At 43.8% G+C, this 72,089-nt stretch overlaps 1 protein-coding gene across 3 annotated transcripts; it reads right to left on the bottom strand.

Annotated features, from left to right (window-relative positions):
* Positions 1–14,673: 14,673 nt before the first annotated feature.
* Positions 14,674–38,525, bottom strand: LOC126580720 (proton-coupled amino acid transporter 1-like). 3 transcript variants are annotated; one of them, XM_050243947.1, is made up of 5 exons: positions 38,424–38,495; positions 22,969–23,215; positions 16,428–16,672; positions 15,209–16,327; positions 14,674–15,131 (listed from the first exon to the last, which is right to left on the bottom strand). In XM_050243947.1, the coding sequence occupies exons 4-5, from the start codon at positions 16,243–16,245 to the stop codon at positions 14,678–14,680; spliced, it is 1,491 nt and encodes a 496-aa protein (XP_050099904.1). In that variant the 5' UTR covers positions 16,246–16,327; positions 16,428–16,672; positions 22,969–23,215; positions 38,424–38,495; the 3' UTR covers positions 14,674–14,677. The 3 variants fall into 3 exon arrangements, with proteins under 3 accessions (XP_050099904.1, XP_050099913.1, XP_050099919.1); XM_050243956.1 differs by lacking the exon at positions 22,969–23,215 and having other exon boundaries at positions 38,424–38,525; XM_050243962.1 differs by lacking the exons at positions 22,969–23,215; positions 38,424–38,495 and adding an exon at positions 17,054–17,099.
* Positions 38,526–72,089: the final 33,564 nt, after the last annotated feature.

The following is a 72,089-nucleotide window of genomic DNA, read 5'->3' as shown; positions in this document are numbered from 1 at the left end:
GACGGCGGCAGTGGCCAACGAGTGAACACACCGCCCGTCCCCTTTCTTCTGAGGGGGATGCTACTTCTTTGCGGGGCGGATTTGGGGGGGGCGAGAAAGATGACGGACGAGACAGCCGGCGTGCCGGGCCGGGCCGGGCCGGGAGCGAGCGGTACGTGCGAACGCTATCGCACACCCCAGAACCACAAATCATCCCTGCCTGCCTGCCTGCCTGCCTGCCTGCCTGCCTGTCTGGCCTCTCCCGGGGGTCTCTCCTCTTCGCGGCCGCTTCCTGCATGCCACGGCCGCAATCGAGCGGTCGAACGGGATTTGCGCTAGCAAGCGTAGCGTAGTAGAAGGGGAGGGGGGGGGGGGAACTCCCTCCCCTCCCCCCTCCCCCCGCTTCTCCTGGTACTCACATCGCGGACCGATGACTCAACGGCAACCACCACGGGAGTGCAGTGGCAGAACGGGAGCTGTCAAAACAATGCTTCAAAGCGTCAGGGCGGCTGGGCGAGGCGATTGTGGTGGACCCGTGACCGTGGGGGGGGGGGGGGTGGGGGGCAGGGTGATTAGTGTAGATCAACGCCATCAGCCATCATCGGCGATGGCATCATTCGTGGGAGGGAGTCGGCCCCGGCCCGGGGCCCAATGCAATGGCGACAAGGGGATGAAGTAGAACGGGGGGGGGGTTGCAGGGTTGGAGCGGGGATTGAAGACACAGCAACGGGGCACGCCGTATTCGAATGTCGCACGGCAAACGGCACAGCAACCGCGGGCAGGTGCGTTACCAGAATGCGTAATGTGGCCCCCCCCCGATCACGCAGCAGCAGCAGCACCAATTGGGGGTTGATGAAGGGGTGCACGGGGGTTGCTGATGAGATCATCAACGCTGGCGCTGCATCATACCAGTTTTGTTTTTTTTTTTTTGCAACCAAGGGCTTCCCGAAGCACTGCACTGCGATTTCCATTTCCTGTTACACAATCACGGACCATCCCCAATCATCCCCCACCCGCCCCCCGCCCCCACGCCCCATGCTGCCACCGTTCATCAGTTCAATCAGCCAATTTTCAATAGAAACTCAACGGGAATCGGGGCCCGGATGTCGGGTTCGAATGACATCGCGAACCATAAACACCCCCACCCTCTCCCCCTTTTCCACCACCGTCGTTCCACTCATCTCAAGTGGCAGCACGCGATCACGCCCTCGCGGGGGCGCCCCCTATCTTCGCCCCCACCCCCCTTGGCTTGGGCCAAATCTTAATAGACTCCGCTTGGCCGGCTGCCCTGCGCGATGCTATCCAAACAAAAGGGGGGGGGGGGGGGGGGGGGGGCGCGCCAGCACCATCGTCGCCGTTGGAAGTCGTGGTCGTGGAAGTAAATAAACAAAACAAACCAAAAAAAAAAAGCCGACCAGAGAACCGGAGATCAAAAACGGTTTACCCAAACACCAAGTAGCGCGCGCGCGCGCGCGCGCATTAACAATCGCTTTCGGCACCACCGCCCATAAAGATCGGTTTTATGAAGTGCTGATGCGGCGCCCCCACTGCACTGCACCACTGCGGGTTGCCAGATCGCCGCCGCGTTTGTTGTTGCGACCAGCAAGAGGTTGGGTTTTGGGGTGGGGTGCTCGAGGCTGGGGTTTGTTGAAAAGTATTTCGCCCACTTTTCTTCCGGTGGCGCCGAATGGTCGGTGGCGTGGCCTGGCGAATTGGTCCAGGCGTTCAGGCGTGTCACGTGGTCACGGCTTTGTGGGCCAATTCGGCGCGCAACTGGAACCGGAAACTCCAGTCCGCAAGCGCAACGATTCTCTATTTTATTTTGCGTGTGTGTGTTTTTTTTGTTCTCTGCGAAGGAGGAGTCATCAGACTTTCCACCCAGACGCGGTCGTCAGAAGTCTATCTTTCATCTCCGGTCAATTGGATCCAATCAGAGAAATACGGAGATACCCATGTTGAACTCACTGCTGCTGCTGCTACTGGTGCTGCGTCATCTCCAACACACGGCCTTATTGATCCGGTCTGCTGGCAACCGGCAGCAGTAGCCAATGTCGCTTTTATGATCGTGGTACCGGTGGGGTATCCTTTCCTACTAAAGCTTGGAACACTTAAAAATTTGGCCGCATAAAATAGGACACATCTCAGGCCAGCACTAAGCTAGACACGCGGAAAAGGTGTCATTTTGTAGGTATTTTATCTAGCTATCCAGTAAAAATAGCGATTAAATTATTGGGTCACGTTGCGTATTAATTTACGCACATTTGGTTTTATGCGACACATCAGTTACTGCACAGTGGTGGAAAAAGTCTCACTCGTGCCATTTTTTCCCACCCAATGGTTACGATTCCACATGTAACATTTATGTGTATATTTTTATCTTGTAAAAGAAAGCCTGTAGTTTATTTTGGCGTATGATTTTATGAATTTGCATTCAGCATAAATCAGTAAATTGAATTTCAAGATAGCATCTCCTGTTTAGGGTATGACACCAAAAAAAAAAAACCACTTCATGGTTTCGATGCATAACTTAAAGAAAAGTTATCGTAATGAGACAGTTGCAAGTTATACGCCCTCCTCTCTCGTTAAATAGTGATTGGAGTGATATTTTGGAATGCTTACTATCATTTTTCTTGGGTAATGTGAACCCAAACTGCACCATACATCATTAAGTGCTTGATAATAAATTATTGTTCGAAGGTTACTCTTCATATGAACAGCTTCACGTCTAAAATAGTCCAGATTCATTGTAGAGTGTGAAATGCAGCTCTGGGCAGGCCATTTCAATACTTTAAATTGATTCAACCGAAGGATAAATGGATTTTTTGCACCACATTATTTGATTCACCTGTTTTTCAGATTCAATTTTAACACTTATTCTTATAAAAGCGATCCGAAAACATCAAAACACTCATCTCTGATCGTAGTTCTTTGAATTTGAGCATATGATTCCTAACCAAACTACGAGAAACTACCGCAAAGTATGACATTTCCTTTCCCGTGAGTCATTGATTTTTGCATTGCTGTGTGTAGTGTAGCCTCATCGCTTTCAAGCACTGCGTTTTGCCATCAGTTTTTGCCCAAGACCTCTAATTTAGATTCATTGAACCAAACAGTACATTTCTGAACTTAAAGCGAATTGAAACATTTTGTTTTCGTGAAGTTTCTCCTGTTTTTCGTTTCTGCTTGCTCGATAAGGTACTTTTTCTTATTGAAATAGCTTTTTAACCCATAGTTAGAAAAGCCGCAAATTTTGTTACGGTTTGAAATCGATACTTATAACATTCCTTGAAGTAAGGAGAAAGAGATTCAAGGGTTTTTTCATTTTTCATTTTTCATGGATAGTTTTATTGTTTATATAACCGCCATTTCCATAATTTAAATGATTTTATACAATTTCCTGTAAGACTTACCGATTAATTCCGTACTTTATAGCTATTCTACGCTCTGCATAATCTGTTGAAAACCCCCGAACGTGAAGTTAGCAAACCAAATCAGCTTGCCAAGTTGGGGCAAAACTTAACTGGACCTTTAGGAGAACTTATAAAAGGTAGAATGATCTTTTCCAAGCATTCTTCATTGTACAAACGGCCGTTCATGGACCCTTCCGTGATGAAAACTTTCGTTTTCAAACCACAACTACAGTTCGATTGCCAAATGAGCAGTTTACGGGCAATTTTATCTGCGTAAATGAACTAAAACCTTCTTATCGTATTCCCTCCATGATTGCTGAAGTCAAATTTGACTTTTGGTTTTTATCAAAATGCAGTTTTACGTGGGTTTTTTCTCCACTCAAATTTAGATTTCATAGTGAGTGTGCAGACGTTTTTCTTCTCACCCTTCGTATTCCATCGGCGATAACTTTTGAAGGTATGGTTTGATTTTTGAAAGGTGCAATTTTTTTATCACTAAAAGAGAAGACTATAACCTTTAAAAAGACACCAACAGAGTAGCAAAGCGACCACTAGGAGCGCTACAATGAGTAAAAGAATGCGGCCAAATATTAACTGTTCCAAGCTTTATCAGGGAGGGCGTACTTGCTGCAGCGCCCCTTGCTAAAGGGTGCGGTTCCTGTGGCATCCACTAGAACAGCGGGAAGAGCGGAGCGTCATCGTTCAAACCTCAATCAAATTCAATAAAGCACGCGGAGCAAACGGCACACTCCGCCGCATTCCAACTCGCATTCTATCGCACGCGTCTGCGTGGTGGTGGTTGTGTGTGCCGGTCACCACTTGAGAAAATATAATTAGCCCTTCCAACCGATTTGCTTGGCATCTCTATTTTGCTTAGCCATGGTGTGGCGTAGCTGTTGTTAGTTGCTGCTACTGTTGCTGTTATTCTTGCTGCTGTTGTTGTTGTTATCCTTCTGACGCATCCGAACGCTTGCTGAAGTGGAACTGTTGTTGTGGGTTTGGAAAGCATAATAAATAATACAAAAGCATTACACATCAGCATCGCATCACATCTTGGTACTTTCCGTGGCGGAGTTGGCGAAGGAAGGAAAGAGGAACGGTGGGGGGGTTGGGACATTTGAAAGCAGAGGGTTTTTTGTTGGCGCGTAATTTAAGAATCTATTCCAGTTCCACTTCAGGCACTGCTTGCTCTCTCTTTCTCTATCTCACACTCTTACTCTTTCTTCTATTGATGATCATATCGAAAGATCGATGAATGATGATGATGATGATGTTTTTTTTCAACATTTCTTTTCCCGATGAGTAGTTTCGGGAAGAAAAAAAAAAACTCAAGCATAACTCCCCCTGCGATTCTCCATTAAATTTAATCGAGACTTGCTCCTACGGGCAGAAAGTGGTACAATGGTCCATGGACGCGGAGTGGCCGTTTTGATTACCCCAATGCAATGGCGATCCTCGGTGACGTGATTGGTTCTACAGTCCGGTTCATAATGATAGCCTCACCCTATTCATTCGGTCCATATTTAAAGCAAAACCATCGTGAAAAAATACTTTTTTTCGCTCGCTCGCTGAAAGCATGCCATCCCGCATTTCCAGGCAATTAAACGTAACGGAGGAGTTACTGATTATGAATAAAATAACATTGATAGCCTAATGAACTGTTTATCATTTGAATTTTATTTTTATGTAAAGTGAGTCTGTCACTATGAACCACCTTATTTTTGGTTTTTGGCTCCCTTTCCCGCAATTTTTAATATACCTTCAATATTCCAACTGCATACGTCTTTGAATGACAAAAGGAAAATTTACAGTAATTTTAATAATTTTTCGGGCGCTTTATTCGAGCGCGAGATCGAAAAACTAGGGTAAGACTATGCATTATGAAACGGGCAGTATGTCTTACCTTTGGACAATAGTTGGCACTGGTGTGCTATCAATCAACAGGTGGCCGCCACCAGGGCCTGTCTCCATTTTTCGTCATCGCCATGAGAGAAGTATAGATGCGATCGAGGACTTTCAGCGGTCGCAGGCATGGAACGGCATGCGTTCATTTGGGAATTATTCATCTGGCAACATATTAGCAACCAGGGGGAAACAAATGTATTTGTTTCATGTTAGTTGGTGTGCATTCAGTGTTTATTTTAATCAGAAATCAAATTCCAACTGCAAATCTCCCTTGGAACATCATGAATTGTCGCTTTTGTTTTTGAATATTTTAGAGATGCTACGAAATGCAGCTAATAGAAACATCTACAAAATTACCCAATTGAGCAACGAAGGCCGCAAAAATCAATTATGTCAATTAAGTATTGTGTATTGTACTCTCTGCTAACGAAATAGCGTCTTTATTCTTCTGAAATCGGAATTGAACTGAACTTGGACTGACATGAACTGAACTCCCTTACACATACTAACGCGCGCGCCCGTCGCGCGTTCACACATACATAACATTCTTCCCCCCTTTCTGAATGCTGGTTACGGGGAGTATCGTAGGGGCGGTCGTCACTGTCTTTCCGGCCGAAGGAGTCTCGGCGTAGCTTGTAGTTCGCTGTTGACATCGCGGGGACTGTACTGGTAGATTGACGACTTCGGTGACTCCTCGGCAGACTCTGGTGTCGAGGGTAGGTGGTCATCGTCGAAATACTGTCGACCGGCTGGTTCGATCGACCCGTAGTCTCTGCGCTTGGATGAAGCACTACGCTGATGTCCGTTGATCTACCGTTGATTGGAATTTGGTTGACCTCGCGATTAGCACGTTTTCATGCGCCGTTGATGTAGTAATGTAGATCCCTTTGTTGGTAGTTAATCAGTACTCTCTCTGATCTGGGTGACCCGAAATGTGGACGAGAAGGCTGCCCGTTGTCTTTCCTGATATTAACGTTGATCTCCTGCGGACGCTCCTGACTAGATGTAATCGGGATTGACACTTGGTGCTGACAGCTTGTGGACTTCATACCGCTGTTTCGTAGGAATGCTTTCCTTCCTCGTCTCTCTCTTTCGATGAATTTGGCATTACTTGTGATTGTTGAATTTCGTGTATTGGAATTTTAGAGGAGTAATCTGCATTTGGATTTTGCTTTGTCGGGGTCGGATGTTCGTCGATGATCATCCTAGGATTTCTCGTTGGTTTGTAGTTGTCGGTGATACGCATTCGATCATTACTTTTCCGGGTACTTCACTGAAGACGTTTTGAACTGTATCTGGTAATCGTGCATTATTTTTCGTTTGAACTTGGCATAAATCACTGTCCTTTACAGCATGCATTGTGTTTGGGCTGCGAACAATTCGTTCCATTTGATTTGCTGATGAAACTTTGTAATCCACTCTCGACCAAATAGTGGTTCTGCTGACCCGGCCACTACGTACAGGTTAAGCCGGTGTGATGTCTCATGCGGGTCTAGGCTGGCGTCTACGGTTAGTCGTCCCAGGCATTGAATGCTGTGACCCGTGTAGCTCGTGAATTTCCTGTCCGGCGGCAGCAGTATGAATTGTCGTTTGAAGTTTCTGAGTTGGTGCTCCCCAATTATGCTGCAGGGGGCTCCGGTGTCCAACTCCATACTTATGGTTTTGCCGTCGATCTGAACGTTGAGTTGTTTAGCGCCGCTTGAGGGAATATTTCGCACGGTATGAATGTAATCGATTTCTTCGCTCGGATTATCTCGTGCTCGAGGTTGAGAATTAACTTTGTCATGTGATCGACAAACTTTGGCGATGTGACCCGTTTTTCCGCATCGGTTGCATGTAGTATTACGAAATCGGCAATCGCTCCTGTAATGTTTTCCACCGCAGCCGTAGCAAGCACTCGGTTCGTTGGTGTAAGTAGATCCTCTTGCATTTGGATTTTCGTTTGCTGTGTCGCGCGTGTGTGTATGTACGCGCTCCGCGAATTTTCGTGTTCTCTTTGTAGTTTGGTTTTCGTAGTTTAGCTTGTTCGTATTCTCGTACTCCTGTGTTGGTGTTGGTGTTTCGCCGCAGACTTCCTTTGTCGTAGTTCGGGTTGCTTCCAACGTATTTGCAATCTCGTATGCCTGTTGAAACGTGTTAGGCTTCTTTTGTATGATCACGTCGCACATATCACGTTTTTCTAGCCCATGCAATAGTTGTTCGATGAGCATGCGGTCTAGGAATTTGCCGTACTCGCAATATGCAGCGCCTCGTTTTAGCCGCAGTGCAAATTGGGCGATGGTTTCCTCTTTCTGTTGTGTAATAGTTCGGAATTTGATGCTTTCTGCGTATTTGTTCGTGGCCCGATCGAAGTGTGCTACGAGACTGTTCTTGATTTCGTAGAACTGTAGCTCTTCCGGATCGCGTGGCGTAATAAGGAATTTTAGAGCGGTGTTGAGCTCGCCTCCCATATACACTCTCGCGTACTGACCATGCTGCTCCTTGGGAATTCGACTTAATTCGAGAGCCCATTCCATCCTTTCGAAATAATCTGCCACGGCCTCTTCTTTCTTGCTGCTGAACTCTGGCATCGAAAATTTCGGTACTGGTGGCTCGCGATTCTCTTGCTCTGTCCGCGCATGTGATGAAGCTGAAGTAATTGCCTTTGCGAGCATCGCTCCGATCGACTCTAGAAGTTCTTTGTTGTTAGCCATCGTTCTGATTCGCTCTGTAGGGTCGCACTCCTGGATCGTACTTTTGTTGAATTGCACTGGATTTCACTGATAGATCGCACTTGTATTGTATCTCGCTGGATCGCACTTCTTTGTTGGATCCCACTGCTGGATCGCACTTCTTTGTTGGATCCCACTTCTGACACCAAATATTGTGTATTGTACTCTCTGCTAACGAAATAGCGTCTTTATTCTTCTGAAATCGGAATTGAACTGAACTTGGACTGACATGAACTGAACTCCCTTACACATACTAACGCGCGCGCCCGTCGCGCGTTCACACATACATAACATTAAGGACAGCCGAAATGTTGTGAAATGTAACGTCACATTCTACTAAATCGCAACTAAAAATCGAATTGATTTCTCTTCTGGGTCTCCCAGTGTGCAAGGACACCAGCGCGATAAATCTCAAATATTTTGTTGGCATCAGAACATTTCTCTCTCCAATCTTTCTTCTGTAAAGTGGTCTTTGTTTAATGAAAAGATGTGTAATCTTGATACTCCTGATGATTTCATAGGCTAACGACGGCCCTGGTTACGTATGGAATTCTTTCGTCACCTGGCGTTGCGCTAGAGGCTGATTCATCTGACGACGATGCTGCTGTTCGTACGAAGATCACCGGATGCGAAACTGCTGCGTAGCGTCTAGACGGTCTTCCTGTGATTATTGCTCGGTGACGATTGTTGGATATGCTGCCGTAACTCTATATGTAAGCAACAAAAATGCTGGTTTATGGTTTATACAAACGGCCCAAACGAGTCTGGGTTTGGCCAACCATGGCCGATGAGTTTGATGCCAAAATAAAAAGAGTAAACATAATAAATTGAAATCGATAATTTATGATCATAAACAGCAGCCACTCCACTGTTAACTCCTAACAAATCCCCCATTTGGGCAATGAGCAGGTAATGAATGTAATCTTCGTTAAAAGCAACTATGAAATGGTCACACTGGATTCAATATCATGTGTTAAATACCGGTGCCAATTAAAATCATGTTGTTATCATGAAAGCTATGCTCTCCATTGCCAAACGTAAGCATTGCCGAGCACATAAATGGTACTTTCTGCTTTCATTTGGCGGAAAAGCCATGCATGGCTTGGCTGGGCGATTCAATGATTTGTGGCTTTGCCATTTACACTCAAATTCGACCAATCCTGCCTGAGAGGAAGAGGCACGCAAATTGTGCAGCATTTTTAACAGCTCTTTCATAAGTTGCGGTCGATTTTTACATCCCAATGGAATCAAACACATGTAATCTTGAATATCTTCTGATTTAGCTACTTTTTTACTTCTCATCGACCATCAGGCTGTAATCAACTGACCCCAGGATTTCTCAAGATTGTTCCTTTTTTATTTAAAATAGTGCAATTAACACAATGAAAGCCATATTTTGTTTGAATGGGCAATTTCTTTCTGTAGTGAACCATTTTGGAAATATCTTAATGTCGCATAGTCCAAGTATCTGGAAGGGCTTTCTTCCATCTCCCCCTACCCTTCTTTCTCTTTTGCTCTTTCTCTCTCTTTCTCATTGTTTTTGGATTGAATTTGGCCTTCATTACTGTTAAAGAATTTAAAACAACGTGGTAAACCAAGTGATTTAATATTACCATCTATCTGCTTTAAATAGAGAGGTAATAAGGGAATGCGGACGGTGAAAGAAAGGAGTAAACTCCGCTTTGATGTTACCAATCAATTTAGAGAAACCGAAAATATTGGAAATGATACCCGTATTGCTCTAGAAAGAATTTATCCTTAGAGAGGGGGTGAATGGAGCCCCCCCCACCCCCCTCCCTCCCTCTTGACCAGCAAGAGCCAAACTTTGTCACATGGCAATCTAAAGCAACCAGCAACAAATGTGAGAGTTTTGGAGAAAATTGCTTGAAAACTTGTAGAGTTATGCATTTTCCTAACACATTGGTATTTGGGTGGGGAGAGAAGGGAGAGGAATCCTGGAAAAAGGATCCCCGATGTGGTCATCTGGGGTGATAAGCTACTTTTGTGCCAAGTTGGGTGAAGATCGGCCCGGTAGATTGTGCGTGTTGCGCGCATCAACAAGCGTACAGAGTTGTTTTTATTTATAAGATTGAAAACAAGGATAAATTTGAACACACTGGTCTTCACCCTAGTCGCCAGTAGAGCTGTGTTGCTTTTTTTTGGCGACCTATTTTATGATGCTCGTCGCAGTTGCCATTGATATTTCATTCACAGTTCATACAGCGCATGCCGAGTTTTTTCAACAGTTGTTAACAGGCCCTACCAGGTGTATAACCATACCAACTGCGGTTTTTTTGTCGATAAAAACCACATTTAAAAAATAGAAATCCGAAAACTAAATTGATCTAAGTATTTTCCCTTGCTAGCTGCTCATTTTTCCCCTTTCTTTCGGGCTATTTGTGTCTACCATGCCAAAAGAGTTGTTAATTTAGCGACACAAACCACCCGTCATGTCATTTTCCGACAACTTCATACAAAAATCGAAGTGCTGCTCGGCCAGCACGTGACCGATCGTCGAAAAGTGGTGATGTTTGGAATGGCCCAGGTCCGTTTTATTAGCAGGGTGAGGTAGAACCGCCCAGTTTATTGAATTCAAATCATTAGGGGCCATTTTTGTCGAGTGCGATTGGGTGTGTTCGCAAAGAGATATCAACTTCGCATGACTTTGATCATCAATCGGCCTGGTTTCATGCAAAGCACGCGTTATATTTTGATTATTTGCTGGACGACACCAATCTGAACCAACCAAACGCACAGAATTGTCATGTGTTTAGAGTAATTTAGTCTTGCGGTAGAAGATGATGGTTGGCTGGGATTTATTGACGATTATATTACCATACGAGCATACTACATTGTCACCAGAGGCTTCTACAAGCATTTTATGTGGTTTGATCGCTGATTTTTCCAAATTAAAGGACAAAAATGGCGCTCCCCGCGAAAGCTCATGATTAAGCAAGAAAACATAAATGTTGTAGTGTAGTATCACTTATGGAGTGCATTGAAAGTTACATATTTCACAGGTGTCAAATAAACACAAAAAAAAAACAGTGTGGCATGTCAATGAAAGTTTCATTTGGTCTGTAAGCCCATTTTTAAGCAAACAGCAGTTTTAAGATTATACACCTGGTATGTTTTCATTAAATCCACCAGATCGCCCTGCGCCAGTTCGTCATGTGGCCCTCAATCACTGGCAAATCCGGATCTAGGGTGAAGTGGATTGTTACAGGCTCCCTTTTCCATCCCTTTTTCGTGTTTGTGTTCTTTCTTCCGTACCCGCTCCTCGTTCGCACGTGCGTCCACATTGAACCTAAATAATTGCCTACGATGACGCCTGACAGCTGACAAGGTCAATAGAGAGGTAAACGCCACAGCTCGCCGCCAGCAGCACGCACTGATGGAAATTGACGTGCGGGAGGCTGTTGGTGGTACCGTCGCTATTTCTTTTTTTACTTTGCTCTCCACCGCCCCACTCCCCTTTCGCCACCCTTTTTCCCGGCACCACCACTCGTGATAGTGTTCAATCACGAATCCCTGTAAACAAGCGGCCACGACCGACCACCCTCGCCCGAGCGGGTACACGCGGCCCGCTAGGTGCGAAGATGATGAATTGGTTTGTAAATATTTGTCGCTCGACATCACGAACAACCACGATCCGTCGAGCCATCCGAGCCCTCTTCTCCTCCGAACCAGGGGGGGGGGGGGGGGGAGGAGGGAGTCGGCAAGAGGACAGGAAATTGGTTTCCCTTTCACTCCACGCCGCCGCCGCCGCCGCCGCCGCCTTATCGGAGCTTCACTTTCGCCTGTAATGAGCTGCGATAAGCACGGATCGATCGAGCGATCGATCGAGCTAGCGATCACTGATAGATAGGTCCAGGGTTCCCCTTTCCTCTACTGGCTACTTATCATCTTCACCGGCGCGGTGTGCCACGCATCCTTCCCCTATTTCTTTCAACCATCCCCTCACCCCATCCCCATCCCTTTTCACTGCTCCTCTCCACTGGGACTGCTGCTGGGAACAAACCGCAACACATTGTTGCATTGTGGCCATTGCCATTGCATAACCAGGTACGGAGGGCTAGGAGGAGAGGAGTAGAGGAAAAAGGGTGGCTAATAATAGCCCACCGTGCTCTTCGGCCTCTCTCACTCACTTCTCATGCGTCACCGTCAGCGCCAGCGGTGGTCGGTTTGTTTCTGTCAATGCGTCGGCGAGCTCTATTGTCAAATGATTCACTCGCCAAGCGCCATGACGCCGCCTGGCGCGCGTGCTGACAATCCGCACGTCCGTCCATCCGAACCAGGGCCGTCTTTAGCCTCTTGGGGGGCTCTGGGCGCACTATGATAACGGGGCCCCCTTTTTTTTTTTAATGCCTCCTAGATTGAAGTTGCTGAATTAAAGGTGTAAGAGTGATCTGTTTACTGCTGAATTTGGGTTTTGTTTTCTAACAAAATTGAAATGAATTCGCGTAGAAAACAAATTACGAACCTAACCAAACATAAGAGAAGAATCAAGCTATCGCATCTGTATTTGTCCAGAATATCCGTGCACAGGACCATCAAACGATTCAATGATAGTACGGTACGGTTGTCCCTGCAACGTAAAACCGAGGGAAACACGGACTGTGAGCACTCCAGCGATAATTAAGGCGGTCAAGGAGCGTCAACGACGAAATCCGGAATATTCGGCAAGAAAAATGGCGCGTGATATGAAAATGAGGCACACCTGCTTGCAAAAATAATTAAACAGGACCTAGGATATAGTCCTGTTGAAGAACCAGAGGGGGCTCACGGGTTGTGTGTCACATAAATGAGGCCGAGAGGGGTTGCCAGATCGCGGATGTTCCTGAAGAGGCACGTTGCTCACAACACATTTTTTTTTTTCAGACGAACAATAGTCTTTTTTGAAGACAAATTTTGAATAAGAAAAATGATCGTGCCCTTATGGCATGAGTATTAGTGGTAAGCCAATAAAAAAAGCGCACACAGCGCAACACCTGTAACGGTCTGGGGAGTGGAGTGGGGGAGCAATATCATCAAAAAGGAAAACTACCCATGTTATTCGTCGATAACGGCGTAAAACTTAACAAAAAAAAAAATATTTGGAAATCGTTTTCAATTTTAATTTGATTCCTTGTGCGAAGAAACTATACGGAGAACAGACAGACACGACGCTATGCGCGAAATTTGCTATGCTTGCTCAAACTTGCGAAGAAGCTCCATACAACCTAAATACTGCCATGATCAAAAATAAACCGGAATTTTGTCATAAAAAGAAAAGTACTTGTTTTTTCTTCAAAATTCAAATTGTCCCCTTCAAAGTAGTCCCCGTCGGATGCAATGACCTTGTGCCAGCGTTTGATCCACTCCTCAAAACTTTTCTGGAGTCGATTTTTAGTATAATCATTAGTGCCACCGGCGATTTTAGCTTTATTGCCTCCACACTCTCAAAACGAGTTCCTCCTAGTGGTTTTTTTTTAATAAATTTAATAGGAAAATGTCACATAATACGAAATCAGATGAATTGACCGGTTGTTGAATGGTATTGGTATTGTTTTTGACGAGAAACTCTCGAAAAATCGACGCATTATGAGATGGCGCATTATCGTCATGGAGAAGCCACGAGTTGTGACCCCACCAAGGCAGGTTTTTTTTTGCGGATTGATTCAAATGATATGTTGGTTGTCCCAGCTATCTCCCTTATCGTCAATTTGCACTTTTCGATCAACAATTTTCGGATTTCATCGACGTTTTCGTCAGTTTTTGATGTCAATGGCCTTCCAGGACGACAATCGTCCTCAACAGCCTCACGACCACTTTTAAAGCGTTCATACCACTGGTACACCTGTGTTTTTGATAGAGTATTGTCACCATAACACTTTTGTATCATTTTTAATGTGTCGGAACACTTAATTTAATTTTTAAAGTTGTTCATGTTTTGAATCAATTTTAGAAATCGCCATGACGTAAAAACTTAATGCAAACAAATCTCTGCTGTAAACGTAAATGAAGAGCTGGCAAGCTGAAACTTGGCATGTACATCACTAATAGAGCCGTCAACGTAATAAAAAAAAAAAACAGAATTCAAAATTGATAAGCCCGCGCGGAATAAATTCAAAATTCCGGTTTATTTTTGATCATGGTAGTAATTACCATTGTTGGGAGAATCCTAGGTTCTCACAATCACCTGGAAACGCAAGCCCTCGTGAACCTCAAAATTTATCAACATGTACTAATCTTTCAAGAATCCACTTCTCTAATAGTGTACTTTCAATCTTTTGGGGGGCCGCCAACCAGCGTGAGGAAAATATATGTTTTTTTTTTAAATATGTTTGATTTTCAAATAAAATATCAAACCCGGAGGGATTTGGGGGCCCCTCCGACAGCGCGGGGCCCTGGGCATGCGCCCATTGTGCCCAAGGGGAACAAGATGGCACTGCATCCGACCGTCAGTCAGGCTGGCACGTTCGGACGGACACACACAAAAAAGAAAAAAAAACAATGCTGAACAGTTCTTAAACACTACTACATTTTAATCATCGCGTATCGAGGTGGGGGCTACATTAATCACAAAATACAGTTACAGTCAAACAAAAACAAAAAAAAAAAAAAACAACATCAGCGAGTTAACAAAGGTAGTACGGAGAAACGGGGGAAAGGGGCGGGGGGGGGGGGGCATCAGAGACCGCCGGTACCGAGCTCGTCCGGTGTACCATCGATGATCATCGCGAGGCTCTTGGCAGTGCCGAAGAAAAACCCGGACGCACCGAACGCGATGATGAGGGCATCCTTGAGGATGAGCCAGCGGTGCCCGAACCGTGACGGTGACGGTGACCGGGCGCGCGACGGCCACACCGTCAGCAGCTCGATCAGGGGCGGAAAGACGAGGGCAAGCGTCGACGTCGAGACGGCACCGACGAGCGAGATGAAGGTACCGAGGTTCGGGATGATAGCGGCCAGCACGAACGTCAGCAGGACGGACGCCAGCCGGAGCACGGTTTCGGCACACTCCGGGTGGCCAGGGTGGCGGTGCCGGATCGCCGGTGCCAGGATCGTCATCGGTACGTAGAACTGGAGCGCGTACGAGGCGAGCACGGCCACCGCCATCAGCAACCGGACGAGCTGGGCCAACCTTTGGGGCAAGCAAACGAGAAGAGTTTAGTACCCCACACGAGTGAAAAACACGAGTGGTGTGGAAGCAACACTTACACGTGATCGTACGGTAGGTTGAGTGTGACGCTACCCTGGGCCGCCTCACCGTACTTGAGGTACCCGAAGAACCCGACCGCCGAGTAGAGGCACACGACGAGCGTCATGCCAGTGTTGAGGACACCGTTCCAGGCGGTAAAGTCACGCGGCCGGGCAAGGTTGTTCTCGAGCGGCAACACCACACCGATACCCTCGAACGCGTACATGACGGTGCCGAAGTAGAGCGGCAGCGTCGACCAACCGGACACCGGCGGACGGCTCCCGCTGTGCGGCAAATCCTGGAGCAGGAAGAGGAACGCTATCGCTAGCCCGGCCACCGCAAAGACGGACGCGACGAGGGAGGTCGGTGTGAGGAGCTTCAGGCTGCGGACGAGATTGAGCAGGGCGAGCGGACCGAGCAGCCACACCAGCACGGTCACCACGCTCACCTGCTCGGTGACGCCCGCGTACACCAGCAGCTCGCGCACGTTCACCGCCACGAACAGAAAGTAAACGCAGCACAGCCCGAGCTGCATCACCACGAGGAAGGTGTTGATGAGCCGCCGGAAGCTGCCGGCCAGTGGTTGCAACCGTACCGGGCCGGAATCGAGCGCATAGTAGCCAACGTCGGCGTACGAGAGGGAGGGGCGACCGTACCGGCGGCACAGTTCGTGCGAACACCGCACCAGCAGGTGCATACAGTGCGTACAGATGAGGCCCATCGCAAGCGTACCGAAGAAACCGACGTACAGGCCGGCATTCTTGAACGCGTCCGGCATGGCGAGAATCCCGGTGCCCAGGTTCCCGTTCAGCATGTGCATCAGCGTGTCGAGGTTGGTGGTCGGGTTGGCCAGCTTCCGGTGTGCGACCGGATCGGCATCGTCGCCACCGGGAGACGCCGTCACCGTCGCCCGTTCCTCGATCGTTAGCAGCGTACCGTTGCCGTTGTGGCACTGTTTGCTGGTGTGCTGGTTGCTGTTGCTGTTGTTGTTGTTGTTGTTACGATCGAGTGCTAGCAGTGGTGTCGTCTGATCCGCTTCTCGCACTTTCGGAGCCATTTTGATTCACCTGGGATACAGATCTGCGGATCGCTTTAGGATTCGCACACAAAAAGCACACACACGCACACACACAATGACACTGTGACACGACGGAAGGGAAGGAAAACAAAGAGAGCGAAAGAATGTTTTGCGTTAGAAGGGGCGTCGGACAGACGGGAGGCGATGCGGGGCTGCACTACCCAAAATATCGTGGGAGGGGGGAGCCCTAAATCCGGGCTTATCCTTTGTCTAGGATCTCGAGCCAGGAGAGGCGACCGGGCTGGCGTGGCTGGGTCGTCGCAGTGTCACCCGATGGTCGTCGATGGCACAGCAGCTGGCCGGAGGCGTTAGGCATTGATGAGTATTGGAAAACCAGGCCACAAACCGATGCGATTCGTGCTACTGCTGCTGCTGCTGCTGCTGATGGTTGATCGTGGACGTGGCACTGCAACAGAGAGACAGAGAGAGAGAGAGACTGCGAGTGTGTATGCCGGACAGCAGGTCTAGCGGACTGACGACTGAATGCTGGCTCGCTGGCCACTGGTGGACGCCTTTTAAGAACCGACCAGTTTCGACCCTCGGCCGCTTATCAGCCCCGTTTGTTGACGTTCCAAAATCCACTCCAACCCGCTACTAATCACCCGCGGCAAGCGGAAAGTTCCGCTTCACTAGAACACCGGAAGCCGAAACAAACACAAAAGAAGAGGGGGGGGGGAGGAGAAAAAGGCAACCAAAACAAAACACCGACGAAGAACGCAGGAATGTTCTTGGCGTCCCTTCCCCTCCCCCTCCCCCTCCCACCCTCCGCGTGCGAACAGCACCGTACTCGAATGCTGTGCCGCTCGGTTCGATGGTCGGCCTCGATGATTAGACGCTATATCGCCTCGGCGTCAATCCGACCGCACGTAATCGTAACACACTTAATTGGGCAGCAGCCTAATCAAACACGCACGCACGCACGCACGCATCTACTGGCTGGCTGGCTGGCTGGCTGAATGGTCCGGACGGATTCTGTCAAGTCTTTTTTTTTTGTTTACGTTCTTGTGCGTTCTTCGAGCGTTGTACGTTGTGGTGGCGCTGGCAGAGCAAGCATTCCGCTTGCCTGGTGCCCCACCAAAGAAAAACAAAGAAGAAGAATAATAAAATTGGCAATCAGTGCGATTCGGTGCGATTGTCAACACTGAGGCCACTGGCCCTGTTGTAATTGGCGCAAGAGTTACCAGAGTGAACCAGTTAGAAAGATGGTGGTTAGATTAGTGTACGCGTGTGAGTAAACGCGTTTGACACATCTTGGTAGCGAATCTGAAATCGAGCAACCATATTCGTAAGGTCCCAGGACCGATCCTGAACGCTCATACGTACACAAGGACACTCACGCAAACGCTCCGGGGCGTTCATTGAGCTCACCAGACGCAAGAAAATGACGCGGTCCGCGTCCTCGGGGCAATAATTATACTGATTTTTCTTATCAGGCCGAAGAAGAAGAAGAAGAAGAAGATCCCGAGACTCCATAGAATACATTGTGCTCGTTGTGATTCCGCTACAGGATGCCTGGGGCGTTCGATTGACCGGCAGTCCATTGGACACCTGGAGCCGGCCTTATTTGGGCGAAAATGTGATGGCAGGCTTCACAGAGCATGCCACAGACAGTGTACCCAGGTGTATGCATACGAAACCGCCGTTTATGCTGGTAAAATGGAGAAACATTATTGGGGGACTTCGGTATTTCATTTTGTTTTTGCGACACATATTTTTAACATTTTCCCCTGACTGCTGATCCTTTTAAGAACATTGTGTTTTTAACACGTTTAACATTTTTAACAATTTTAACATTTTAAGAAAAAGAACATTTGGATCAATCGAGGAAAAACTGACAAAGATACAGATTTTTGAAAATCCGCGTTTCGCACCAGGCTTCATTTGAAGAGCGTTTCCCTTAAAACCAACGTTTTCAAAGTCGTTGCCCATCGTACCGTAAAAACTAATGGGCCGATCGATTTGAAATTTTCAACATATAATCTGCACACTTTTTACCAGGTAGCCGCGTCGAGCTTTTATCAAAAATGTTGATACTGTTTATTTAAATAATTATGTGAAGTTCGATGTTTTTGGCAGAATCGCGAAAAGCATCACTTTTTAAACTTAAAAAATCTGCCAAAGATCGAAAACTTGGAAAGTGAACAAAAACTCGACAGGACTACCTAGATAAACTTATAATCTTTCAAACGAATATCAATTTGTATATTTCTGATGACCCGTCATGACGCTACGAAGGGCACCGTGAAAAGTACCTTTGCGGCGACATGTCTACCAAAATCTGATGCCACGTATTAATTTTTCAATGAATGTTGCTCAAAACAATATCAAATATTCTTCAAAAGTTGTAGATTAATATGCTATTTACTTAAAAGATTGAAGTTGAATGGTAACGTCACAAATAATCGTCAAAACGGGCCTTGTTTTAGCCTGAAAAGACCGAAGTCGCCTTCGGCCTGATGAACTTATTCACCGTCTCTAATTATGGGTTTCTTATTGGCGAAAAAGTTAAGCAATTGATTTGATACTATTGATTGATTGATACTATTGTTTCTATTGATTCCAGCCTTTCTTCTTCCATTGATTCCAGCCCAGAGCAATTGATACTATTGATTCCGGTCCTTTACCTTTTAGAAAATTGTATAGTGAACCGGTAAAGGTGCCAATCACTTAGTGCTAGGTTTGAACTACATGTTGGTTGTATCTAAATAGGTCTCGGTGTTTCTGATAAATCTGTTCTGTTCTGATAAATACAAACACGTGTTGCTTTACGTCGCCCTGATGGTACAGACCACCTCTTTAGTGGACAAATTCTATTAATTTATGATTAATCGCTAGCTTCAAATGGCACAGGTAATAAGAATAAAGATTTTAATTCAGTATTTGGCTGTACGAAAACAACTCTTTTGCATTATTACACGACCTCCAAATACTCTATAGCAGCTGCTTAACAGTTGATACACCGTTACAATATCGCAAAACTTCAAGAGATTGATAGGAAGAAGAGATGCCATTTAATTTTTATTCAAGCTAAATCGAAACTCGCAGAGATTTGAGGTCCCCAACCAGCCCAGGGAACAATGGGAATGATGGCCCTGCCAATTACCTATCAATTTCTTTCGTATTTTCATAAAACCGGAAGCCTGTCCGATATTCCGCGGTGTAGCGGAGAATTCTCATCGATCAAAATCGTACAATTTGATCCTTTTTGCTATTTCGGACGATCACTTCACAAGTCTCGGTTAAAAATGGATTAACTGTTGCTTGCAAGGATCATTAGTAACCGTTTTGCCCAATAAGGGCTGCAATTCAATGGTGTCTTCTAACACTTCTCACTGTTTGGTCGCGATCCTCGTTTCTCACATCAAAAGCAACACTTTTAAATGTTTTAACCACACTTTGCACACGCTGCTCTCACTGGAGAGCATCACACACCGCAACCTTTAATAAGCAAAATTGACGCAGATTAATCAACGATGCCGGCATCGCATAGCTTTTAGAAGCGAAATATTTGCCATTTTGAGCGCAACTCAAAAACGGTGGGTTGTAGGGTCGAGTTAGAAAGCTTCCCGTTAATGCTACCGATCCCGGTAGCTCAGCCAGCCACTAGAGATAAGAAGGGGCTAATTTCTTAATAAAAACAAGGATCATTTTTGACGATTTTTGTGACGAAACCATTCAACATTATTCTTTCAATTGCATGTCATATTAAACTACAACTTTTGTAAAATATTTGGTTCTATTTTGGGGGAGATTGATTGAAAACTTCAACCAGGACATCAAATTTCCGAAGGTGCGTCTGCGATAATGCACTTTTTCCGGTGCCCATCGTAGCTGCGTGATGGGTCATCAGAAAAATACAAATCGATACTCGTTAGAAAGATTATAAGTTCGCCCAGGTAGTCCCGGAGAGTTTTTGTTGATAATCTAATTTTTCGACTTTTGGCAGATTTTTAAACTTGAAAAAGTGATGCTTTTTTGTCATTTTGCCTAAAACACGATTTTTAAGGATTTGTTAAAAAAAAGTATCAACAATTTTCATGAAATTTTGACGAGGCTACCTGGCAAAAAGTGTACAAATTGTGTTTTAAAAGTTTCAAATCGATCGGTCCACTAGTTTTTACGGTACGATGGGCACCAACTTTGAAAACGAAGGTTTTCGGGAAACGCTCTTCGAAGTAGCGTGCGAGTCGCGAATTTTCAAAAATCTGTATCTTTGTCAGTTTTTCCTCGATTGATCCAAAACTTTTACACAACACTCTTGAAAGAATCAGCATTGAGGGAAAAATGTTAAAAGCATGTGTCACAAAACAAAATTAAATACCGAAGCCCCTCCCGTTAAATGTTCTATCGAGCAGTGTGAGGAATAAATCATGGAATAATCATGCGATTCCCTTAGTCCTGTATGCACTTGCAGTGACCCTTCTGTTGTTTTACTAGCCTTACTAGCTTTACGAGGGACCTCACTCCCGTGTCTCCCAAGGACTCGGCAGTACAAGAGGCACTCGCTAGAGTCGCTTCCTGGAACGCGTCGAGAGGATTCTATCCTAGAACAACAGCGCGAGTGGGCGGTGGAGGCGCTTTCGGCCTCGGAATGCGGTCCAAGTTGTTGCGCATTTAAGTCCGCCAGCGGGCGGCCCCGGGGGGGGGGGGGGGGGCAGAGAGAAGACCTCCACACAACCGGTGCTTCCAGTCAACGTCAACGTAATGTGCATTCCAAGGCACATTTATGGGTTTCATTTTTATGACCGATCCTGTCGTTTGCGGCGTACGGCGGACTAAAAAAAAAAATGCGATTGCTGCGCAATAGATTTTTAATATGAGTCCCCCCCCCCCCCCCTTTTGCCCAGGCTTTTCCACCTCCCCGCCCTCACCAGGGGGGGCACTCCGTGGGCCAATAGGCGACACTTCATCGGGCATGTATATTCACAATCCTTGTGTTTTGCATTACACCTCCCCTTTCCTTTCCTTTTATCTCCCTTCACTCCTTTTTTTCCCCAGCTACCTAAGCACCGGGCATGGTTGGCTCCCTTGCAGCACTTGCACTGGCGCAACGGGTTGACGCAATACCGAGACCGAACACCCCCCCCCTCTCCTCCCCCTCCTGACCATCCCACTTCTTCCTTCAAGTGGGCAGCTCCTCGGTGCAAGGCACGGTCCCCGGCGTTCGGTCATAAAACGGAAATATTTTGCATTTTATCGCACTCGTTAAAAGTATCACCGCCATTTTGCGCCCGTTGTCCGGTGCGGTGCGGTCCAATGCAGTTTCCTCCTGGGTCTGACATCCATCTACCCTCTACAACAACCCCCCTTTCGCCCCCTTTCGCCCCGCCTTTGACTAATAAAGGCGCGGGACGCGATTCTGGTCCTTGCGCAACGGCGCGATCGCGACCATTAAAGCTTCTCTCTGTCTCTCTCTCTCTCTCGCGCACCGCTCTCCTGTCTCTTCCTGTCCCTGTGATCTGTTCATCCCCCCCCCCCCTTGCCCCCCCCACCCCCTTTTGCTGTGGGTATGTGTCTACATTTTTAACTTTAATGACTTGAAAACCCTTTCGCGATCTCTCGCGAGCACTCCCGGGCCAACCCACGGAGCAGCAGCACACAGCGCAGCATGTTGGTCCGGTTTGGCCGTGGCCTCTTCCCCTCCCCTCCCCTCCCCCCCCCCCCCCACTTCCCACCGGGCCAAAGCGTAAGCCCATAAACCCGGGGTTCGGAATTAATTTCGCAAAAAGTCATCAAATCTGGCCATTAAAGTTGCGGTGCGGCACAGGCCGTGCCAACGCGTGATGGCGCAGTGGCCATGGTCTACCCACCCACCCTCTCTCTCACCCTTCTTCTTCTTCTTCTTCTTCTTCTTCTTCTCTCAGAGTCTCGTTCGGAACGAAACACGCGCCGCGTTTGCGTCGCGAATCGCAGCAAAAGAGTCAACAGGCAGGCAGGGCAGGCAGGCAGGCAGGCAGGGCAGGGGATGCGGGCGTGCTAGGGGGGTTCCGCAGGTCCCTAGGACCTGTCTACCCGTCGCTCACCGTGCATCTCATCTCCGTGCAATCGTCGGATGCTGACGAGTGCGGCGATGGCGACGTAACCACGTCCAGGGGGGGGGGGGGGGGTGAAATGGGGGGGGGGGGGGGTGCAATCGATGCCAATTAGCAATCGAGACACATTAGCCAGAACGGCCCACATGGCGGGGGATTTGTGGGATCTTAAAATGGTGATCCGCAATCCAGCAGCGGCCGCATCTTTCCAGGCAAGTGCACCGCGCGCATGAGAGGCGATCGATATGGGCCACGGGACGTGCGTGTGTGCAGGAAGGGCGCCATTGCATCGTAAAACCCAAATACCTCGCCCAGTAGCAGGAGGAGAAGGAGAGGCAGATGAAGCAGTTAGTCCGGCTAACCAGGGGTGGACAAAACGAGCGTTACGAGTTTATTATAGTTACGAGGGGGGCCGCCTTTTATCCTCCAGATCCGGGTCAGCTGCTCCAAAGCTGCACCAAGCTTGGCCAGTGCAACAGGAAAGGAATAGCGGGGGAAGGGGGGCATAAGCCGTGTGGCAAGATCGTAAAACAATCTCGCGCGCGCGCGCGCGCGCGCGCATGTCCCTGTGTGTTCCACTTTCCAAACCAGCTAGCGACATTCTCGGACGTCTGCATTCGGAATTGGTTATTAACGCGAAAACGGTTGGCCATCGGTGAAAAAAACTGACCTTGCGGTAACGGTGAAGCTGCTGCGGTGCGGCGCAATTTGTCCGCTAGTTCAGCGATAGGATGCGACGATTGAAGAATTGCGACATGCGAACGGCCAAGCAGCAGCAGCAGCAGCAGCAGCCAGCAAGGATCGCGATCCTTTTTTTTTTTCGCTGCTCGCTCAGAGAGAAGCGGAGGGCAGGAAGGTTGATTTTGCTGTTTCGTTTCGCCTCCCAATCCCTTTGGCATCCGTGTGCTAGCGGGTGCCTGGATGAGGATGAAAAGAGACATGGGCATCGGTAATTTCTGGCCAAAAAAAAAGGGCCGTTTTTGACGATTTTTTTGTGACGGAACCATTCTACTTTACTTTTTCAAGTGAATGGCATAACAATCTACTACTTTTGAAGAATATTTAGAGCTATTTTGGGGGAGATTTATTAAACATTTTATGCATGGCATCAAGTTTATGAAGGTGCTTCTGGGAAAAGATACTTTTTACGGTGCCCGTCGTGGCTGCGTGATGGGTCATCAGAGAAATACAAATCGATGCTCGTTTGATAGATTATAAGTTTATCGAGGTGGCCCCGGAGAGTTTTGGTTGAAATTCCTATTTTGCGATTTTTGGCAGAGTTTAGAAGTTGAAAAAGTGATGCTTTACAATGTGTCCAATATAATGTCCTCATACAATTAAAAGTGGCCAGCACTTTGGACGATTTTAATATGTTTACAACACCTAGATCAAGTGCCCATATTTTCTTGTCAAAGTGTAGTGTTTACTTAACATTTTGAACAGCTGGATTGGTCTGCTTTCTTTTGTTGGTCAGATTTTAGGACAGATGAAACCGTTCGTGCATTGTGCCTTTGCTCTTAGCGCGGCACGCTGGACGAGACTTGTGTTCTCAAATGAAGAGCCATTTTTCTACAGTAAAGTTGGCATATCCAAAACTATAAATTGTGGTCAAGGATGTAACAGAGAAACAAAGAAAAATCCCCAGGTTTTAAAACCACGTTTAAACCACGGTTTGGAGGCTTATTTGCAAGCGTGGCAAAAAAAAACAAACTCAACGTTTTATAAAACAGATGGTTTAAATAAAATGTTGAAATTTAGCTTAGAAAGCATTATACGGGACGACAATTATGTGTTCCAGCAAGATGGTGCGCCCTCGGAGGAGTGATTTTGGTCTCTCTGAACCCCCTGAACTCGGCCATGCGATAGACAGTCATCACCATCGACTTGTTGCATCAATTTAAATGCATCGCGTAAACGTTTTAGCGCTTTTTAAAATATAAACTTAATATTGGTTCTACTGCCGTGTTACGAAAGAAAAGTGGATTTCGTTTCATTTTGAAAGTTCCTGGTTTTTCCTCCAAATCAATTTCGTCTTTAAATTAATCCCTCCCCGATGCAATACACTTGCGCCAACGGATTTTTCTGCTTAGGAAACACTTGAAACGCCTTAAGGGATGGCCTTCAGCTCCTTCAGTTCGCAGCTGTTTGAATCTGTTCTATCGTTTCAAAACGGTGTCCCCGGAGCGGTCTTTTGAGCTTTTTTTTTGCAGCCAGAAGTCACATGGTGCTAAATCAAGCGAGTACGCTGGTTTTGGAACGATATGCGTTGTGTTTTTGGTGAAAAATCACAGAGAACCAACACAAGTCGCTAGTACCATCGGTACCAGTCGAGTTTTGACGCGTTTGAGGGCGAAAACATTTTTCAAAATTTAATTGACGAATTATTTGAGTATGCCAATACCATCAGCAAGGGTTCTAGTTGTTAATCGACGGTTTTCCATCATCAAACTTTTGTTTTATTGAGCGTAAGTTTTGTCAATTGAAGGTTGATGGTCATCTAAAGCTTGGACCACTGAATATTAGGCCACATTCTTTTACTCACTGTAGCGCTCCTAGTGGTCGCTTTGCTACTCTGTTGGTGTCTTCTAAAAGGTCATAGTATTTCCTTTTAGTGATAAAAAATTTGCAAAAATCAAACCATACTTTCAAAAGTTATCGCCGATAGAATACGAAGGGTGAGAAGAAAAACGTCTGCACACTCACTATGAAAACTCGATTTGAGTGGAGAAAAAACCCAGGTGAAACTGCATTTTGACAAAAACCGGGAGGCAAATAGGGTTTTAGTTCATTTACACAGATAAAATCGCCCGTAAACTGCTTATTTGGCACGCGAACTGCAGTTGTGGTTTGAACAAGAAAGTTTTCATCACGGGAGGGTCTATGAACGGCCGTTTGTTCAAAGAAGAACGCCTGGAAAAGATCATTCTACCTTTTATTAAGCCTCATAAAGGCCCCGTTAAGTTCTGGCCTCAATTGGCAAGCTGCCATTATAGCACAGAGATCATAAAGTGGTATCGAAACAACAGCACAGTATCGCCCAACACCATTATATTGGGTTATTATGGAACAAGAACTACAGAAAAAATGGAAAATGCCTTAAAATCCATTTGTAATGTGCAAATGGTGGGAAAAAATGGCCTGAATGAGACTTCTTCCACTAGTGTGCAGAAATTGATGTGTCGCATAAAAATAAAAGAGCATAAATATATACTCACCGTGGCACAATAATTTAATTGCGCTATTTTTTATGGATAGTTAGATGAAATAACTAAAAAATGACACCTTTTCCATGTGTTTAGCCTATTGCTGGCCTGAGATATGTCCTATTTTATGCGGCCAAATATTAAGTGTTCCAAGCTTTAGAACGTTCTTCGTCTTCAACACGTTCCTGACTATCCTGGAAGTCTGTTTAACACTCGTAAATACTTTTATTTAACTAAGCGTAGCCCCTAAAGGCTATCTGCATCATTTTTTACGTATCCACAAACCTAATGGTATGCAAATTCATTGCTCAACAACTTTCGCCTTAGCGAAGAACGAAGAATTTGCTTTTAGTGGCTCACTAAAAAAAATCATATCTAAAATACTAACTAGTGTTTTTACGTAAAGCTTGTCATGGTTATCAATCACAGTACTGACAACCTACCAAAAATACAAAATTAAAAAAAAATATCTGTTTACATAACCCACTCATCTTACTTTCGTGACACAGTAGTATGTTCAACGTTCTTTTTTGTCCACCTTCCTCCCAAAAATAGGGTGTCACGTTAAGGGCAATAAGTTTGCTTCCAGTGAATAAAAATATCGTGAAACTGTTGGAAGGATGTAACTGTCAAGCTAAACTGCATAAACATACGGTTCGTCCGTCATTACATATAACCGTTTAAAAAAAAGCTAAACCAACCACATTAAGGTGGCGCGCCACCAGAAGTGTCCCTATTTTGGAAAAGAAAATCCTGTAAATCGGCAGTGACTGCCACTGGACCCACTGACCACTGGGCTGGTGCATCGCACCCAAAAAAAAAAAAAAAACGCAGCGTCCTCCAAGGCCAGCGGTCCAACGGTTCGGGTGCACGCACGCGCGTACACGTTCTCCGGTGGTCCGTTTCCGAGCCGATACAGATGGCAACACTGGGATGGTTTTTCATGTGAGAAAAGGGGTGTCGGGGCTGTGGGAGACGGTCGACGGCGCAGCCGGCCACCCCGGGAAACGAGGAGCACACCGACGCCGGGACGCCGGTTCGCACGACGACCATTTATTTGAAGTTTATTTTCGTAAATATGCGAAACGATCGTTTATGTCGACAGTTGGCTTTGGCCCCGGGAGTTTGTGGCCGACCAGGGGGAGAGGGTGGTTAGGCCCAGGGGAGGCAAGAGCTCTCACGGAGCAGCTGTGTATACTCTCGCATCAGGGAGCAGCAGCAGCAGCAGCTGTGGCGACCACCAGGATTAGGTTTTCGGGTCGGCCCGCGAGATCACAAGCGTGCGCGCGTGCACCGTCTCGCGTGGTTTTATGTGCTTTTAATTCGATAATTTCGGGATTAAAAGCGAATTTGGACTGGATCGTTTGACAAGTTTGGCCGGAAGGCGGGAACAGGGCGGTCTGCTTCCTTCTGTTGTCCTTCCAAGTGTCCAAACCAAGTGCCAAACCGCTAAGAAAACACATACAAACGCTCCTAGTTCTTATTTAACCGGTAGAACGCAATGCGTAAGGTTTAAAGGGTCGTTGTCGTCTGTGGTGAATGTAACCTCTGGAGTTCCCCAAGGAGCTCACCTCGGACCCCTTCTTTTTGTTCTCTTTGTGAATGGTGTAGAGTCAAATCTTACTACTCTTAACATACTGATGTATGCCGATGACATGAAACTTTATCGAGTCATTTGCAACCCGTCTGCTGTCGCTATTTTTCAGTCCGAGGTTGATAATTTTTACAAATGGTGCATCAAAAGCCTTTTAGAGCTCAACGTGATGAAATGCATATCCATTTCATTCTCTAGAAAAAGTAATCAAGACCAAGAACCCTTTATCATAGCTAACAGCATCATACAAAGGAATAAAGGCTGGCCTTTATAATCTCGGGGCCTTCTAATCAGACTTGAAAAAAATCTTCAAAAGAGACGCTAATTCGCTATGGTAGCTTTCATAATCGATGTTACATCTCACCGTATCAACGAGTCACATCATTTGAGAATTGATAAATTTTTACGCTCCCTCTCGCATCTTAAGAAATAGACAGTTATTTCACATCGTTAGCCATAGAACATGTTATGCTCTAAATGGTCCAATCAACAAAATGTTGAAATGTTTCAATAAATATGCAATAAATATGCCCATCAGCAAGGGCATCCTAAAAACGATTTTGTTTTCTCCCTCTAGTTACTCTTGATGTAACACTTACTATTCATTTTCGGGCTTTATGTAATACGGTATTGGTCGATAAAATAGCAGCGCTAGCACGTTACGCAAACTTACGCCCTGTACTGGCTCAAATTTGTTTTTAATCCAACTTTAAAGCATGTTTTAGGAGCATTGGAATATGGAGAAGCCGTTCTGGCTTTATTTACGATTACGTATCGCTTTGGCTTTGAAATATAACCATAAATGGCTCATACCAGCTAAATCAGGTTGGTCGATAAAATAGCAGCGCTAATAAACGAATTTGTTTTTAAAGCTTTTTAATATGAGCTTTTAAATAAACCACCGTAATAATGATGTAGTATGCAACAGATTTGCGTGTTTTTATAGTAGTTTGGAGGAGCGAACACACGTTTAATTTTCAATTAGTTGGGTTATTTGAAATATTCTTGGTATCAAGATGGTATGGCCTTAAACGTGTGATAACCAACGAAAGCAAAAATACCACAAAGTGCATTTGATTGCATGATGATTTGTTAAGAATGTATACCATGTTCAAAAGTGGAAATACAATTCAGAATGTCTTCAGAAGCGACAAAAACATCGCTCAAACTGATGGATAGGCAGCCCGAACGACGAAGAACGAACGACAGATTGTTTCTAGTGGAGAGAAAAGTGCATTAAATCTCTTAAACAGCTCTTTAAAACTAAGAAAATGTTGCTTTCAAGTTAATAGGTTCACTAGAACATCAAGAAAAAAATTATAGATGAAATTACAGATGCTTCCCGAACGTTTACCATTAAGGAATAGAGAATCCAATCCGTTGATCCATTAAGGAATAGAGAAATAAAATATGAACAGATAGAAGCAATGTCGAACTGTATGACTCCAAACAAAAGCGAAGGTCATTAAAATGATCTCTGCACACAAGAACGAACCTAGAAAGCGCCGTAATTTCGGAGAAAATTGATTTCGCTAAAATGCGATTTGTAGTTGTTTCTTACAGCTGCGGCGTATGTCCCATTCATCGTATCGCAGAGGCCATAGATGTATCAAAGTACATCGATAGCATGTAAAACGTGTAATGTTCTCAAGAGTTGAATACGAAATGCCTAAAAATGTTTCTTTTAAATGTAAATAATGACCCCAAAAGCACCAGTAACTGTTCAAAGGCAAAATTTAACGACAGGGAAATCGAATGGTCTATGTCTTCCGCGTCCTAAATCGGTCGATTTTTTTTATCCCTGACGTTAAGAATGCAATACTGAACATTTTGCAGAGAATGTGGGCTATGGTAAACGCTGCTTGGTCTGAAATACCAATCCAATTCCGCCCAAAACAGGAAATTGAATAACAGAATAAAGATGTTCAAAGGTTATCAAGGATAACCGCGCAATCGACTTTCTACTGGAGATGCTAGGGTAAGTTAATTTATTAATTTATTAATTATTATTATTAATTAGAGAATGTGGGCTATGGTAAACGCTGCTTGGTCTGAAATACCAATCCAATTCCGCCCAAAACAGGAAATTGAATAACAGAATAAAGATGTTCAAAGGTTATCAAGGATAACCGCGCAATCGACTTTCTACTGGAGATGCTAGGGTAAGTTAATTTAATATATGTGAACAATAATGGAGGGCACATAAAACATTAAAACAGACGTAAATAAAAGCCCTAGTAAAGATACAGTGACCACAGGGCTCTGTCAGAGTCCTAATAATATTTATTGCAAAGTGGGCTTTTACTTTTGTCACAATCATACTCAACTATCTCGCGCTAAAAGAATTTTCTAAAAGAGACTATCAAACCTTTCAAGCTCAAAGCAAGTGATTTGGAAAGAGGAAAGTTAGAGCTTTTAGCATAAAAATCACGGGGCCTTTGTGGCCGAAAATGTCGATTTTACAGGCGAAAATATGGTGAACTATAGCGGTGGGTTTTTACTTTTGCCGACCACTGTCGGTGGTATGAGCAATTTATGCTTATATTTTAAAGCCAAAGCGATACGTACTCGAAAATAAAGCCGGAACGGGTTCTCCAGAATCCAATACTCCTAAAACATGCTTTAAAGTTGGATTAAAAACAAATCTGAGCGAGTACAGGGCGTAAGTTTGCGTAGCAATCAATCAATTGCGCGAATCATCACCAAACCCTCCCCCCGTGGGGGTGGGGGCGAGGACCAGAGGTTGCGCCTGAATACCGATTCGCCTCGTTTGGGAATTTGGCACCGAGCGGAGATCGATCGTCTAGCCGTCGAGGGGTGACATACACAATGGGTTCCGATCCCCGGAACCCGCGGCCTCCAGCCGCAACTTTCACGGACGATCAGACAGAGTTGGCCCCGGGGGGGGTGTGGTGCGTGCATGAGATGAGGTACAACTGAAAAATGCAATTAACATTGCATTCCGCACCTTTTGACATGCACACCCAGCCGGAGTGAGAGGCATGCGGATGCCATTAACCAATCTCGGTGCGCGTGTGGCTCATGGGGATCAACAGGGGTGAGGGTGAGTTTGTGGGACACGCGCTCCTAGTCACAGAGAGCAAGCGGTACAGACACACACACACACTCACACACACCGAGACAGAGAGCCACGGCGCATTTCACGGCTTGCTGCACTGCTGCATGCTGTTTGCACACCCGGGGCAACAACTCGGAGACTACTCTTGTCCGCTAAGCCCCTAGAAGCGGTACCCCGGTGGTATGGGGGAGGTTGTGGTGGAAAGTGAGAGGTGTGGACATGAATCACTCCACCCGATTCCCTCGGATGCCTTGAACTTTTGACAGAGCGGGATGGTGGGGATGATCGTGGTGGCTTCTCCGGTTTCCTGGTGTGCTTTTTTTTCTTCTTATTTTTTTTCTTCTCATCCACGATCGATCCTGGTTACACACACGCTGCTACTGCTGCTGCTGCTGCTGCTGCTGCTGCTGCTTTGCATAATCAAGCACCCGCGGGAGGGAAGGTTCTAATCTTTGATTTGCGTGAAATTTATGCTCCGAATTAATATTCCACCGAGAGATAAGGCTGGTAACGGTGGGGTCGGCATCTCCGGCATCATCCCCCATGCCCATGGCCATGGCGGAAGCCACAGATGCATCACCGTCGTCGAACCGCTGGATTGGCGCTCCGCCACGCTTGATGGCGTGACAGGGCGCAATATATCGTTTCCCGGACGATCTTCTTGGCTCGGCTTGCGCCTATCAAGGTCCCAGGGGAGGGGGGGGGGGGGGGAGGGGGGGAGGTGGTCTGACGGGTGCACGACGGGTTGACCGCCAACAACTTTATCACCTGCTACGCACCCTTCCGACAGACTGCTGCTGCTGGTGATGCCCCTGCGATGACCGCTTAGGGGTGCGCTCGAAGGGGATGGGGATGATCGGGGTGGCCAGGGCAGGAACTGCTTCCGGCGGAGGCGAACGTTCCGTGAGCGCCGCAGTATCAACGGCGCAGCTCGAAACAGCCATCGAAACCCAGCGGGGATGGTTTTTCCGGGGGTGGAAATGGGGTGGGGTGCGCGGACCGCGGAAGGAATGACTTCCTCCCCGTGCTGGTGCTTCTTCCTAGGGGCAGGCCAAATAATTCTTGCGGGGCCTTATCGGGCGCCCCGAAATCGAACCTCCGGGCTCCGGCTGTCCTGGCGCGGTGAGGGGTGCACACGGACACGGGGTTGAACGTGAAGGGGTTGAATGTGATCCATCCGTTCCAATTTCCAATTCATTCATCCCGCCCGGCCCCCCCGGGGGGGCGAAATCTCGGAACCTCGGAATCGTAGTAAAGCCCCACTCTTCCTCCTCCTCGTGCTCGCAAAATCAACCCCCACCCCCCAACCCCACCTTCCCCTTGGCACCAAGGCACAGTGCCTTTTAGCCGGTGCGCCGGTGTTTTAATGAGATACGATCGCTTAGGCAAACAACAGTGTCCCCCTGTCTCCCTACCCTCTCTCTCTCTCTCTCTCTCTCTCTCTCTCTCTCTCTCTCTCTCTCTCTCTCTCTCTTCCACTCAGTCTGTCTCGATGGGGGTTGGGGGTAGATCCGAACCGATCGAAGGCGACATCGTCGTCGTCGTGGCTAAAAATAGGTTCCTGGTTTGCGGTCCGGTGTGTGAAAGCCGTCGAGAAACAGGCGCCGGATCATCATCATCCTCCAACCACCGTCAGGGGAGTTGAAGGGGATGAATCAACCCCCCTAACCCTTTCCCATGTTCGATGTTCCAGCACCAGTTCACCCACAGCACCCAGCACCCAGCAGTGCTGTGATCATGCTCTTGGTCCTGGTGGGATTGTTGCCAGCCAGCTGCCAGGACATCCCCCACCACCCCCCCCCCCCCCAAACCCCAGCCAGCCAGCCAGCCACCCAGCTGCCCGGAGTGATAAGGAACTCCCACGCCAAAGGCGCTACATATATCCAACGGTTTTGCCACCCAAAATGAAGCCATTCAGCAGTGTGTGGTCGAATCAGCGCAAAAAAAGGCGCCCCAGCAATCCGTTTCTACCGGTGGGTGGGTAGGTGGGTGGGTGTGTTTCTGGATGATGTGGATGCGGCGCGGCGCTTTCGCTTCAAAGTGCGCTCGCTCGCTGGCTCGATCAATCGATTCTCGTTCGCGCGCTCGCTTGCTTCAGCGTTCGTCGCAGCGTTATGGCGCCGCGGGCATGGCATACAACGCAAACATCGCGCAAAAAGGAACGGACCATGCGAGAGAGAGAGAGGCAGGCATGGGGGTGCTGGATCGACGCCGCGCACGCATCATTTAAAATTCAAATCGGGATGATTGTTGGGGATTTGTTTATACATTAAATTATTTCACGCGCTTCTTCCATCCATCCGTCCGTCTGTCCGTCCTTTTCCCCCTCTTTTCTTCCGTTCACTACCTCCCACTTCCACCCCCTCCCCCTCCCCGTCTTGACCACTGTTCAGTCAGGTTTACCAGGTTTTTGCAATTCAGACGATCCTCGACGGAGAGCCGACAATCCGACCTTATCAGGCCGTTGTGGTCGATCCAATTTCGCGAACGACTATACGCCTGGTACGCTAATCGATCATTCGAATCCCTAGCAGGCCACGCAGCAGCAGCAAGCAGTAGCAGCATCCCCCTCCCCGCGGGCACACCTCAGCAAAAAGCGATCAAAACGACGACCATCAAATTAAGGGGGGGGAGGGACTTCGGTATTTTCGGCCCAAAGAAAGGCCCGTTTTTAACGATTTTTTATGACGTAACCATTCAACTGTAGTTTTTCAAGTAAATGACATAATAATCTACAACCTTTGAAGAATATTTGGTATTGTTTTGAGCAACATTCATTGAAAAATGAATCCGTGGCATCAGATTTTGGTAGACATGTCGTCGCAAAGGTACTTTTCACGGTGCCCATCGTAGCTGCGTGACGGGTCATCAGAAATATACAAATTGATATTCGTTTGAAAGATTATTAGTTTATCTAGGCAGCCCTGGAGAGTTTTTGTTGATATTCTTATTTTTCGGTTTTTGGCAGATTATTGAAGTTGAAAAAGTGATGCTTTTTGTGATTCTGCAATTAAAAACGAACTTTACAGATTTGTTTAAAAAAGAGTATAAACAATTTTAATGATATCTCGACGAGGCTACCTGGCAAAGAGTGTACAGATTATGTGTAAAAAATTTCAAATCGATTGGCTTAGTAGTTTTTATGGTACCATGGGCACCGACACAGAAAACGTTGGTTTTTGGGAAACGCTTTTCAAAGTAGCGAGCTGCATGGAGCCTTGTATGAAACGCGGGTTTTCAAAAATCTGTATCTTTGTCAGTTTTTCCTCGATTGATCCAAAACTTTTACACAATACTCTTGAAAGGATCAGCTTTCAGGGAAAAACATGTTAAAAACATGTGTACATGTAACATAAAAATTAAATACCGAAGTCCCCCCCCCTTAACGCACCAACACACTCTCACGGCGCACACGGCGCAGTGTGTTCGCACACTTTATGGCGCAAGCGCGAGATCGTACAAACCCCATTTGAGGCGCGATTTAGAAACGGCCAAAGCACCATCAGAGCATCATTCTCATCATCATCACCATCGCCATCACCATCACGATCAGTGATCATCATCAACGATGGTAGCAGCAGCAGCAGCAGCAGCAGCAGCAAGCAACAGTACGCGTTATCTTCGCGCGTTCCTTCTTCGCCTTAAGCCCGGGGCCCCGGGTTTGTTTTTACGACTTTGGACTCGACGGTGACGACGACGACGACGACGATGATGAGGATGGAGGATGGAGTCGTCGGCCACTGCGCGCGTACGCCACTGAGCGCGTAGGGAGCTGATTATATGGGGGGGGGGGGGTTCGTTTTCTCGGTTCGGTCATAATAAGCGGCCATTTATGACAATAATACCCGATTATTACCGTTCGACGATCGCATCGAATCGTGATGGTGATGGTCTCCCGATCGATCGAACCGGGGTACCTCCCTCTTCCCCCTTCACTACCCCCCCCCCCCCCCGAAAACAAAACAAAAAAAAAACCGAAGTCGACACCGTAGCCGCCACCGGTATTCGATCCGTTTTATTATTATTATCATTGTTATTATTATTATTGCTGTTGATGTTTGCTGTAATGGGCCATCATGGGCCATTCCGTCGCGTTCGTTTGATACGTCGTGATCTCCCCCTTATCGTCATCTCCCCCTCCGGGGATTGCGAATCCGAAAAGTGAGATTAGGGAGGCCCCATTGCAAGAGTCTGTCTGTCCACCAAACCGACTGGTTAATAACTGTTGAAAAACAAACTCGGCATGAACTCGGCTATGAACGGTGAATGAAATGTCAACTGCGAATGAACAGGAAAAAACTGGGTCGCCAAAAACCAACACAGCCCAGCTGGCGACAAGAGTGGCAGTGCACTGTGATCAAATTTATCCTTTTATGTTTGTTTTTTTTTTCAAATAAAGCCTAGCTGTTGGATATGAATTGGATACCGCTCCAGCGGTGATAACAGTTAGCAGGGGCACTCGCCAAGCAGAGCCACGGCTCTATCTGGGCACAGTGATCACTGGAAGGTCGGGAAGAAATGTTGAATAGCTCCTTACCCCTTTTTTAAAGTTGAATAACTCTGTCATTTTTCAGCCGATTTTGACATACAGACCAGTTTCTGAAACTTCAGTCTATGTCATTTTAATAATGGATCACTTCACGTTAAAAAAGCGTACTGAAGTTGTCACACTTTACATTGAAAATAATCGGTCAATAGTGGAAACTGCGATCGTGCCCTCACCGCATATGACGGCATTAGAGCTGAAATTGCCAAAATACCTCCCTAAATATTGTCAAAATGCCCGCGATACAGCCCCTTTTTGTATGTCGAATGAAGGCGGTCATTCTGATCAATATGCAGGTCAAGGGGGAGGGGGGCCACCATACACCCCCTATCCTGAAAATCCATTCTAGGGGCAATATGGTTGTCATTTTCAATGTTTTTGGGGTCTCTAAATTGATTGGTAACATCAAAGCGGAACTTACTCCATTCTTTCACCCTCCGCTTTCCTCCATGACTCCCTATTCAAAGCAGGTAGGCGGTAATATTAAATCAACCACTTGGTTTTACGGTAATTAAAGCCAAGTTTGGTCCAAAAATCAAAGAATGAGAGAGAGATTGAGAGAGAACGTGGAAAGAGAACCACTTTAATTGCTAGGATAATATAATTTACCGAAAAAGTTCGTTTCAGAAAGCAATTGCCCATTCACATTAAATAAGACTTTCATTATGAAATAACACTATTTTAAGTTAACAAATAATTAAAGCGAGTGCTCTTAAGATTTTTACAACTCGAGTTCAAGCTGTAGTTCATTCTATTCGATAAATTTTCTGTCCTTTCTGATTTCTGATCAATTGTGCCCTGACTGAGTCCTGTACCGGTTTTGTTTTTCTATGTTGGAGCATTTTAATTTCACAAGCTTTGTTTATTTTGTTTCCTGGCAGATCTTGGTTGTTTTTCCGTCAATTCATGGTTCAAACTGGTTAATTGTTATGGGAAGGCAGTAGTTCATTTATGGTTTCAACATGGTTTAGGAGCTGATGATACTCCAAACCTTTCTGACCTCAGACACAACATTTCCATTTCGGATCCATCCGGTTTGCAGTCGAAGTTGATGCTGTTCCACGGATTGAACCACGGATTTGGAAGTGGAGAGCATAGCTTTCCAGTTAGCAACAACAATTCAATTGGCACCGATCTTTAACACATGATATCGGATCCTGCGTGACCATTAAACTATTGTTTTAACGAAGAAAATATTCATTACCGGCACATTGCCCAAATGGGGGATTTGTTATGAGTTAACCGTGAACTGGCTGCTGTTTATGATAATAAATTATCAATGTTAATTAATTATTTTAACTCTTCCTATTTTGGTCTGTATCTTCTACAATCGGCATGCGCTCAAGATAAATCTCAAGCTAATAGACACGTTAAATGATACAAATGATATCGCGCTACAAAAATGATAGGAAAAATTGACCAATGAAAAGAAACCACCCGGTGTACCCGTATAAAAACCCGTTGAAAGAGTGATCTGTTTACTACTGAATTTGGGTTTTGTTTTCTAGAAAATTGAAATGGATTCAATAAGAGACCAAATTAAGTTACATTTGTTACATCTTCAAAACCTAACCAAATATCAGATAGGAATCAAGTTATCGCATCGGAATTTGTCCAGAATATCCGTGCACAGGACCATCAAACGATTCAAAGATAGTGCTAAGGTTATCCCTGAAACGTAAAACCATTTAAAACTCGGACTGTAAGCACTCCAGCGATAATTAGGGCGGCCAAGGAGCGTAAACGATGAAATCCGGAACATGCGGCAAGAAAAATGGCGCGTGATATGAAAATTAGGCACACCTGCTTGCAAAAATAATTAAAAAGGATCTTGAATGTAGTCCTTTGCAGAAGCAGAGGAATCACGGGTTTTCCCGTTGATCCGTGGCCGATAGGGTTGCCAGATCGCGGATGCTCCTGAAGATGCACGCTGCCCACAACACAGTTTTCTTCAGACGAATAATTGTCTACTTTGCAGGCAGCTTTGAATAAGAAAAATGATCGTGTCTATGGCATAAGTCTTTGTGATGTACCAGGCGAATAAAGAAGCCGCCGAGAGGTACCAAAATGCCTCCACTGTGACGGTCTGGGGAACAATATCATCAAAAAGGGAAACTACTCCTTTTATTCGTCGATAACGGCGTAAAAATTAACAAAAACAAAATATTTGGAGATCGTTTTCAAGGTTAATTCGATCACTTGGGTGAAGATACTACACGGAGAACATGAGTTTTGTTTCCAATTAGGTTTAGCGCCAGCACATACACATTTAGATTGTGCAGACACGCTGTGCGCAAAGTTTGCCATGTTTTATAAGCTCATCGGAATGTCACGCACCGTCTCCAGATTTGAAGCAATAGGAAACATATTTCATATGAGTTTGGACTCTTTTAAAAATCATTTGGTGAAGATATGGGATGAAATGCCGAACGAAGTCGTGCGTGCAGCGTGTCATGGTTTCCAAAAACGACTTCTGCCCGTAATCAAAAACAAAGGCGCAAAATTTGAATCCAACTAATTAAATAATAAGTTTAGCGTTGTAACATGTTATTAAAACACACAGCAGCACAAAATAAAACCTATTCTTCATTCTGTGACATAGTTTAGAGGTGTATCACACTTCGACGTTGCCACCTTCGGATTCGGACTACGGCAAAACAATTACGAGTTCATTCATAAAATTGAAAACAAGAGTGCTGAGTGTTTTTTTTTTCAACAGCTGTAAACCAGTCACTGTTAACAGACACTGACCCTCGGAGTAGCGAGCCCGCATAGAGTGAAACCGTCACCATCCACTGCAGAAAAGAAAGGGATGGCTGGCTGACGGTGTGGCCACTGGGCGGGTTCCCCGACACCACCCCAGCGATCGGATCGGAACGGATCGGATTGCGGAAGGTTGGCGGCGTTGGCGATTCCATCCAGTGGCCATGACCATGGATGAAGAGGGATGATTTACGATTCCCCCCCCTCTCTCTCTGTCTCTCGCTGTGTGCTTCTGTTTCGTCCTCTTCGGTTGTGTTTTTGCCAATTATCATTACAAAACGCTCGTGCCTGGTGGGCGTTGGCGCCGGCGCCGGCGCCGGCGCCCTACACCCAACCAAACACACACACACACTGACACACGCACGCGCGCCCCAATTACTCGCCGCGCCCCCCCTGTTTCGGTGGTGCGCCTGTTTTTTCCTCGGTAATTTTTTCCAGTTTGTTTTTGGTGTTTCTTTTGTTTTTGCCACCACTTCGGTGGCGCCGCCCGGGCATTCGGCACGTTCCCAGTTGCCTCCACGTTGCCTGTGCACTCGGGATGCTGCGCCAGCGCTCAGCTCAGCGAGAAACGATTATTTACGAGGCAGTAACTGGTTAACTTGAAGCGGAACAATTAAACGGTTTTTGGCGCTGGCGCACACCACCACACACCACGCTCGCTTGCTTGCTCTCTATCTCTCTCTCTCTCTCTCTCTCTCTCTCTCTCTCTCTCTCTCTCTCTCTGTGTCTTTCTGCCTTTCTGGAGCTGGAGCTGGAGCTGCGGTGCGAAGAAGCGCCGCCGCGCAACAATTTTTATGGCTTATGTTTGGTGTGCTCCTTCTTCTTCTTCTTCTTCTTCTTCTTCTTCTTCTTCTTCTTCTTCTTCTTCTTCTTCTTGTCAATCACCACCACCAGCAGCAGCAGCAGCAGCAGCAGCAGCAGAACACCACGCACTACCTACCTGAAGACACCCGGAGCCCGGAACACAGAGAGAGAGCAGACGGTTTCGATCGACGGCCGACCGTGTGGCTAGTGGCCAGTCGTCGTCATCCGTCTCCTCATCCTGGACGGTGTGATCCGAGTCACACCCCACATCCACCGGATCGGGATCCATAGCATAGCGCACCACTCCCCCCCCCCCCTCCCCTCTCCCCGGGGGACACCCGATACACGTCACGCCGCATCGGGTTTCCGTTGGGTGGCAAGCGATATAGGCACAGCGCGCACCTTCTGATCTAACCCCTGGCGGCTCGATAGAGGTAGGGGCAGGGGCAGGGGCAGGGAGGCACGGAGTGAGGTGCTGGTGCTGGTGCCGGTGCGGTGGGTCGAGAAAGATTTAAACGCCCGTTAAGGTGATGAATGTGCGTCGCCTTGACTTTGATTTTATTTATTTCTGGTTTCTGCACCCCCGTATACCCCCTGTTTCTTGCGTATCTTGCGCTCACATACACTCCTCATTTGGGTGTCATTTTCATCGCGGGGGGCGGGGGGGCGGGGTGGGGGGGGGGGGATCTCGGGGTGCGCGCCACTGCCTTTCCTACACTGAGACACGTTTCTTTAGCCGCACCCACAAATTTGCCGGTATCTTCCAGACTGTTTTATTAACTCAGCTTCTGGTTTTGGGACGTTTTTAAGTAGAAAAAAATATGAATAAAATCGTCCGGTTGATCGGAATTAGTTTGATTTTCGGCTAGTTTTTCGATCATGTGGGAAATATGCACCGACAACTTTCTGTAGCCGCACTTGCAAAATAAGTCAATATGTGGCGATTTAAAAATAAAATCTAACAACTTTTTAAGGCAAAATGTTTAGTTTGCTTCTCCAAACTCCCCAATGACTTGGAAAATCCTTGTAGTTTATAATTTTGGTAAGATTTTTTATAAATTTTGGGAACATATAATTATGCGTCTGATTCCCAATGGCTTACATTACAGACTATACTTTTATTTCAAAATTACGAATATACAATTATTATCTATTACTAATACTACCTAACCCTAGGTCTACACGACTCTACAATATCTACACACAACCTAATCTACCAACTATATCTACCAACGCTTCTAAAACTGCTACATTATGCTCATTTATGCTACTGTATTGTTTTTAGCTGCCTTCATACATCTGTTTAAGATTCTTTTAAAGATTTCTAATGGATTTAGGGCTGGACAACGTGCTGATTATTCTTAAAAAAATGATTTTGCAGGTATTCAACCATGGTTTGGTTAGAACTCTGAGGTTTTTTTGTTAATGAAAAACATTTTTGAGAAGTCATTCAGCGCCAAAACCTATCAGACAGGATCATGGATCGTGTATCTATTATTTGAGACCATCTTAGAAAGCGTAGGTGTCAAATTGAGCTGCTCACTTAACAAAACACCAGTCAAACCATTGGAGATTCTCGTCGAACATCTCGAGAGGAGAAATTACTCTGTTCTCGGTGTAAATCGCATCAGTTGCCTGTGAAATCATCAGGACTATCGTTTTTAAACATTTTATATCATAAAAGATCACCTACAGAAGAAAGATTGAAGAGAAACACAAGTTATGATGCCATCAAAAGAACTTAACAATGCACGATCGTGCTGAACCTCCTGACATGCCATGTTGAGTTTTGCCAATTTCAGACGGTTCTGTAGGTGCATTGAAGGTAAATTTGAATGAATCATTTGAATACGAGACCATCCCTGGGTCGCAATCTGGGCGACCAAGAAGGAAAATGGTTTGCTGTTGCGATTTAGTTGAAAATGACCAAAGTTTCACAATATTTTGTCTGTTCCGAATCGTAATAATTGTTTCTCGCAGCATTCATTGTACAGTTGCGTCTTTTTGAAGATGCTTTTGTTCGATTTATTTGATCTTGTTGTTCCACACCACAACGCACTACAAAACAGCCTTAACAAACTCAATAATATTTGTCACTGTGTTCCAAAATTTGTCTCAAAGACTATTGTCAAAGATCTGATGCTCTTTGCTTAAACAGATTGCAGAAAAACCATCTGAAGGAATCAAAAACTCTTAGTGCGGCTATAGAAACTTGTCTCAGTGTATAAATTGCCTTGGATCGCGTCGCGCCTCGTCACGCGGGGCGGCAGCACTGATAATGATCTACTACGCCGGGCGCAGCCGGCGCTACGGAAACGATAAACATCCCAACGGGCACACAAACACCTAGCGACCAACCGATTCACGAGCGAGCGTCGTAAGCAACGCGCCGTTTTTTTTCTTTTCTTTTCTTTTTTTGGCGGCCGTCCATCGAACGGGGTGGTCCCGCCGATGATTCGTGCGGATGACTGGATCGTGATCGTGGCGCGTAGCATCTCGCCGTCATCAATGGTTCGTCATCGGCACGCCGCGGCTCGCCCGGCCGGCCTAATTGCAATGATTGATCGACCGGTCACGGATCCCCTCGGTTTCGGTCTGCTCGGGAGGAGTGGTGTGAAGGGGGGAGGGGGGGGGGGAGAGGGAGCCCAGCCTAGCGCGGGCGCGCGTGTGCGTGTTTCGTGCGGTTGTCAATAACGCGGCTGTCCGAAGTGAGAAATTTGATGCCTCGTTGTTTGTCTTCCCTTGCTTCTTCTCCGGTTTCCTACTTCTTCTCAGTGGTGTTATGTTGTTTTTTTTTGCGATGCCGACGACGGCGACAAGGACCCTCAAACGGAGCCGCCAGCGGCGCGCGTGTGTGGTGGTGGCGGCCATCAATAACGGAGCCGTTTTCATTCATCACCATCATCAAGGATAAGAATCCACTGTGAGTGAGACAAAGAAAGAGCGAGAGAGAGAGAGAGAGAGAGAGAGAGAGAGAGAGAGAGAGAGAAAGAGAGAGAAGGGTATCCGTTTCTGCAACATATCCTGCGATCATCTGAAAGCGCTCGCTGAAAAGGCCTTCGAGAGTGAAACTTGGGCTAGACGAAACGGCGAAAAACTCAGAATGTTATGCCCAGAAAGTTTACGCTTCGTGTGGCAGGCATAATCGCATAAAAGAAACGTCAACTGCACTTCCATTATGCAATTACATTCAATAACATGTGTTTCTGGCCACAAAAAACATAAATCGACGAGATAAGTTGATTTCTGAACATCTTTTTATATTAGGTAGTCGAATAAGTCTTTTCGTATTTTTAGTAAAACTTCAAAGGGATATATTATTAGTTTTAAGCAACTTTATTCAACCAAATATGATTCAGTTTGGTTAACCACCTTTTGCCATTTTTTGGCGGCTAAACACATAATTCCTCTAGTGTACAAAACTCCGTGGTTTATCGTTAATAAACTGTGACACGAAGTTTTCACATGCTTCTCTTGAAGCCAACCGTACTCCATTAAGGGGGGATTTCGGTATTTTATTTTCTATTTGTGACAAATGTTTTTAACATTTTTCCCGGAAAGCTGATCCTTTCAAGAGTATTGTGTAAAAGTTTTGGATCAATCGAGGAAAAACTGGCAAAGATACAGATTTTGGAAAATCCGCGTTTCATACAAAGCTCCATGCATTTCGCTACTTTGAAGAAAGTTTTCCGAAACCAAAACGGTTTTCATAGTCGGTGCTCATCGTACCGTAGAAACTACTGGACCAATTGATTTGAAATTTTTAACACATAATTTGTACACTTTTTGCCAGATAGTCTCGTCGAGATATCATTGAAATTGTTGATACTTTTTTTAAAACAATTGTGTAAAGTTCGTTTTTTTGGCAAAATCGCAAAAGCATCACTTTTTCAACTTCAAAAATCTGCCAAAAATCTAAAAATAGGAAAATTTCCAAAAACACTCCGGGGCTACCTAGATAAACTTATAATCTTTCAAACGAATATCGATTTGTCGATTTCAAACGACCCGTCATGTCGCTACGATGGGCACCGGGAAAAAGTATCTTTGCGACGACATGCCTACTAAAATTTGATGCCATGGAATAGTTTGTTCATGAATGTTGCTCAAAACAATACCAAATATTCTTCAAAAGTTGTAGATTATTATGTCATTTAATTGAAAAAATACAGTTGAATGGTAACGTCACAAAAAATCGTTAAAAACGGACCTTTTTTTGACCGGAAAATACCGAAGTCCTCCCTTGAGGGAGTTTTGCATTAAACGAAACAAGTGGTAATCCGATGGTACAAGGTCTGGGCTACATGGAGGATGCAGCAAAACTTCCCAGCCAAGCTATCCCAGTTTTTTTCTGAGTCATCAAAGATGTGTGCTGTCTAGCGTTGTCATGGTGAAAGACGATACCCATTTCTGTTGACCAATTCTGGCCGTTTTTCCTCGATTGCTTGCTTCAATCTCATCAATTGGTCACAGTAAAGTGTAGAATCAATGGGCTGACCAAGCTGGAGTAGCTCATAATGAATGATTCCTCTACAATCCCACCAAACGCACAGCATAACTTTCCGCGACGTTGCAACCTGGCATTGGGACTGTTTGTGTAGCTTCTGCATTCTTGCACCATGATCTTTTTCGCACGTTATTGTCGTATTTGATCCACTTTCCATCTCCTGTTACCATTCGCTTCAGAAACGATTCGATTTCATTTCGTTTCTGCAAAGGAATCGCAGATGTTAATTCGGTCCAATAATTTTTTTCACAGACTATTCATGCGGTATCCAAACATCGAGCTTTTTTTTTTGTTGTAGCCACCCTTTTTTAAATGGTTCATCCCGGTTTTATAGTGAATGTTTAGTTCCTTAGCGATGTTACGGCTGCTTATTTGACGATTCTGGTCTATCATTTCAATAAGTTCATCGACTTTAGCAACGATAAACGATCTGGTCGAACAGAGCGAGGTGCATCTTTCACATGAAAAAATCCAGAACGGAAGCGAGCGAACCATCGTTGTGCCACAAGAACAGATTCAGCCCATCGTCCCCGTAAGCTTTACAAATTTCATTAGTGGCTTGCGTGGCATTTTTCCTTTTTTTATAGAAAATTTTCAAAATATAGCGAATCCCTTCACTATTTTTACACATCTTTGAGCAGGTATAACTTTTTGCCCACTTCTTTAAATTCTGTGTTGTTTTGTTTAAATGATACATCAAATGTCCCACAAAACAACGTGGTATGATATGACACAATGTGATTGATAATACAAAAAGACTTATTCGATTACCTAATATATTTTAAGATGTTGTCGCTGTATATTAGCGATTGTAGAACACTCAACTCTTCATAACGCTACGCTTCATGTGTTGGTGCCGAGTTTACGTTCGGTTTTACGCTTCGCGGGCCTCTAATCTTTCTGGCATTACACTCTGAGTTCACGCTTCGTCTATTCCGTGGCTTGACAGGTTCACAGCGCAGGTTCGTCGCTTGGTGACCAAAAGGCTCGCGAGTGGCGCGTCAAGTCTTGCGTCATTGCCCGACCGTCGCGTCGCGTCGCGTCGCGTCGCGTGTTCCTGTCTCGCTGTCTCGATGTCGGCGGCGGCGGCGGCGGCGGCGACCACCGAATGTCTCTGCCATCAATATACGCCATCGCGCATATCGCGCTTCGGTCTGCCCTGTGTGCAGGTGTGTGTTGGTGATCGGTAACCACCGCTGGTACCCCTGGCACCCCTGGCAAAGTTTTTGGCGCGAGCTTCTGCTGCGTAAGAGCTGCGTAAACAGTTTGCTGTGCGCCAGATCACGCCACCCCTTCCACATTCGTTGACTTTTCCTCTTATGGAGCGGTTTCCCCCTCTCACACATCATCCCCTTCCAGGGGGGGGGGGGGGGGGTGGGGGTGAGTGCAAGATTGATGAGTGGGCCGCGTCGGCAGGGTGCGGGCTCCATCTTTGGGTGCGGGAGGAACTATTTTTAGAAAAATCCCTCACCCTTCCTGTCCCCGCTGCTCCATCCGCCTGTTTTCATCCCTTCCCTTTCGCAACCCTCAACCGGCGACGCTTGTCTGCACAACAAAGCGCAGCAAAACCCAATTGAAAGCCGGTCCATTACCCGGGCGGACGACGACGACGACGAAGACAACACTTAGCAGAGGTCCGTACACCCCCTTCTTCTCACGCCCCACCGACCCCCCGAGGGGGGGGGGGGGGTTGCACTCCATCTCCTGCCCGTACCACGCTCTATATGCGTGCGTGCATGCGTGTGACCGGAGATGCGCGGACAGTGTTTGAGTCCCCATCGTCCCCCTCTTCCTCCCCCCCCCCCCCTCCATCCGCAAGTTATCTGCGAGCACCCATTTTGGCACTTGTTTGCTAATTCTAAAAGCTACTTCCGAAATCGCATGCAAAACCATCACGCCACCCCCTTCCCACCTCGCCCTCTCCCACCGTTTCTCCTCTCATCCTCTCACCTCACCCAGGAGGAGGAGGAGGAGGAGGAGGACGATGCCGATCGCGCGGGCTCTGCATTGCTGCTGGAAGGGTGCTGGAAGGTCAAACTGGCCACTGGTGTGTGGGGCTTCCGGCTGCATCCGCCAGAGAGAGCGCGAACCACATTCCGCGGGCGACACATGATGGCGCGGGGAACCCTTCTTCTGTGTACGCACGGCCAACACGGCATTTCGTACGAATCTGCATCTGCACCTTCGGCTCGCACGTCCCCGTCCCATCCCTTTGGCCCTTTGGTGCTTTGGTTCTGCTTCTTCTTCTTCTTCTTCTTCTTCTTCTGGTGGACCCTGCGTCACCTTCCACGGCCCAGCATCCTCCCCGTTACTACAACCACCACCGTTAGCGTGGAAGGCTGGCGAAGCAAATGGAGAGCTCGCGGCACGTTTGCCTTTGTTCTCTCTTTCTCCCTCCCCCCCCCCTCTCTCTCTCTCTCTCTCTCTCTCTCTCTCTCTCTTTCTCTCTTCCCCTTCCTCCCTTTCTCGATGTTTCTCTTGTTGCACACCTTTCGCTTTTTATTCGCCGGATTGTGCAGACAAAATATAAAAAGAGAGCGACAGAGAGACAAAGAGAGAGAGAGAGAGAGAGAGAGAGAGAGAGAGAGAGAGAGAGAGAGAGAATGGTGTGAAGGATCGCACTCGATCGTGCGCGCCTCGGCGATGACGATAGATTGCCGGCGGGTGGTAGTTGCCATCACGCCCACCTCCCCCCGCGAGAAGGATGCCGGTTCATCTTCATTTCAACCCGGACAACGCCGGCCAACAGACACAGGGTGTACCATAAAAAAATGAGAAAATCCTTTATCGTAATCTAAAGGGGGACTTCGGTATTTTATTTTTTTCTGACGCATGTTTTTAACATTTTTCCCGGAAAGCTGATCCTTTCAAGAGTATTGTGTAAAAGTTTTGGATCAATTGAGGAAAAACTGACAAAGTTATAGATTTTTGAAAATCCGCGTTTCATACAAGGCTCCATGCAGCCCGCTACTTTGAAAAGCGTTTCCCGAAAACCAACGTTTTCAAAGTCGGTGCCCATCGTACCGTAAAAACTACTGGGCCGATCATTTTGAAATTTTAAACACATAGTTTGTACACTCTATGCCAGGTAGTCCCGTCGAGATATCATTGAAATTGTTGATACTTTTTTTAAATAATTATGTAAAGCTCGTTTTTTTGCAGAATCGCAAAAATCATCACTTCTTCAATTTAAAAAATCTGCCAAAAATCGGAAAATAAGAATATCAACAAAAAATCTTCGCAGCCTAGAAAAACTTATAATCTTTCAAACGAATATCGATTTGTATATTTCTGATGACCCGTCACGCAGCTACGATGATCACCAGAAAAAGTATCTTTTCGAAGACACGACTGCCTAAATTTGATGGCATGGATTCAATTTTCAATGAATGTTGCTCAAAACAATACCAAATATTCTTCAAAAGTTGTAGATTATTATGTCATTTACTTGAAAAAAACCAGTTGAATGGTTACGTCACAAAAAATCGTTAAAACGGGCCTTTTTTTCGCCGGAAAAATACCGAAGTCCCCCCTTAAAGCCATCTTTCTAGGTTATCTACTATTTTAAAATATCTAAATTGGCTCAATAGTTCATTGTTTATCAAAAGCAAACAAAATTGGTGGATTGTTGTCGGTCTGCTTTCTCAATTAATTTCTCCAAGTGGTTATGAATTCGATAACACGCTCGGTAACATTGGTGTCCAACTTAGAAGACCAGGGTTTGGTGATAAACGATTGCAAGCGAGCCAGCCGTGTATGGTGTGACAATCCACAGGACTTAGGCTGAACAAATGCCCATATTGATTAGCCTAACCGATTTAATTCAGGACCGCTTGGAGAGCATAAATCATTCGACCAGAAATTCATGTTCTCCTTCAAACTGGAAATGAAAACTGGTGGCATTTTTAAGCCATTAGAGACAACTGCCCCAAACATCATTATTCCAGCGGCGATCGTGAAAGTAGACTTGATTTTTATGTTCTCTGAAACATCTCCTTAATCTTTAGGGTCAATACGAACCTATTCGTGCGGGAATTCGTTGCTGTATCAGTCGTGAATAGATTCTCATCAGAGCACACAACAGCAATGTTTCTTCGTCTTCAAAACTGACAACAAATGCATCGAACGCTCATATCGCAAGATTTTTATCCTTCCAACTATTAAATTACGCTTCACCCTAGCTCTAGAGGTTGCTTTTAGGTCATATTTGGCCAACCGATGCATGGAGGATCTTGAGATATTCGTCTCTTTTGCAAGCTGTCGTATGGATCGCACTGGATTTCGCTTAACTTTTGCTCTGACCAATCTTACCACTTTTTCTGTGCGCTCAGATCGTTTTCGAACGCTACCGTTTTTCTTTGACCTTGGTCCTTTATGAATAGAATGTTTAAGTCCTGTAAACAATGCCAAGATTACATCCGAGAACCGCTTTTATTATTATGAGATTTTTCTTGCGCGCGAAGCAAACTCGACACCTTACGCCTTTGAGTTCTTTTTTCCGAACAAACATCTTTTGCACGAGTTCTTTTTATACATCATTTGATAGATATGAGTCTCACGAATACACCAATACCCCATAATGCCATACTGGTGTTAGAAAACAAATTCAAAACAGAGCAATGAAAACATTCTCATTTTTTTTATGGTACACCCTGTAAGGACCAGCAGCAGCAGCAGTGGGCGATCCGGAATGGCGCGAAAGATCCAAAGAATTCAAGGGCGACACCAGCCCCAACCACCCAATCCCCCGGGGCCGGAATTCTGGAGCTCCAGAATCCCTCCGAATCGAATCGGAGCGGAGTGTCTGCCTCGGCCAGCCAACGTGACGCCGGAGGGGGGGGGGGGGGGGCGCCGCGGAGGACCGCCGAAAGGACCCACCCTCGACGATGATCCCGGACGGGAAGGAGGTAATCTACTGCTCCTTCTTCTCCTGTTCTGTTTCTTCTTCTTCTTCTTCTTCTTCTTCTTCTTCTTCTTCTTCTTCTTCTTCTTCTTCTTCTTCTTCGTCTGATTGTTCTTCGTGCTCTTCGGGTTTTGTTTTCTTCTTCTTCTTCTGTTTTTCTTCTCCTCCTCCTTCGCCCTCTGCGCGCTTGCCCTTATCGATCGATCACGAGGGAACCGATTCCACCGTTTGCTGGCAGTAAGGGGGGTGGGGGGAGGGGGGGGGGGGGCGCGAACATGGTGTGAAGCAGAGCGATGATGACAGACCTCGCCACAGCACAGCATGGCACGGCCCGGCACGGCGCACTATCAGCAGCGATCGGAGGACTATTCACCTCGATCATCACCTCGCGTGAGCCGTAACTGTTTCCATGGGAACAGGGAACCGGGGAATTGAGTGGGGTTTCCCCTGCCGTTTGAAGGCGAATACCAAATCCCGCCCGGTGGTGCACGAAAACGGCGACCGCGACCGCGACCGCGGATATCAAGTGAAGGTCGCTCAAGGAGAAGAAGGAACGGCGGTTGAGCGATCTCTTTTCGAAGCGTTTTCGGCGTATTTTTGGCTACGCGGCGCCGCACAGTCCCCGGTTGCTCTGGCGGTTTTTTTTTTGTTTTTTTTTTTTGTTGAGTTGCGGTACCTGGTGGACCTTTTGTGGTGGGGAAGGGAGGAAAGCCCATGTATTAAGGGCTCCAGGAGCAAGGAACGCCATGTACTACACTATGTTTCATAATGAAAGCCTCACTCTGTTTTTTCGATCTCACGCTCGAATAAAGCGCCCCAAAAATAATTAAAAATACCGTAAATTTTCCTATTATTGATAAAAGACGTATGCCGTTTGAATTTTGAAAACATATTAAACATTGTGGATTTGGGAGCCAACAAACCAAAAATGAGGTGTTTCATAATGATAGCCTCACGCTACATAAAAATCAATTTCAAAAGAAAAACAGTTCATTAGGCTATTCGTTTTATTTTATTTATTAATCAGCAACTCCTCCTCTACTCTTAACTGCCTGGAAATGCGGGTTAGCATTGCTTGCGAGCGGCCATTTGGAGCCATATTTAAAGCAAAACCATCGTGAAAAAATATGTTTCTCAGCAAGATAACGCTGCCACGGCGACACTTGCCTACTTAAAGCAGCGGGCCAGCAATTTCTCCGGACTTAAATCCGATGGAGAATGTTTGTGCGGATGTTAGTTAGTGATCTGTACGGGAATGGTAGGCAATTTGACACCGCAGAGCAGCTGGGAGTAGCTAATAAGAGTGCATGGTGATCTCCTTGCGCACTGCAACATTTTTCATGCTCGCTGCAAGCATGCTAACCCGCATTTCCAGGCAGTTAAGAGTAGAGGAGGAGTTGCTGATTATAAACAAAATAATACTGATAGCCTCATGAACTGCTTTCCATCTTAATTTTATTTTTTTGTAGCATATCAATATTGGTTTTCTCAAATTGTAGTGTTTTCTCAACATTTTGGCAATGAAATGCCAAAATGTTGCTTAATTGCTCTCACAATTGTTGCTGGTTGCTTTAGATACCATGTGACAAAATTTGATGCTTGCCGGACAACGGGGAGGGGGGGGGGGCCACCATACACCCCCTATCCTGAAAATCCCTTCTAGGGCAATATGGGTGTCATTTCCAATGTTTTTGGGGTCTCTAAATTGATTGGTAACATCAAAGCGGAGTTTAATCCATTCTTTCACCCTCCGCTTTCCTCCATGCCTCCCTATTCAAAACAGGTTGATGGTAAGCTTAAATCAATGGTTGGCTTTTATTCCTTCTATAGTAATTTGATCCCAATTTGATCCAAAAGAGAGAGAGAGAGAGAGAGAGAGAGAGAGAGTGAGAGTGAGAGTGAGAGTGAGAGAGAGAAATGGAGAGAAGAGTGCAGTACATCGACCGCAACTTATAAAAAAGGTGCCAAAACCAAGTTCGTTGACTATGTGACACAATTTGCGTGTTTATCCCACTTAGCAGGATTGGTAAAGTCTGAATGCAAAGTGTAAAGACATAAATCATTGCATTTCCAGCATGCAAGGCTTTTCCGCCAAATGAAAGATGGAAGGTTGGAAATAGAGAGCATAGCTTTCCAGTTACCAACAAGAATTCAATTGCCACCGATCTTTAACACATGATATCGGTTCCAGCGTGACGATTACAGTGTTGTTTTTAACGAATATTACTTTCATTACTTGCACATTGCGCAAATGGGGGATTTGTTATGAGTTAACCGTGGACTGGCTGCTGTTTATGATCATAAATTATCAATGTTAATTAATTATTTTAACTCTTCTTATTTTGGTCAGTATCTTCTACAACCGGCATGCTCTCAAGATAAAACTCATGCTGATAGACACGTTAAATGCTATAAATGATATCGTGCTAGAAAGATGGACCAAGGGAGAAAAAACCATACCGTATACCCGTATGAAATTGGGAAAATCAGCTAGTAGAACTAAATATTCTTCAAAAGTTATGGTTTAATACGCCGATCACTTGGAAAAATAATGTTGAATGGTTGCGTCACAAGAAATCGTCAAAAAGATCCATGTTTTAACCAGAAATTACCGAAGCCCCCCTTTAAAAAAAACTCACTAATTTTATCATCGTGGACCATTTGGTCCATGGTGTATTTTCTATGGTAATGGCTATGTCAACGATTGAGTTTGGAATGTTTTGCGTTTAATAGCCAAAAGATATGGAATTATTTAGCTATATTTTGGTTTCAAATTAGTATTATAAACTAAAACCATGTTATTTTATTGTAATTTTGATTCACAATCCAACTCGCACAACCGAATTTGGACGCGAAAAAAGGCATTGTGTAAGAAAAGAGGACATTATTCAGTCTGTGTTATTTCGCTTTAGTGCTTAGACGAGCATGTTTGTAGCGATGAGTGATTCAAACGATTTCAACAGCAATTAACTGGAAGAAAATTAAACATACGGCTCGTCCGTCCTTATATATGTTAAAAAAAAAAAACTGGAAGAAAATGATTAATTTCTTCCTGATATTCATTCACTCAGACAATTAAATAATAGTAATACTGAACATGATTCGGGTGACGAAATTGAGAGTTTCAATGACGAATGTAATGAAAATCATCAACATCAACAGAGATCGACGGATCTGTTATTCGTTACATGGAAGATTTCTTTGGAGCGATAAACCGTTCCTCGAGCTCATCGGTTCACAACCTCAACCTTTAACATAATTTATGAAGGTGCGTCTGCGAAAAGCTACTTTTTGGGTATCGTAGCTGCGTGATGGGTTATCAGAAAAATACAAATCGATATTCGTTTGAAAGATTATAAGTTTACCCAGCTAGCCCCGTCGAGTTTTTGTTGAATTTCCTATTTTGCGATTTTTGCCAGTATTTTAAAGTTGAAAATGTGATGCCTAAAAACACGATTTTTAAAGATTTGTTTAAAAACAAGTATCCACAATTTAAATAAAATCTCGACGGGGCTACCTGGCAAAGAGTGTACAGATTATGTGTTGAAAATTTCAAATCAATCGGCCCAGTGGTTTTTACGGTACTGGATGGGCACCGACTTTGAAAACGTTGGTTTTTGGGAAACTCTCTTCGAAGTAGCGAGCTGCATAGAGCCTTGTATGAAACGCGGATTTTCAAAAATCTGTAGCTTTGTCCGTTTTACACAATATTCTTGAAAAGATCAGCATTCAGGGAAAAATGTTAAAAACATGTGTCACAAAAAACATAAATACCGAAGCCTCCCTCCCCCCCTCCCACAGAGTTTTCACTTATCAAAATGCGGCAACATACGACCGCGAGTTCGCGATCATTTTTGTCTGCTGTTGGCTGCATCGACGGCCTCGAGTTAATTCTGGTACTAAACTTTAGATTGAAGCTTGACCACATATTTTATTTGTTCTGAATAGCGAATGAACGTTCGGCAAATTGTGTAAGAACGATTACCAGTAAAAAGTATGGACAGTTATAACCGTCATTTTGGATCGTTTATCGTTTTCGCAATTTGCGAAACAGCGATTTGAATTTTCGAAAATGAAGCACAAAACACCTACGAACCGGAACGAATCATTTTATTGAGTAATATTTCCGTCTCATCAGCCATCTCGCTTTTAGGTGGCAAATACTTTCCATTTCGGCGGTTACATAGCCGATGGAAAGGGCCAGAAAATTAAAAACATTATCAAACTGACTGAACTGCCCGTTTTATGTGTTCGTTACAATCGCAGCTCGTGTTGTCGTCGTTCATCGATTCGTCTATCCAGATTATCGTTTACCAGCCCTGTTTGACCGATTGAATGATCTTTATATTTGTGTATAATTTCATGGTTTGATTGTTCGCATTGTTTAATAACTTGAAAACAATTCTCCTAATATTTCACACGCGATGCAGTGCTAAAATTGGACCAATAATTAGCTAAAGTGTTTTCACTTACTAATCACATCAGTTGAACTCCTCGACTGCCCTCTATCGTCCGCTAAAGTTAACCGACCCGGTGGTGTTCGAATTGGCGCACAGTCCTTCTCCCTTCAACAGTTCTGCAATCCGAACGCCGTGCGAAAAAACCCAGAGATTTACAGTGAATTAAAGTGTAGGAGTTTTTGTAAACTGAATCAAATCTTCGTAAATCGATCATGAATCGCGGTGATTTTGGAATGAATACGTCGGAAGGAGTGCCTGTCCAGCAAGTGGCTCGCACGCTCCTTGGAATACGGAACTACAATTTTAATTTGTCAAATGTGGAGGAGGATGTGGAGGAGGAAGAAAAGGACTTCGAGGAGCCGGCCGTTGTGCCGCAGGAAGATCATCATGATAAAAAACCAGGTACACCGATAATGCGCGATTTGCGTCCAGCCCAGGACTCGACGTTCCGCTCGCGAACCTCCGTTGACTCCGTTTATTTACACACACTATTCTCTCCTCTTCTGGTTTTCAGGCGCAGGCGCAGCTTCTGAACAGGATTTGCGCGACTCCTTGGCGCAGCAACGTTCCGATCCCGCTGGTGACAACGCAGAGATGCAGATCGATGTACCATCGTTCCAGGATCCGGAGATAATCGAGACGGATGAGTCAGCGCTGACTAAGGAGCAGCCGTTGTCGGACGAGGAAATGCAGGTGGTCCAGCAAGCTGATGCAGCAGAGTTTAGTGGAACAAAGCAAGGCTAGGAAGGTGTTCCCCTTATCAATAAGTAGGATGTATGTTTTCTCGTGCAGGCGCACGCTTACCACCTTCGCGTCACTAGAGGACACATACTTCTTCTTTTTTTTTTCCTAACCCAACGAGTAACTTAATCTCAATAGAGTATAGCCGTAGAAAAGCGCGTATTTGAGATAAAGAGCATTTTCCTCGTACAGGCGCTGTAGAATAAGGTTTGAATTTCCAGGAACGTTGACACAAACGCAACCTGCATTCATTCAGGTGGTCCAGCAAGCTGATGCAGCAGAGTTTAGTGGAACAAAGCAAGGCTAGGAAGGTGTTCCCCTTATCAATAAGTAGGATGTATGTTTTCTCGTGCAGGCGCACGCTTACCACCTTCGCGTCACTAGAGGACACATCCTTCTTCTTTTTTTTCCTAACCCAACGAGTAAATCAATCTCAATAGAGTATAGCCGTAGAAAAGCGCGTATTTGAGATAAAGAGCATTTTCCTCGTACAGGCGCTGTAGAATAAGGTTTGAATTTCCAGGAACGTTGACACAAACGCAACCTGCATTCATTCAGGTGGTCCAGCAAGCTGATGCAGCAGAGTTTAGTGGAACAAAGCAAGGCTAGGAAGGTGTTCCCCTTATCAATAAGTAGGATGTATGTTTTCTCGTGCAGGCGCACGCTTACCACCTTCGCGTCACTAGAGGACACATACTTCTTCTTTTTTTTTTCCTAACCCAACGAGTAACTTAATCTCAATAGAGTATAGCCGTAGAAAAGCGCGTATTTGAGATAAAGAGCATTTTCCTCGTACAGGCGCTGTAGAATAAGGTTTGAATTTCCAGGAACGTTGACACAAACGCAACCTGCATTCATTCAGGTGGTCCAGCAAGCTGATGCAGCAGAGTTTAGTGGAACAAAGCAAGGCTAGGAAGGTGTTCCCCTTATCAATAAGTAGGATGTATGTTTTCTCGTGCAGGCGCACGCTTACCACCTTCGCGTCACTAGAGGACACATCCTTCTTCTTTTTTTTCCTAACCCAACGAGTAAATCAATCTCAATAGAGTATAGCCGTAGAAAAGCGCGTATTTGAGATAAAGAGCATTTTCCTCGTACAGGCGCTGTAGAATAAGGTTTGAATTTCCAGGAACGTTGACACAAACGCAACCTGCATTCATTCAGGTGGTCCAGCAAGCTGATGCAGCAGAGTTTAGTGGAACAAAGCAAGGCTAGGAAGGTGTTCCCCTTATCAATAAGTAGGATGTATGTTTTCTCGTGCAGGCGCACGCTTACCACCTTCGCGTCACTAGAGGACACATACTTCTTCTTTTTTTTTCCTAACCCAACGAGTAACTTAATCTCAATAGAGTATAGCCGTAGAAAAGCGCGTATTTGAGATAAAGAGCATTTTCCTCGTACAGGCGCTGTAGAATAAGGTTTGAATTTCCAGGAACGTTAACACGTTTACGGCCGAGCCGTGTGCCTTATCTGTTAATGGGTTGCTACATTGATTACACTCAATAGCTCCATTCGTGATATTGTTCTGATGTTGAATTGCAATAAAAATTAAATAACTAATTAAACGATGGGCCTCTCACTCTCTCTCTCTCTCTACGAACAAAAATGAACACATATGTATGGATGTGTTAATTTTCATTCATGCTTTCTCTAGAATTTCGATTGTTAATAGTGGAGGACAAGCGGTCTGCCCTATAGTCCCTTCCCGCCGATAACGCGACCGGCTAGTACGCAGGATAGCAAACGGTTCAATTCTTTGTCTGCATCGTCTGCGCATCGTCTTCGGTACGAGGCAACGCTCTTTCCTGTTACTAGTGGCTCGCCGACAGCCGGATTGTGGGAAGGCAACGGGTGTCTTCCGGTGTTACGCAACCGAGGCTAGGCGTTCGTAGACGTTTGCCATTCCACTGGCCTGCCATCTTAAACCGAAGGGATTTGGCCAACGTGACGCTGAGATCGCGCCGGTAAGGAGGAGCACACCACCTTGGGTGCGACTACCGGCGACCGGCCGATGTCCAGGCGGTTGGCGGCAGTCTAATGGTGGCGAAATTCTATTGGTGGCGGTGGATAAAGGTTTTTTTGCGTGCTTTTCGTACCTTGGCCGACTGTTTTTGTTATATCTTTGGTTCTAGGAGATATTTTAAGAAAATGTAAAAAGCACCGTAAAGAAGAATAAGAAACAAAACCATTGATATGTAATACACATATCTAGGCTGAGAGTTTCCCTGAAAATTCAGTAAAAATGAAAAAGATGCATTCAAGGCGGTGGATGAAGGTTTCTTTGCGTGCTTTTCGCACCTTGGCCGACTGTTTTTGTTATATCTTTGGTTCTAGGAGATATTTTAAGAAAATGTAAAGAGCACCGTAAAGAAGAATAAGAAACAAAACCATTGATATGTAATACACATATCTAGGCTGAGAGTTTCCCTGAAAATTCAGTAAAAATGAAAAAGATGCATTCAAGGCGGTGGATGAAGGTTTCTTTGCGTGCTTTTCGCACCTTGGCCGACTGTTTTTGTTATATCTTTGGTTCTAGGAGATATTTTAAGAAAATGTAAAAAGCACCGTAAAGAAGAATAAGAAACAAAACCATTGATATGTAATACACATATCTAGGCTGAGAGTTTCCCTGAAAATTCAGTAAAAATGAAAAAGATGCATTCAAGGCGGTGGATGAAGGTTTCTTTGCGTGCTTTTCGCACCTTGGCCGACTGTTTTTGTTATATCTTTGGTTCTAGGAGATATTTTAAGAAAATGTAAAGAGCACCGTAAAGAAGAATAAGAAACAAAACCATTGATATGTAATACACATATCTAGGCTGAGAGTTTCCCTGAAAATTCAGTAAAAATGAAAAAGATGCATTCAAGGCGGTGGATGAAGGTTTCTTTGCGTGCTTTTCGCACCTTGGCCGACTGTTTTTGTTATATCTTTGGTTCTAGGAGATATTTTAAGAAAATGTAAAAAGCACCGTAAAGAAGAATAAGAAACAAAACCATTGATATGTAATACACATATCTAGGCTGAGAGTTTCCCTGAAAATTCAGTAAAAATGAAAAAGATGCATTCAAGGCGGTGGATGAAGGTTTCTTTGCGTGCTTTTCGCACCTTGGCCGACTGTTTTTGTTATATCTTTGGTTCTAGGAGATATTTTAAGAAAATGTAAAAAGCACCGTAAAGAAGAATAAGAAACAAAACCATTGATATGTAATACACATATCTAGGCTGAGAGTTTCCCTGAAAATTCAGTAAAAATGAAAAAGATGCATTCAAGGCGGTGGATGAAGGTTTCTTTGCGTGCTTTTCGCACCTTGGCCGACTGTTTTTGTTATATCTTTGGTTCTAGGAGATATTTTAAGAAAATGTAAAAAGCACCGTAAAGAAGAATAAGAAACAAAACCATTGATATGTAATACACATATCTAGGCTGAGAGTTTCCCTGAAAATTCAGTAAAAATGAAAAAGATGCATTCAAGGCGGTGGATGAAGGTTTCTTTGCGTGCTTTTCGCACCTTGGCCGACTGTTTTTGTTATATCTTTGGTTCTAGGAGATATTTTAAGAAAATGTAAAAAGCACCGTAAAGAAGAATAAGAAACAAAACCATTGATATGTAATACACATATCTAGGCTGAGAGTTTCCCTGAAAATTCAGTAAAAATGAAAAAGATGCATTCAAGGCGGTGGATGAAGGTTTCTTTGCGTGCTTTTCGCACCTTGGCCGACTGTTTTTGTTATATCTTTGGTTCTAGGAGATATTTTAAGAAAATGTAAAAAGCACCGTAAAGAAGAATAAGAAACAAAACCATTGATATGTAATACACATATCTAGGCTGAGAGTTTCCCTGAAAATTCAGTAAAAATGAAAAAGATGCATTCAAGGCGGTGGATGAAGGTTTCTTTGCGTGCTTTTCGCACCTTGGCCGACTGTTTTTGTTATATCTTTGGTTCTAGGAGATATTTTAAGAAAATGTAAAAAGCACCGTAAAGAAGAATAAGAAACAAAACCATTGATATGTAATACACATATCTAGGCTGAGAGTTTCCCTGAAAATTCAGTAAAAATGAAAAAGATGCATTCAAGGCGGTGGATGAAGGTTTCTTTGCGTGCTTTTCGCACCTTGGCCGACTGTTTTTGTTATATCTTTGGTTCTAGGAGATATTTTAAGAAAATGTAAAAAGCACCGTAAAGAAGAATAAGAAACAAAACCATTGATATGTAATACACATATCTAGGCTGAGAGTTTCCCTGAAAATTCAGTAAAAATGAAAAAGATGCATTCAAGGCGGTGGATGAAGGTTTCTTTGCGTGCTTTTCGCACCTTGGCCGACTGTTTTTGTTATATCTTTGGTTCTAGGAGATATTTTAAGAAAATGTAAAAAGCACCGTAAAGAAGAATAAGAAACAAAACCATTGATATGTAATACACATATCTAGGCTGAGAGTTTCCCTGAAAATTCAGTAAAAATGAAAAAGATGCATTCAAGGCGGTGGATGAAGGTTTCTTTGCGTGCTTTTCGCACCTTGGCCGACTGTTTTTGTTATATCTTTGGTTCTAGGAGATATTTTAAGAAAATGTAAAAAGCACCGTAAAGAAGAATAAGAAACAAAACCATTGATATGTAATACACATATCTAGGCTGAGAGTTTCCCTGAAAATTCAGTAAAAATGAAAAAGATGCATTCAAGGCGGTGGATGAAGGTTTCTTTGCGTGCTTTTCGCACCTTGGCCGACTGTTTTTGTTATATCTTTGGTTCTAGGAGATATTTTAAGAAAATGTAAAAAGCACCGTAAAGAAGAATAAGAAACAAAACCATTGATATGTAATACACATATCTAGGCTGAGAGTTTCCCTGAAAATTCAGTAAAAATGAAAAAGATGCATTCAAGGCGGTGGATGAAGGTTTCTTTGCGTGCTTTTCGCACCTTGGCCGACTGTTTTTGTTATATCTTTGGTTCTAGGAGATATTTTAAGAAAATGTAAAAAGCACCGTAAAGAAGAATAAGAAACAAAACCATTGATATGTAATACACATATCTAGGCTGAGAGTTTCCCTGAAAATTCAGTAAAAATGAAAAAGATGCATTCAAGGCGGTGGATGAAGGTTTCTTTGCGTGCTTTTCGCACCTTGGCCGACTGTTTTTGTTATATCTTTGGTTCTAGGAGATATTTTAAGAAAATGTAAAAAAGCACCGTAAAGAAGAATAAGAAACAAAACCATTGATATGTAATACACATATCTAGGCTGAGAGTTTCCCTGAAAATTCAGTAAAAATGAAAAAGATGCATTCAAGGCGGTGGATGAAGGTTTCTTTGCGTGCTTTTCGCACCTTGGCCGACTGTTTTTGTTATATCTTTGGTTCTAGGAGATATTTTAAGAAAATGTAAAAAGCACCGTAAAGAAGAATAAGAAACAAAACCATTGATATGTAATACACATATCTAGGCTGAGAGTTTCCCTGAAAATTCAGTAAAAATGAAAAAGATGCATTCAAGGCGGTGGATGAAGGTTTCTTTGCGTGCTTTTCGCACCTTGGCCGACTGTTTTTGTTATATCTTTGGTTCTAGGAGATATTTTAAGAAAATGTAAAAAGCACCGTAAAGAAGAATAAGAAACAAAACCATTGATATGTAATACACATATCTAGGCTGAGAGTTTCCCTGAAAATTCAGTAAAAATGAAAAAGATGCATTCAAGGCGGTGGATGAAGGTTTCTTTGCGTGCTTTTCGCACCTTGGCCGACTGTTTTTGTTATATCTTTGGTTCTAGGAGATATTTTAAGAAAATGTAAAAAGCACCGTAAAGAAGAATAAGAAACAAAACCATTGATATGTAATACACATATCTAGGCTGAGAGTTTCCCTGAAAATTCAGTAAAAATGAAAAAGATGCATTCAAGGCGGTGGATGAAGGTTTCTTTGCGTGCTTTTCGCACCTTGGCCGACTGTTTTTGTTATATCTTTGGTTCTAGGAGATATTTTAAGAAAATGTAAAAAGCACCGTAAAGAAGAATAAGAAACAAAACCATTGATATGTAATACACATATCTAGGCTGAGAGTTTCCCTGAAAATTCAGTAAAAATGAAAAAGATGCATTCAAGGCGGTGGATGAAGGTTTCTTTGCGTGCTTTTCGCACCTTGGCCGACTGTTTTTGTTATATCTTTGGTTCTAGGAGATATTTTAAGAAAATGTAAAAAGCACCGTAAAGAAGAATAAGAAACAAAACCATTGATATGTAATACACATATCTAGGCTGAGAGTTTCCCTGAAAATTCAGTAAAAATGAAAAAGATGCATTCAAGGCGGTGGATGAAGGTTTCTTTGCGTGCTTTTCGCACCTTGGCCGACTGTTTTTGTTATATCTTTGGTTCTAGGAGATATTTTAAGAAAATGTAAAAAGCACCGTAAAGAAGAATAAGAAACAAAACCATTGATATGTAATACACATATCTAGGCTGAGAGTTTCCCTGAAAATTCAGTAAAAATGAAAAAGATGCATTCAAGGCGGTGGATGAAGGTTTCTTTGCGTGCTTTTCGCACCTTGGCCGACTGTTTTTGTTATATCTTTGGTTCTAGGAGATATTTTAAGAAAATGTAAAAAGCACCGTAAAGAAGAATAAGAAACAAAACCATTGATATGTAATACACATATCTAGGCTGAGAGTTTCCCTGAAAATTCAGTAAAAATGAAAAAGATGCATTCAAGGCGGTGGATGAAGGTTTCTTTGCGTGCTTTTCGCACCTTGGCCGACTGTTTTTGTTATATCTTTGGTTCTAGGAGATATTTTAAGAAGATGTAAAGAGCACCGTAAAGAAGAATAAGAAACAAAACCATTGATATGTAATACACATATCTAGGCTGAGAGTTTCCCTGAAAATTCAGTAAAAATGAAAAAGATGCATTCAAGGCGGTGGATGAAGGTTTCTTTGCGTGCTTTTCGCACCTTGGCCGACTGTTTTTGTTATATCTTTGGTTCTAGGAGATATTTTAAGAAAATGTAAAGAGCACCGTAAAGAAGAATAAGAAACAAAACCATTGATATGTAATACACATATCTAGGCTGAGAGTTTCCCTGAAAATTCAGTAAAAATGAAAAAGATGCATTCAAGGCGGTGGATGAAGGTTTCTTTGCGTGCTTTTCGCACCTTGGCCGACTGTTTTTGTTATATCTTTGGTTCTAGGAGATATTTTAAGAAAATGTAAAAAGCACCGTAAAGAAGAATAAGAAACAAAACCATTGATATGTAATACACATATCTAGGCTGAGAGTTTCCCTGAAAATTCAGTAAAAATGAAAAAGATGCATTCAAGGCGGTGGATGAAGGTTTCTTTGCGTGCTTTTCGCACCTTGGCCGACTGTTTTTGTTATATCTTTGGTTCTAGGAGATATTTTAAGAAAATGTAAAAAGCACCGTAAAGAAGAATAAGAAACAAAACCATTGATATGTAATACACATATCTAGGCTGAGAGTTTCCCTGAAAATTCAGTAAAAATGAAAAAGATGCATTCAAGGCGGTGGATGAAGGTTTCTTTGCGTGCTTTTCGCACCTTGGCCGACTGTTTTTGTTATATCTTTGGTTCTAGGAGATATTTTAAGAAAATGTAAAAAGCACCGTAAAGAAGAATAAGAAACAAAACCATTGATATGTAATACACATATCTAGGCTGAGAGTTTCCCTGAAAATTCAGTAAAAATGAAAAAGATGCATTCAAGGCGGTGGATGAAGGTTTCTTTGCGTGCTTTTCGCACCTTGGCCGACTGTTTTTGTTATATCTTTGGTTCTAGGAGATATTTTAAGAAAATGTAAAAAGCACCGTAAAGAAGAATAAGAAACAAAACCATTGATATGTAATACACATATCTAGGCTGAGAGTTTTCCTGAAAATTCAGTAAAAATGAAAAAGATGCATTCAAGGCGGTGGATGAAGGTTTCTTTGCGTGCTTTTCGCACCTTGGCCGACTGTTTTTGTTATATCTTTGGTTCTAGGAGATATTTTAAGAAAATGTAAAAAGCACCGTAAAGAAGAATAAGAAACAAAACCATTGATATGTAATACACATATCTAGGCTGAGAGTTTTCCTGAAAATTCAGTAAAAATGAAAAAGATGCATTCAAGGCGGTGGATGAAGGTTTCTTTGCGTGCTTTTCGTACCTTGGCCGACTGTTTTTGTTATATCTTTGGTTCTAGGAGATATTTTAAGAAAATGTTAAAAGCACAGTAAAGAAGAATAAGAAACAAAACCATTGATATGTAATACACATATCTAGGCTGAGAGTTTCCCTGAAAATTCAGTAAAAATGAAAAAGATGCATTCAAGGCGGTGGATGAAGGTTTCTTTGCGTGCTTTTCGCACCTTGGCCGACTGTTTTTGTTATATCTTTGGTTCTAGGAGATATTTTAAGAAAATGTAAAAAGCACCGTAAAGAAGAATAAGAAACAAAACCATTGATATGTAATACACATATCTAGGCTGAGAGTTTCCCTGAAAATTCAGTAAAAATGAAAAAGATGCATTCAAGGCGGTGGATGAAGGTTTCTTTGCGTGCTTTTCGCACCTTGGCCGACTGTTTTTGTTATATCTTTGGTTCTAGGAGATATTTTAAGAAAATGTAAAAAGCACCGTAAAGAAGAATAAGAAACAAAACCATTGATATGTAATACACATATCTAGGCTGAGAGTTTCCCTGAAAATTCAGTAAAAATGAAAAAGATGCATTCAAGGCGGTGGATGAAGGTTTCTTTGCGTGCTTTTCGCACCTTGGCCGACTGTTTTTGTTATATCTTTGGTTCTAGGAGATATTTTAAGAAAATGTAAAAAGCACCGTAAAGAAGAATAAGAAACAAAACCATTGATATGTAATACACATATCTAGGCTGAGAGTTTCCCTGAAAATTCAGTAAAAATGAAAAAGATGCATTCAAGGCGGTGGATGAAGGTTTCTTTGCGTGCTTTTCGCACCTTGGCCGACTGTTTTTGTTATATCTTTGGTTCTAGGAGATATTTTAAGAAAATGTAAAAAAGCACCGTAAAGAAGAATAAGAAACAAAACCATTGATATGTAATACACATATCTAGGCTGAGAGTTTCCCTGAAAATTCAGTAAAAATGAAAAAGATGCATTCAAGGCGGTGGATGAAGGTTTCTTTGCGTGCTTTTCGCACCTTGGCCGACTGTTTTTGTTATATCTTTGGTTCTAGAAGATATTTTAAGAAAATGTAAAAAGCACCGTAAAGAAGAATAAGAAACAAAACCATTGATATGTAATACACATATCTAGGCTGAGAGTTTCCCTGAAAATTCAGTAAAAATGAAAAAGATGCATTCAAGGCGGTGGATGAAGGTTTCTTTGCGTGCTTTTCGCACCTTGGCCGACTGTTTTTGTTATATCTTTGGTTCTAGGAGATATTTTAAGAAAATGTAAAAAGCACCGTAAAGAAGAATAAGAAACAAAACCATTGATATGTAATACACATATCTAGGCTGAGAGTTTCCCTGAAAATTCAGTAAAAATGAAAAAGATGCATTCAAGGCGGTGGATGAAGGTTTCTTTGCGTGCTTTTCGCACCTTGGCCGACTGTTTTTGTTATATCTTTGGTTCTAGGAGATATTTTAAGAAAATGTAAAAAGCACCGTAAAGAAGAATAAGAAACAAAACCATTGATATGTAATAAACATATCTAGGCTGAGAGTTTCCCTGAAAATTCAGTAAAAATGAAAAAGATGCATTCAAGGCGGTGGATGAAGGTTTCTTTGCGTGCTTTTCGCACCTTGGCCGACTGTTTTTGTTATATCTTTGGTTCTAGGAGATATTTTAAGAAGATGTAAAGAGCACCGTAAAGAAGAATAAGAAACAAAACCATTGATATGTAATACACATATCTAGGCTGAGAGTTTCCCTGAAAATTCAGTAAAAATGAAAAAGATGCATTCAAGGCGGTGGATGAAGGTTTCTTTGCGTGCTTTTCGCACCTTGGCCGACTGTTTTTGTTATATCTTTGGTTCTAGGAGATATTTTAAGAAAATGTAAAGAGCACCGTAAAGAAGAATAAGAAACAAAACCATTGATATGTAATACACATATCTAGGCTGAGAGTTTCCCTGAAAATTCAGTAAAAATGAAAAAGATGCATTCAAGGCGGTGGATGAAGGTTTCTTTGCGTGCTTTTCGCACCTTGGCCGACTGTTTTTGTTATATCTTTGGTTCTAGGAGATATTTTAAGAAAATGTAAAAAGCACCGTAAAGAAGAATAAGAAACAAAACCATTGATATGTAATACACATATCTAGGCTGAGAGTTTCCCTGAAAATTCAGTAAAAATGAAAAAGATGCATTCAAGGCGGTGGATGAAGGTTTCTTTGCGTGCTTTTCGCACCTTGGCCGACTGTTTTTGTTATATCTTTGGTTCTAGGAGATATTTTAAGAAAATGTAAAAAGCACCGTAAAGAAGAATAAGAAACAAAACCATTGATATGTAATACACATATCTAGGCTGAGAGTTTCCCTGAAAATTCAGTAAAAATGAAAAAGATGCATTCAAGGCGGTGGATGAAGGTTTCTTTGCGTGCTTTTCGCACCTTGGCCGACTGTTTTTGTTATATCTTTGGTTCTAGGAGATATTTTAAGAAAATGTAAAAAGCACCGTAAAGAAGAATAAGAAACAAAACCATTGATATGTAATACACATATCTAGGCTGAGAGTTTCCCTGAAAATTCAGTAAAAATGAAAAAGATGCATTCAAGGCGGTGGATGAAGGTTTCTTTGCGTGCTTTTCGCACCTTGGCCGACTGTTTTTGTTATATCTTTGGTTCTAGGAGATATTTTAAGAAAATGTAAAAAGCACCGTAAAGAAGAATAAGAAACAAAACCATTGATATGTAATACACATATCTAGGCTGAGAGTTTCCCTGAAAATTCAGTAAAAATGAAAAAGATGCATTCAAGGCGGTGGATGAAGGTTGCTTTGCGTGCTTTTCGCACCTTGGCCGACTGTTTTTGTTATATCTTTGGTTCTAGGAGATATTTTAAGAAAATGTTAAAAGCACAGTAAAGAAGAATAAGAAACAAAACCATTGATATGTAATACACATATCTAGGCTGAGAGTTTCCCTGAAAATTCAGTAAAAATGAAAAAGATGCATTCAAGGCGGTGGATGAAGGTTTCTTTGCGTGCTTTTCGCACCTTGGCCGACTGTTTTTGTTATATCTTTGGTTCTAGGAGATATTTTAAGAAAATGTAAAAAGCACCGTAAAGAAGAATAAGAAACAAAACCATTGATATGTAATACACATATCTAGGCTGAGAGTTTCCCTGAAAATTCAGTAAAAATGAAAAAGATGCATTCAAGGCGGTGGATGAAGGTTTCTTTGCGTGCTTTTCGCACCTTGGCCGACTGTTTTTGTTATATCTTTGGTTCTAGGAGATATTTTAAGAAAATGTAAAAAGCACCGTAAAGAAGAATAAGAAACAAAACCATTGATATGTAATACACATATCTAGGCTGAGAGTTTTCCTGAAAATTCAGTAAAAATGAAAAAGATGCATTCAAGGCGGTGGATGAAGGTTTCTTTGCGTGCTTTTCGCACCTTGGCCGACTGTTTTTGTTATATCTTTGGTTCTAGGAGATATTTTAAGAAAATGTAAAAAGCACCGTAAAGAAGAATAAGAAACAAAACCATTGATATGTAATACACATATCTAGGCTGAGAGTTTCCCTGAAAATTCAGTAAAAATGAAAAAGATGCATTCAAGGCGGTGGATGAAGGTTTCTTTGCGTGCTTTTCGTACCTTGGCCGACTGTTTTTGTTATATCTTTGGTTCTAGGAGATATTTTAAGAAAATGTTAAAAGCACAGTAAAGAAGAATAAGAAACAAAACCATTGATATGTAATACACATATCTAGGCTGAGAGTTTCCCTGAAAATTCAGTAAAAATGAAAAAGATGCATTCAAGGCGGTGGATGAAGGTTTCTTTGCGTGCTTTTCGCACCTTGGCCGACTGTTTTTGATATATCTTTGGTTCTAGGAGATATTTTAAGAAAATGTAAAAAGCACCGTAAAGAAGAATAAGAAACAAAACCATTGATATGTAATACACATATCTAGGCTGAGAGTTTCCCTGAAAATTCAGTAAAAATGAAAAAGATGCATTCAAGGCGGTGGATGAAGGTTTCTTTGCGTGCTTTTCGCACCTTGGCCGACTGTTTTTGTTATATCTTTGGTTCTAGGAGATATTTTAAGAAAATGTAAAAAGCACCGTAAAGAAGAATAAGAAACAAAACCATTGATATGTAATACACATATCTAGGCTGAGAGTTTCCCTGAAAATTCAGTAAAAATGAAAAAGATGCATTCAAGGCGGTGGATGAAGGTTTCTTTGCGTGCTTTTCGCACCTTGGCCGACTGTTTTTGTTATATCTTTGGTTCTAGGAGATATTTTAAGAAAATGTAAAAAGCACCGTAAAGAAGAATAAGAAACAAAACCATTTTTTTTTTTTTTTTATAAAATAACAACTATTTATTCAATAAATAGCAACAGTTACATTAGTATCACAATTACATTTACAGCGAACATACAAGGAGACCTACGTCGATCACGCTATCATCATTGGACATGATAAAGAGGACGTAGTTGGCACAAAGACGTAGTACAGCTGTACGTTTAGCCGCGCTAACGTTAACTAGCTCCGGGAAACGAAAACAATTGAACGAAAACGCATATCCAGGAGCGAGGGTCCGCACCTTTTCCTGCAACAGGTCCCAAGCATCCTTGACACGGGTACATGACGCGAACTTGTGCTCGATGGACTCGGGACAGTTACACCAAATACACGCTGCACTAGACATTCTTCCGATTTTTACACAAAGTTCTCCGTGGCTCACTTTACCGTTGGCCAACATATAGAGGGCCGCACGCTGTTCTGACGTCAGGTCGCTGTTGTGGATGTTCTTCCATACCTTCCTCCAGCTGGATACCCCCCTGGTTTCCACCTGTATCCTAGCTGGGGGGAGCAAATTAACCATAGCCTGACGCAGTGAACGGGTCGTTGGTGCTGTTCTTAGCGACTGCGGAACGTAGGCCAGATTCTGGATTACAATCCGTAGGCAAGGGTATGAGGAAGGCACTGATACCAGATCGGGTGGGTTGCTTGCCCACTCTATGTGTTGATCTCCGATTGTTAGGCAACTACGTTCTTTCACGTACCGATTCGTTAGCAACACCGCCGTGTTGATCGCTGGCACATGCAAGTTGAGGCCTCCTCTATGGTGTGGCTGCGCAAGTTGCTGGAGTGGGACACGGATTCCTCCAGACCCGTTCCAGAGTACCGCTCCGATGATGCTGGTGACCTTGGCTACGTCCTTTGCTCGGGCGCTGCATATCGACGCAACATACCATAGCTTCGGCAACAGGAACGTGTTCAGCAGGACCACCTTCTGCAGTAGGTTCAGATCTCTGATTCGATGCAGCCACACCATATGCCGGAATTTCTGGATAACAGTGTCCCAGTTGTGACCTGTGGCCTCTCTTATGTTGTTAGAAAATAATATTCCTAGTAATCGGAGACGCTCCACAGTGTTAAGCCATGGTATCGAGAGTCTTTCTTCTGTTGTCACCAGGCCAATATCCATACCCGTGGTCTTCCTCACGTTGAGTGAAGCTCCTGAGCATGCTCCAAAGGCCTCGATCGCAGATCGCACTTGTTGGATAGTTGTTACGGAAGTACTCACCACTGAGATGTCGTCAGCATATGCATTGACCAGGTCATTCTGGTCGCTGCAAATACCTTCGAGCCTCTTAATGAGAGGGTGGAGGTACAATACAAACAAGAGCATCGATAGTGGGTCACCTTGACGCACGGATCTTTGGATCGCAAAGGGTTGGGACAGGACGCCATTTACAAGGACGCGGGAGTTGGAACGCTGACCGATGATTTTTATCAGATGTGCGAATTCCGCGTTGAGACCTAGCGCCTTCATCGTTTCGACGAGAAAATCTCTGCTCACTCGGTCGAAGGCTTGGGAGAGGTCGAAGGAAACAAGTTTCCCACATCGCTTCTTTCGCCTCAGATCTATTATTCGCTCCTTCACCGAGAGCACCGCCTGGAAGATGTTTCCAGGTTTGTTGCAGCATTTCTGGGTTGGCGATATGACATGCCATTTGTCTACAATACCCTGTAGTCTTTTCTTCAGCACTCTGGAAAGTAGTTTGTAGTCTGTATTTAAGAGGGAGATTGGGCGGTAGGAAGACAAGGTGGATCCCCCCCCTTTTTTCCCCACCAGAACTACTACTCCGTCAACAAAGCTCTCGGGGATCGTTCCGCTTCTGGCCTCATTAAGTATGAGCATGAGTTCCCGCCAAATAACGTGCAGTGTCTTGCGGTAGAATTCTATTGGTAAACCATCTGGCCCTGGCGACTTGCGTGGTGACGATTTTTTAATCGCATATAGCACCTCTTCATACGTGATTTCCTGCATACTGTTGTTGTTCGCTTCACAGTCTGGAGGGATTACCCGGTCACAGGCAAAAGACTCATCCGGGATACTTGCTTCGGCGGAGTAAAGTTCCTTGTAGTATGCATGTATGTGATTTATCACAGCCTTTGGTTCATGAATATCCTCACCGTTATCACACTTTAGGTTTTTGATCACATTGCTTCTCTGTCTTCGTTCACCGATCTGGAACATTGAAACCTTTTCTCCACCAACTCTGGTTTCGTTAATTCGGCAGTGTTCTTCGGAGAACCGTCGTTGGAGACGCAGCATTTCTGCTTTTATTCGATTGATGTTTGTCAATTCGTTAGTGTCAATCAGATAGTGCTCGTATGTGTTCTTCAGCTGCGTGTATAGTATGTTGTGAAGCGTATGAAACAGACTGTATTTTTGATTTGTCTTCCAACGGAAGAATGATTTGATTCGTGGTTTGGCGAAACGAATCCACCAATCCATCCATGATTTGTGATATTTTTTCTGTCGAGTCCAGTAGCTCCATTTACCTCTAAATTCTTCAATGTTTTCAACTGTAAGAACGTGCGGCCGTAGCTGCCAGTAGCCATTTCGTCGCGTGTCAGGCATTTCTGGGAGAACGATACGAACTGTGAGCGCCTTATGATCCGAAAAGGAGAGCACATGGAAGTTCGTGTCACGGAGCTGTCCTTTCAGTGATTTCGATACGTAACAACGGTCGATCCTAGAACCCGAGCCACGTGTTATGTAAGAGAACTCCACTTCGTTTCCTCTAAGATGTTCCCAGCTGTCACACAAGCCTAGGCTATCTACCGCGTTCTGCAGCGGAAGACATATGTTTCCCCCACTCGTGGTGTCCTTGGCCTTTAAAACACAGTTGAAATCTCCGGCTAGGATAACAGGTCCAGGAGCGTTACGCATGTAATATGCCAACGTACCATTGAAAAGACTTTCTCGTCCAGCTCTTGCTTGGCTTCCTGACGGAGCATATACATTACACAAGCATGTATTGTTATCCAGTCTGACGCATATTCAAACCATTGATATGTAATACACATATCTAGGCTGAGAGTTTTCCTGAAAATTCAGTAAAAATGAAAAAGATGCATTCAAGGCGGTGGATGAAGGTTTCTTTGCGTGCTTTTCGCACCTTGGCCGACTGTTTTTGTTATATCTTTGGTTCTAGGAGATATTTTAAGAAAATGTAAAAAAGCACCGTAAAGAAGAATAAGAAACAAAACCATTGATATGTAATACACATATCTAGGCTGAGAGTTTCCCTGAAAATTCAGTAAAAATGAAAAAGATGCATTCAAGGCGGTGGATGAAGGTTTCTTTGCGTGCTTTTCGCACCTTGGCCGACTGTTTTTGTTATATCTTTGGTTCTAGGAGATATTTTAAGAAAATGTAAAAAGCACCGTAAAGAAGAATAAGAAACAAAACCATTGATATGTAATACACATATCTAGGCTGAGAGTTTTCCTGAAAATTCAGTAAAAATGAAAAAGATGCATTCAAGGCGGTGGATGAAGGTTTCTTTGCGTGCTTTTCGCACCTTGGCCGACTGTTTTTGTTATATCTTTGGTTCTAGGAGATATTTTAAGAAAATGTAAAAAGCACCGTAAAGAAGAATAAGAAACAAAACCATTGATATGTAATACACATATCTAGGCTGAGAGTTTCCCTGAAAATTCAGTAAAAATGAAAAAGATGCATTCAAGGCGGTGGATGAAGGTTTCTTTGCGTGCTTTTCGTACCTTGGCCGACTGTTTTTGTTATATCTTTGGTTCTAGGAGATATTTTAAGAAAATGTTAAAAGCACAGTAAAGAAGAATAAGAAACAAAACCATTGATATGTAATACACATATCTAGGCTGAGAGTTTCCCTGAAAATTCAGTAAGAATGAAAAAGATGCATTCAAGGCGGTGGATGAAGGTTTCTTTGCGTGCTTTTCGCACCTTGGCCGACTGTTTTTGTTATATCTTTGGTTCTAGGAGATATTTTAAGAAAATGTAAAAAGCACCGTAAAGAAGAATAAGAAACAAAACCATTGATATGTAATACACATATCTAGGCTGAGAGTTTCCCTGAAAATTCAGTAAAAATGAAAAAGATGCATTCAAGGCGGTGGATGAAGGTTTCTTTGCGTGCTTTTCGCACCTTGGCCGACTGTTTTTGTTATATCTTTGGTTCTAGGAGATATTTTAAGAAAATGTAAAAAGCACCGTAAAGAAGAATAAGAAACAAAACCATTGATATGTAATACACATATCTAGGCTGAGAGTTTTCCTGAAAATTCAGTAAAAATGAAAAAGATGCATTCAAGGCGGTGGATGAAGGTTTCTTTGCGTGCTTTTCGCACCTTGGCCGACTGTTTTTGTTATATCTTTGGTTCTAGGAGATATTTTAAGAAAATGTAAAGAGCACCGTAAAGAAGAATAAGAAACAAAACCATTGATATGTAATACACATATCTAGGCTGAGAGTTTCCCTGAAAATTCAGTAAAAATGAAAAAGATGCATTCAAGGCGGTGGATGAAGGTTTCTTTGCGTGCTTTTCGCACCTTGGCCGACTGTTTTTGTTATATCTTTGGTTCTAGGAGATATTTTAAGAAAATGTAAAAAGCACCGTAAAGAAGAATAAGAAACAAAACCATTGATATGTAATACACATATCTAGGCTGAGAGTTTCCCTGAAAATTCAGTAAAAATGAAAAAGATGCATTCAAGGCGGTGGATGAAGGTTTCTTTGCGTGCTTTTCGCACCTTGGCCGACTGTTTTTGTTATATCTTTGGTTCTAGGAGATATTTTAAGAAAATGTAAAAAGCACCGTAAAGAAGAATAAGAAACAAAACCATTGATATGTAATACACATATCTAGGCTGAGAGTTTCCCTGAAAATTCAGTAAAAATGAAAAAGATGCATTCAAGGCGGTGGATGAAGGTTTCTTTGCGTGCTTTTCGCACCTTGGCCGACTGTTTTTGTTATATCTTTGGTTCTAGGAGATATTTTAAGAAAATGTAAAAAGCACCGTAAAGAAGAATAAGAAACAAAACCATTGATATGTAATACACATATCTAGGCTGAGAGTTTCCCTGAAAATTCAGTAAAAATGAAAAAGATGCATTCAAGGCGGTGGATGAAGGTTTCTTTGCGTGCTTTTCGCACCTTGGCCGACTGTTTTTGTTATATCTTTGGTTCTAGGAGATATTTTAAGAAAATGTAAAAAGCACCGTAAAGAAGAATAAGAAACAAAACCATTGATATGTAATACACATATCTAGGCTGATAGTTTCCCTGAAAATTCAGTAAAAATGAAAAAGATGCATTCAAGGCGGTGGATGAAGGTTTCTTTGCGTGCTTTTCGCACCTTGGCCGACTGTTTTTGTTATATCTTTGGTTCTAGGAGATATTTTAAGAAAATGTAAAAAGCACCGTAAAGAAGAATAAGAAACAAAACCATTGATATGTAATACACATATCTAGGCTGAGAGTTTCCCTGAAAATTCAGTAAAAATGAAAAAGATGCATTCAAGGCGGTGGATGAAGGTTTCTTTGCGTGCTTTTCGCACCTTGGCCGACTGTTTTTGTTATATCTTTGGTTCTAGGAGATATTTTAAGAAAATGTAAAGAGCACCGTAAAGAAGAATAAGAAACAAAACCATTGATATGTAATACACATATCTAGGCTGAGAGTTTCCCTGAAAATTCAGTAAAAATGAAAAAGATGCATTCAAGGCGGTGGATGAAGGTTTCTTTGCGTGCTTTTCGCACCTTGGCCGACTGTTTTTGTTATATCTTTGGTTCTAGGAGATATTTTAAGAAAATGTAAAGAGCACCGTAAAGAAGAATAAGAAACAAAACCATTGATATGTAATACACATATCTAGGCTGAGAGTTTCCCTGAAAATTCAGTAAAAATGAAAAAGATGCATTCATGGCGGTGGATGAAGGTTTCTTTGCGTGCTTTTCGCACCTTGGCCGACTGTTTTTGTTATATCTTTGGTTCTAGGAGATATTTTAAGAAAATGTAAAGAGCACCGTAAAGAAGAATAAGAAACAAAACCATTGATATGTAATACACATATCTAGGCTGAGAGTTTCCCTGAAAATTCAGTAAAAATGAAAAAGATGCATTCAAGGCGGTGGATGAAGGTTTCTTTGCGTGCTTTTCGCACCTTGGCCGACTGTTTTTGTTATATCTTTGGTTCTAGGAGATATTTTAAGAAAATGTAAAGAGCACCGTAAAGAAGAATAAGAAACAAAACCATTGATATGTAATACACATATCTAGGCTGAGAGTTTCCCTGAAAATTCAGTAAAAATGAAAAAGATGCATTCAAGGCGGTGGATGAAGGTTTCTTTGCGTGCTTTTCGCACCTTGGCCGACTGTTTTTGTTATATCTTTGGTTCTAGGAGATATTTTAAGAAAATGTAAAGAGCACCGTAAATAAGAATAAGAAACAAAACCATTGATATGTAATACACATATCTAGGCTGAGAGTTTCCCTGAAAATTCAGTAAAAATGAAAAAGATGCATTCAAGGCGGTGGATGAAGGTTTCTTTGCGTGCTTTTCGCACCTTGGCCGACTGTTTTTGTTATATCTTTGGTTCTAGGAGATATTTTAAGAAAATGTAAAGAGCACCGTAAAGAAGAATAAGAAACAAAACCATTGATATGTAATACACATATCTAGGCTGAGAGTTTCCCTGAAAA

This window comes from Anopheles aquasalis, chromosome X (assembly GCF_943734665.1).
Source record: "Anopheles aquasalis chromosome X, idAnoAquaMG_Q_19, whole genome shotgun sequence".
Classification (NCBI taxonomy): Eukaryota; Metazoa; Arthropoda; class Insecta; order Diptera; family Culicidae; genus Anopheles; species Anopheles aquasalis.
Note: the sequence above shows the minus strand (reverse complement) of the source record. Positions and strands in the feature narration are given on the sequence as shown.

Bases quoted from the DNA above. Each gene is read 5' to 3' on its own strand.
- LOC126580720 (XM_050243956.1), bottom strand. From the start codon at position 16,245: ATGGCTCCGAAAGTGCGAGAAGCGGATCAGACGACACCACTGCTAGCA. The intron at 15,132-15,208 runs GTAAGTGTTGCT...CTTGCCCCAAAG, and splicing joins AACCTACCGTACGATCACGT to GTTGGCCCAGCTCGTCCGGT.